This window comes from Medicago sativa, chromosome 4 (genome assembly GCF_051527215.1).
Source record: "Medicago sativa cultivar Bolivia chromosome 4, Bolivia_mono, whole genome shotgun sequence".
Lineage (NCBI taxonomy): Eukaryota > Viridiplantae > Streptophyta > Magnoliopsida > Fabales > Fabaceae > Medicago > Medicago sativa.
In genome coordinates this window covers 18,014,634-18,086,722 of record NC_140752.1, presented here as the reverse complement: position 1 = coordinate 18,086,722, position 72,089 = coordinate 18,014,634, and the positions used below count along the sequence as shown (strand labels likewise).

The 72,089-nt window shown below is 35.0% G+C and overlaps 5 protein-coding genes and 1 long non-coding RNA gene across 6 annotated transcripts; 3 read left to right on the top strand and 3 right to left on the bottom strand.

Annotated features, from left to right (window-relative positions):
• Positions 1–21,336: 21,336 nt before the first annotated feature.
• Positions 21,337–21,789, bottom strand: LOC146926887 (uncharacterized). Its single transcript, XR_015008150.1, has 2 exons — positions 21,572–21,789; positions 21,337–21,460 (listed from the first exon to the last, which is right to left on the bottom strand). It is a non-coding gene; the product is annotated as an uncharacterized LOC146926887 (long non-coding RNA).
• Positions 21,790–32,274: 10,485 nt separating this feature from the next.
• Positions 32,275–35,458, bottom strand: LOC146926886 (uncharacterized). The gene is made up of 2 exons (XM_085708109.1): positions 33,891–35,458; positions 32,275–32,594 (listed from the first exon to the last, which is right to left on the bottom strand). Exon 1 carries the CDS (start codon positions 35,314–35,316, stop codon positions 33,892–33,894), a length of 1,425 nt encoding a protein of 474 aa, XP_085564235.1. The 5' UTR covers positions 35,317–35,458; the 3' UTR covers positions 32,275–32,594; position 33,891.
• A 4,332-nt stretch (positions 35,459–39,790) lies between these two features.
• On the bottom strand, positions 39,791–41,221 carry LOC146926885 (two-component response regulator ARR14-like). Its single transcript, XM_085706984.1, has 3 exons — positions 40,918–41,221; positions 40,751–40,827; positions 39,791–40,285 (listed from the first exon to the last, which is right to left on the bottom strand). Exons 1-3 carry the CDS (start codon positions 41,219–41,221, stop codon positions 40,001–40,003), a joined length of 666 nt encoding a protein of 221 aa, XP_085563110.1. The 3' UTR covers positions 39,791–40,000.
• A 5,526-nt stretch (positions 41,222–46,747) lies between these two features.
• Positions 46,748–52,654, top strand: LOC146926884 (RHOMBOID-like protein 1). The gene is made up of 6 exons (XM_085700329.1): positions 46,748–47,151; positions 49,040–49,203; positions 49,934–50,097; positions 50,202–50,461; positions 51,149–51,275; positions 52,195–52,654. Exons 1-6 carry the CDS (start codon positions 46,862–46,864, stop codon positions 52,315–52,317), a joined length of 1,128 nt encoding a protein of 375 aa, XP_085556455.1. The 5' UTR covers positions 46,748–46,861; the 3' UTR covers positions 52,318–52,654.
• A 2,201-nt stretch (positions 52,655–54,855) lies between these two features.
• EMB2730 (Ribonuclease II/R family protein) lies at positions 54,856–67,801 on the top strand. Its single transcript, XM_085700328.1, has 14 exons — positions 54,856–55,191; positions 57,395–57,551; positions 57,686–57,799; positions 57,889–57,966; positions 58,042–58,173; positions 59,891–60,112; positions 60,597–60,779; positions 62,260–62,322; positions 62,424–62,530; positions 62,611–62,760; positions 63,507–63,666; positions 64,465–64,860; positions 65,773–65,997; positions 67,070–67,801. Exons 1-14 carry the CDS (start codon positions 54,932–54,934, stop codon positions 67,193–67,195), a joined length of 2,373 nt encoding a protein of 790 aa, XP_085556454.1. The 5' UTR covers positions 54,856–54,931; the 3' UTR covers positions 67,196–67,801.
• A 119-nt stretch (positions 67,802–67,920) lies between these two features.
• On the top strand, positions 67,921–71,616 carry LOC146926882 (uncharacterized). The gene is made up of 2 exons (XM_085706983.1): positions 67,921–68,051; positions 71,148–71,616. Exons 1-2 carry the CDS (start codon positions 67,921–67,923, stop codon positions 71,614–71,616), a joined length of 600 nt encoding a protein of 199 aa, XP_085563109.1.
• Positions 71,617–72,089: the final 473 nt, after the last annotated feature.

Below are 72,089 nucleotides of genomic sequence, written 5' to 3'. Positions count from 1 at the left end.
TGTTGGAAAGATTCCAAAATTCAATGGAGATGCTGAAGAATTTTCTTAGTGGAAGACCAACTTTTACAGTTATATCATGAGCCTAGATGAAGAATTATGGGATATTCTGGAAGATGGTGTTGGTGATTTAGTCCTTGATGAAGAAGGAGCTGCTGTGGATAGAAAGAAACATACTCCTGAGTTGAAGAAACTCTACAAGAAGCATCATATTATCAGAGGAGCTCTTGTCACTGCTATACCCAAAGCAGAATACATGAAGATGAGTGACAAATCCACTGCTAAAGCTATGTTTGCTTCACTCTGTTCAAACTACGAAGGCAGCAAGAAGGTCAAAGAAGCTAAAGCTCTCATGCTTGTACTTCAGTACGAGTTATTCAAGATGAAGGATGATGAAACTATTGAGGAGATGTACTCAAGGTTTCAAACCTTAGTCTCTGGGCTACAAATTCTAAAGAAGAGCTATGTTGCTTCTGACCATGTGAGCAAGATACTCAGAAGCTTACCTGCAAGATGGAGACCAAAGGTGACTGCCATTGAGGAAGCTAAAGATTTAAACACTTTAAGTGTCGAAGATCTTGTTAGTTCTCTCAAAGTTCATGAGTTAAGTCTTAATGAAGATGAGTATACTAAGAAGAGTAAATCAATAGCTCTTCCATCCACAGGCAAGTCATCAAAAGCTCTCAAAGTGGTTGAATCTGAAGAGGAAGATCAATCAAGTTCAGATTCTGAACCAGATGCTGCTGAAATGGCCATGCTCTCAAACAGACTTCAATATCTGGCCAAGAAGAACAGAAAGTTTTTAACCAAGAGGAGTAACTCTAGAAGCTCAAGGAAAGAAGATCAGAAGGGATGCTTCAACTATAAGAAGCCTGGACATTTCATTGCTGAATGCCCTGATCTTCAAAGAGAAAAGTCAAAGGACAAGTCAAAGAGGTCTACATTCAAACCAAGCAAATTCAAGAAGCAGATCAAGCAGAGTTTAATGGCATCCTGGGATGATTTGGGAAGTGAATCTGGATCTGATAAAGAGGAAGCTGATGAAGATGCAAAGGTAGCTGTTGGGCTGGTAGCAACAGCAACTTCAGAAGCTGGATCAAATTCAGACTCAGAAGATGAAAACGAGGTATATTCCAAAATTCCCAGAGATGAACTTGTTGAGTCACTTAAAGAACTTCTTACACATTTTGAAGTAAGAACCAATGAGTTGAAGGATTTTAAAGAAAAATATGCTGATTTGGTACAACAGCAAAAATCAACTCTATTGGATCTGAAAGCTTCTGAACAAGGACTTAGGGGCTTTGACTTCATGTGTAAAACATATGAAGATCAGCTCAGGTTCTTATGTCAGAAGCTACAAGAAAAGTGTAATGAAAAACCTTTAAGTAACCATGAAATTGCTCTTGAAGATTTTATTATATCTGGCATTGACAGAAGCAGAATAGCTTCTATGATTTATAGCATTTACAAGAACAATGGCAGAGGAATTGGTTTTCCAGAAGTGAAACTTGAGAAAACCAATCTAAAATCTTGTTGTGAATGCATCAAGGAAGGTCTGAAAACCTTCTTTGTACCAGAAGGGGCTGAGTTGGAAACTGTTGTTCAATCAGAACCTGAAGCTTCTAGTTCTAAGGCTAAGATTACTTCAAATCCAAAGAACTCTAAGTCAAAGGCTATGATCAAATCTGATTCCAAGACTTCAAAGGTTAGGATCCTGAAAAGATCAGAACCTATTCCTCAGAGTCTGATGAAACCAAAATCTGAGGCTCTGAAATCTAAGTTTCAGAAGAAGACATTTACTGCTTCTGAAGTACCAAAACCTAAGGTGATGGTTAATCAGAAGCAACCCAACTCACAACACAAGGTACAAGAAGTGAAGAGTAAAGCCTTAAGCACTAACCTTCCAGGACCCATAGGACAATGGGTACCTAAATCTAAAAATGTCAATGATGCAGGTATGTCTAAGAGCAGTGCCAAAGCAAAGATCATGGTACCTAGACAGCGGTTGCTCAAGACACATGACAGGAGACAAGTCCATGTTCCTCAGCCTAACAATGAAAGAGGGAGGAAATGTGAAGTTTGGAGGCAACCAGACAGGCAAGATCATAGGTACAGGAACTATTGGTAATTCCTCTACCTCAATTAATAATGTATGGTTGGTAGATGGTCTTGAACATAACCTTTTGAGCATTAGTCAATTTTGTGATAATGGTTATGATGTTCTAAGAGAGTTGATAATGTCTATAAAATCAATTTTTCTGAACTGGCTGATAAGAAGGTGATTTGCCTTCTATCAGTGAATGATAAGAAATGGATGTGGCACAGAAGGTTGGGACATGCTAACTGGAGGTTAATCTCTAAACTTAGTAAGTTACAACTTGTCAAAAGGCTACCAGACATTGACTATCATTCAGATGCACTCTGTGGTGCATGTCAGAGAGGGAAAATTGTGAAATCATCTTTTAAAACCAAAGACATTGTTTCAACCTCAAGACCCTTCGAACTACTTCACATTGATTTATTTGGACCAGTGAGTACTGCATCCTTGTATGGAAGTAAATATGGATTAGTCATTGTTGATGATTACAGCAGATGGACTTGGGTGAAATTCCTGAAAAGTAAGGATCATGCATATGAGGTATTCAGTAACTTCTGCACACAAATTCAAACTGAAAAAGAGTCAAAGATTTTGAAAATCAGAAGTGATCATGGTGGAGAATTTGAAAATGAGCCATTTGAAGCTTTTTGTGAAAAACATGGAATTATCCATGAATTCTCTTCTCCTAGAACTCCACAACAAAATGGGGTTGTAGAGAGAAAGAATATAACTTTACAAGAAATGGCCAGAACCATGATCCATGAAAACAATTTGGCTAAACATTTTTGGGCAGAAGCAGTGAATACAGCATGTTATGTTCAAAACAGGATCTATATTAGACCTATTTTGGAGAAAACAGCATATGAACTCTTTAAAGGAAGAAAACCCAATATCTCTTACTTTCATCAATTTGGATGTACATGTTACATTCTGAACAACAAGCTCTACCTAAAGAAATTTGATGCCAAGGCCCAAAGAGGAATCTTATTAGGTTACTCTGAAAGGTCAAAGGCATACAGAGTGTATAATTCAGAGACACTCTGTGTTGAAGAATCTATGCACGTTAAATTTGATGACAAAGAGCTTGAAGATAAAACTTCAAAGCAGGGTGAAAGTGTTGCAGAGATGCAGGTTCCTGAAGCTACTCCAGAACCTGATCAGATAGCTGAATCTGAAGAAAGTCCAGAAGCTGAACCCACATCAGAAGCGCAAAATGAAACTGCTTCTGATGAAGCACAAGATGGCTCACATCAAGAAGATCCTCCCAGAAACACCTTCAAGCACAAATCTTCACATCCTGAGGAACTAATCATTGGAAACAAAGATAGTCCAAGGAGAACAAGATCATACTTCAGACAAGAAGAGTCAATGATTGGACTGATCTCAATGATTGAACCTACAAAAGTTGAAGAAGCACTTTCAGATGATGGATGGATCTTAGCTATGCAAGAAGAGTTGAATCAATTTCAAAGAAATGATGTGTGGGATCTGGTACCCAAACCTCATCACAAGAACATTATTGGAACACAATGGGTATTCAGAAACAAGTTGAATGAGCAAGGAGAAGTAACAAGAAACAAAGCCAGACTTTTTGCACAAGGGTATAGTCAACAAGAAGGCATTGATTACACTGAAACATTTGCTCCAGTTGCAAGATTGGAAGCAATTAGGTTACTTCTTTCCTATGCAGTTAATCATGGCATAATATTGTATCAAATGGATGTCAAGAGTGCATTTCTTAATGGCGTCATAGAAGAAGAAGTGTATGTCAAGCAACCTCCTGGATTTGAGGATATTAAATATCCTGACCATGTTTTTAAACTGAAGAGATCACTATATGGCTTGAAACAAGCTCCCAGAGCTTGGTATGATAGACTAAGTAATTTCTTAATCAAAAATGATTTTAAAAGAGGACAGGTTGATACAACACTCTTCAGAAGGACCCTTGGGAAAGATATTCTTGTTGTGCAAATATATGTTGATGATATAATATTTGGTTCTACTAATGCATCTCTTTGCAAGGAATTTTCTAAGTTAATGCAGGATGAATTTGAAATGAGCATGATGTGAGAGCTGAAGTTCTTCCTGGGCATTCAAATTAATCAATGCAAAGATGGAGTCTATGTTCATCAATCAAAGTATACAAAGGAGCTTCTGAAGAAGTTCAAGCTTGAAGATTGTAAAGTGATGAACACTCTAATGCACCCTACGTGCACCTTGAGCAAAGAAGATGAAGGAGCTAAAGTTGATCAGAAGCTGTATAGAGGTATGATTGGTTCTTTGTTATACCTTACTGCATCTAGGCCAGATATTTTATTCAGTGTATGCTTATGTGCAAGATTCCAATCAGATCCTAGAGAATCTCATATGACTGCTGTCAAGAGAATCTTCAGGTATTTGAAAGGAACAACTAATCTTGGACTCCTTTATAGGAAATCCTTAGATTATAAGCTAATTGGATTCTGTGATGCTGATTATGCTGGTGATAGGATTGAAAGAAAGTCAACCAGTGGCAATTGTCAATTTCTGGGTGATAATCTTATATCCTGGGCTAGCAAAAGACAAACAACTATTGCTATGTCTACAGCAGAAGCAGAATACATTTCAGCTGCAAGTTGTTGTACACAACTACTTTGGATGAAACATCAGTTGGAAGACTATCAGATAATTGCTAACAGTATTCACATTTATTGTGATAATACTGCTGCTATTTATTTGTCTAAAAATCCAATTTTGCATTCAAGAGCTAAGCACATTGAAATCAAACACCATTTTATCAGAGATTATGTTCAAAAAGGAATTTTAGATATACAATTCATTGATACTGAAAATCATTGGGCTGATATATTTACTAAGCCTTTAACTGTCGAAAGATGTGATTTTATAAAGAAAAATTTGAACATGCACTCTGTGTCTAATTAAATGATTGCTTGCTCCTGAATAGGATTTTAGGTTCTTAAGTTAGTTCAGAAGCAGTAGTCCATCAGAAGCTGTTTATTGAGGTTCTGAGGAAAACTCGCTTCTGATGATGACGTCAGCATCTGAAGTCCAGAAGCTGGATTTTATGCTTCTGAATAGTAGAGTTAGTGGAAACGTTGGGAGTTACTTTTTATGGTAACTTCTGGCCCACTAACTTGGTAGTTACTATGTGAACTTCTGACGTGGCCTGTTTGTATTGGTGTATAACTAAAAAGGGCAATGATGATTTAATAGCTTTGAAAGTACTTTTCACGCGCCCCCAATTTTGTCATTAATGTTATGTTTGTTTGTCTCTTTTGAATTGCAATCGTTTTACTTTTAACACTTTGTCAATTCACACACTACTCACTCACAACAAACACATTTGCTTTCAAACCTTTTACGAAGTAAGCGCATTCTCTCAACCCTAGAATCCTAAAAACATCATCTTCTTCAAATCTTCTTCAATCATCAAATGGCATCATCAAGCTCAAAAGTTTCAGAATCTACTTCAAGCATGCAAGGCACATCAGAATCTGGGTCCGTGTACAAAGAGAAGACTATGGATATTCCATGGAAATCCTTAATAGTTCAAATAGAATCACCGGTGGACTTCGCTTCACTTAAGAAGTACGAAGTAGATATGGAAAGTTTGGTAGAAACTCAGAAGCTATCTGAGTATTTCAAGATGCTGAATGGGCCAACTTATGTGAACTTGGTCAAGGATTTCTGGTTAAGGGCTGAAGTGTATAATGGAAAGCCTGCAAAGGTCATGGGTAAACAAGTTGGGTCAAAGAAATGGAAAATGATCATGGATATGAATCCTACCTCTTTTGAAAGCTTAGAAATAAGGTCTGAAGTGATGGGCATTCCTATAACCATCACTGAGAATGTTATAGCCAAAGCTTGTAGAGTGGATGCAGAGGGAAGATTTCAAGAAATAGTCAAGAAGGAAGATGTCCTGCTCAAAGGCTACTACAACACTCTTCTGGGTGGGAACAAAGATGCTAAGCCTTCTGAAATGAAAATTCACAACAAGATGTTAGTGAAATTCAGTAATGATTGCTTCTTTCAAAGAGCAGGAGGGTCTGATCAACCTAACAACCAACAGAAGCTAGCAATTTACTTCATGGCTATTTTGGATAAAATAAATTTCCCAAGATATGTCATGGATCATCTCTGCTGGGCTATAAATGAAGGAACTATTAGAGGAAGGAAACAAGTGCCCTATGGAAGATTGCTATCTGAGATCTTTTATCAAGGAAGGGTGGTGGATTTCTTGAAAAAGACAAGGAGTGCTTCTGATAGATGCTTCAAAGTTTCTACTGCTGTAAGGACTATCAGTAGCAGAAGCTTATCTTCTATGAAGTTTATCAAAGAAACCCCTGCAGATGAAAAGTGGTTGGAGATGACCACAGAAGAAACTGGGATTATCAGGGACTTTCCTTCAATCTTTAAGGAAAGCAATCCTGAAATCTTAGCTAAATCAGTAGCTGAGTACGTCCTGGAGGAAGATGTGAGCCCTCAGAAGGAAGCTGCTCCTGGTAAAGGAAAGAAGGTTAAGGGAGCTACTGCATCAGAAGCAGCTACTGATAAGGGAAAGCAACAGAAGGTTGCCAAGAGAAAGAGAGGGAAAGCTGAAACAGTTTATCACAAAGAAAAACTGAATGAAGCTTTGGATGAGTTGGAAATGGAAGAAGCTGAGCCCAAGCTGAAGAAGAAAAAGGCACCTGTTGATATGAAAACCTCTATGGTTGAGCTGACTCCTGCCAAGGCCAAAATGGCTAAGGAAATTGCTGATTTTAAGTTAGCAGATATAATGGAGAAGAAGAGAATTAGGGCTGCTTCTATTCCCATAGAAAGAAGTAAGGGCAGATCAGAGTCCATCATCACAGAAGGGCATCTGAACAAAGCTCTTGATGGGATAAAAGCAAAAGAGCACGAGAAGAAAGCATCTGGGCCAATCTTCACTCCAATGATGGAAGTTACCTCTGACATGAAGAAGAAGGCTGATGAAGAAGCTGCTCAGATGCTAGCTAATCAGCAGGAAAGGGAAGCTAAGAAGAGAAGGGATAGGGTTGAAAGGCTTAAGGCCTCAGGCCTTGAACATTGTGATGAATTCTTCAAGAAGAAGTCTGAAGAAGTTAAGGAAGTGGTTGTTAAAGCTTCAGAAGCGGTTCTAAAACCACCTGGTGCTACCACTTCAGAAGATGTCAAGGTATGTCAGATTCCAGTCACCTCTACCCCCATCTCACCCTTTTCACCACAAGCAACTGAGCAAGAAGAAGACACTTCTGTCTTAGAAAATCTTGCTCTTCACTATTCAGGTGAATTACCACTAGTCAAACCTAACTCAGAGAAAGCCTCTGAAGCAACTCCAGAAGCAGTTGCTTCTGAAAATATTGTTTCAGAAAGTCCCCATCAACAACCACCTGAACCACACAAACCCACATCACCTCCACAACCTCAATCACCAACTGTTAACATTGACACCCAACTCAACATTCAAACATCAACTTCACCACATCAACCTCCAACCGAAACTGAAACCAACTCCCCACTTAACCAACAACCAGAAGAATCCTCTCACCAACACACTCCCATTGACATTGATCCTGACCAACCAATAACCTCAACCCAAGCTGAACAACTCACAATTCCAGAATCCATCCTTGTTCAAGATAATACTCTTAATGATTCTGACCTGGAAACCCTTGAACAACCACCCCTGGACATCCTGGAATCTGAACGTATTGACAATGAGCTACTCAAGATTCATTCTAAAATGCATGGTCTGGTGGATCAAAGAAGGACAATTGATCTCACCAATGCATATGAAGAAGCATGGACATCACTTCAAAACAGAGCTGCATAATTAATAGAAGCTGTTAAGGCCAAGTGCATCAGAATCAAGGAAGCTTCTGTAAGAAGGTTAATGGAGAACCTGAAGCAAAGACTCAGAGTCAGAAGTCCTAGACTGCTTCTGGAAAACAAGCCTTTCTTCTCTGAAATGGAATATTTGACCAGAGACGCAAGGATGTTCAAGCTTCTGAGGCAGAAGATGGCAAAGCAACAACAAGAAGCTAAGGAAAGGGAATTGGAGCTTCTCCAGAAGCAACAACTTCTTGAACATCAGTTGAAGCAACAAGCTGAAGAAATGGATAGGATGAGGAAACTACTTCAAACCAAACCTTAGTTGCACACCTTAGTGTTTATATATTGTTTGTTGTTTGTTTAATCCTGTCTATTTCTTGCTTCTGATCACTTTTTATCTTAAGTTTCTTACTGCTTCTGAATCCTTCATGGTTCTGATTCTTGAATGCCTGAATACTTTGTTTTGTTTATCTATATACTAATTGCTTGGCTATTTTATTTTTTGTTATAGATTTTAGGTTCTGATACTTTATTATACTCTCTTATTGTTTGAATTTTTTTTTTCTCTCAAATTTTTTTGTCTTGTTTTTTTTTTATAATGACAAAAGGGGGAGTATGTGTGATGGTATTTAAAGGCTCTGAGCCCCATTAATGATATTTGAAAATTTTAAAAAACTTATAACTTTTTGTCTTACCTAAAGAAGGGTGTATCAAAAAGGGGGAGTATCAAATTTCAAATAAAATTAATTGAACCACTCTTCTCATCTATAACTTATTTCATTTTAAAGCTCTAAGATTATTTTTGCGCTAAAAATGAATTTAATTAACCTGGATAGAACTTAGGGGGAGCTTACAAACCTCACCTAAAGACTATCAGACTCAGGGGGAGTTTGAGCTTACAAACGTCAGAACCCCAAAGTCAACTTGTTAATTGGATTAATAACAATTGATCAATTTTAAATACTATTGTTTGTCATCATCAAAAAGGGGGAGATTGTTGGAACAAAATGTGTTTAACAATAAACCTTAAAGAGTTTTGATGATAACAAGGTATTAAAAATTGTATATTGGACTAGCTAATATTTGTTCAAGTGTACAAGACCTTAATTAAAAAGTTACATCATTTATTGGTTCTGAATGAGCAAATGAAGAGCTAAAGGAATCAACAATAATTGAAGCTTAGTGCTTTTGAAGGCAACTCGCTCCTGAAGAGAAAAGTGCTCCTGAAGAAAAGCCGCTCCTGAAGTTAGTAAAGCGCTCCTGAAGAATAGTGCTCCTGAAGACAAGAGGTCCAGAAGCCACATCATCAGAAGCTGCGTTATCAGAAGCTGTATCATTCAGAAGCTGCATCATCAGAAGCTATGTTATCAGAAGCTGCCTCATCAGAAGTCATTTCACCAGAAGCTGAAGATCAACTGGATTTGCAAAAGATTCAAGGATTGAAGAATCATCACTGCAAAAGCTGTCTATTGGATTCGAAAACACAACAAAAGATTAGTGGAATTTTGCAACGGTCATTTCAAAGATGTTTGAAGACATGTGCTTGCAATTTGGACGAAAGCGTTGACATTGTACTATTGTACGAACTGTACAACCACCTTCTCCACTACTCTGTATTGTGTCCACGCTACAAGACAAGAAAACAGCTCCAGAATACGGCTTCGCCTGCATAGATGTTCCTTTGGATAAGGAATGGATTTCAAATTGGTTCTTCATAGGACAACAACCAAATCAGGCAAAAGATCATTGGTGAAAGATCAAGCTTCAACAACGACTCTTTGATGTGCTGGCAATTTCACAACGTCTCTTTCACACCTCTATATAAAGGAGTGAAGACTTAGAGAATTGGTAATGCAAGAACGCTAAACAAAAGACTCTCATACAAGTGCCAAACCTCTGCTGAAATTGTTCTGCATTCACTTAGAATTTCTGTGTCTCAAAGTCTTATCTTAGAAATTCTTAAGTCATTGAGTCTGTATCTGATTTGTATTGTGAGCACCTCTGATTGTATATCAAGTGTTCAACCTTAAACAATTTTCTGTGTAATTTTGTTTAGTTAGAAGTCTCTTGCAGTTGTGCTTGAGCAGGAAGTCTCTTGATTGTGTTCTTGAGCAAAGGAAGTCTCTTGCTTGTGTGCTTGAGCAATTGTAATCAGATATTACTCTTAGTGAAATCTCCTTGGAAGTGCAAGGGGGACATGACTACTTCCGGATTGTGGAAGGAACCAGTATAATTGCTTTGTGTCGTTCTTCTTCTCTCTCTCTGTTTTATTCCGCTGCATTTAGATTCTGATAATCACTTCAGAAGCTGTCTCACTTAGCTTCTGATCAAGTGTGTTCAGTTTTAGGAGAAACGAAGAATTTTTTAAAAACACAATTCAACCCCCCTTCTTGTGTTTTTCTCACTTTCATATACTTTGCATTTTTGTCCAAAAATGGTGATATGAGATGTTGTTGTGATGAATTGTTGGTGAATTCATGATGTTTAGCTGCTGTTGATGTTGATAGATGTTGTTGTTGATGATTAAAACATTGGGTAATCATAATTGGAGAGTTTGATATGACTTTGTGTTGTTTTTGAATATTTGATGAAAAATGGGTCAAATGATGATTTTTGTTAAGAGAATGTTTTGGGGCAAATTTTATATGGAATTGAGTGTCTTTTCATGTTTAGAAATGTTTAGACAAACTTTGGGATCAAATTTGGGCATTGGGAAGTCAAAATTGGGGTTTTGGGGTGAAAATGGGGTTTTTCCCGAGAGGAACTGTCATAACTCGCAATGGCGAGTAAAGTTCACTCACAATTGCGAGCACTCGCAATTGCGAGCACTCGCAATGGCGAGCAAACCTACTCGCAGTTGCGAGCTACACAGGACAGTGTTCCCTGTTTTTGCGTTTTCGGGTCTTTTCACTCGTTTTTTTTTTGAAATGGTTTTTGGTGCAAACATGAAAATTGTAGAGAATATTTTTATCTTTCTAAGGGCGTTGGTTTGACTTGAATACGATTTTTGGTTTGCAAGTTATGGGGAAATTACTCTTGAAACGTTTTATTGAAAAATTCCGCATAACTAGTTCCAAGTCGACCCAATCCTTGTGGAATGTTTTTAATCTTTGAAAACTTCATTTTTAAGAGTGCAACAGAGGTGGTTAAGCTGTTATATAGTGAACCTACTTATTTTTACTTAGAAATTGGGAAATTCTTTGAAAAATGATAATGGAGACGAACTTTGTGATTTTTATGAATTCGTCGTATTTGGCCGATGAAATGCTTACGTAACCTCTACTGCACACACATGTGGACTGTGAGAATACAAGGCATAGTCTATTGAGCTTGTTTACTTGGTTTTGAATTAATTGTTCAGTTAATTTTAAGTTTTGACTTGGAGAGACGAACTTGACTAAAGATGACTTTTGAGAACCAATTGATTGTGAATCCTTTACGGAGAATTGTTATATGTTATGTGAAGATGATTGGTGGTGCAATTATGTGACAACTTTATGTTGTGTGATTTTTGATGTTGTTGGTGATTGTATATGTGTTAATTGGTGATGAATTGTTGATGATTGCATATATACATGTATTGGTGATGGTGAGGTGATTATTGTTTGTGTGAACATATGCATTTGTAGTTGAGTCATATGTTCATGAATTCATGACTGATGGTGGTGGATTTTATATCCAAGACTGATGGTGGCGGATTTTATATCCAATTGAGGTGAGTACGATGTTTTTGTTGCATCGAAGGTGACGACCTTGAGGTGATTTGGTACCACATGCATCTAGATGAGTCTAGAATCATTGCATAAACTGTTGGTGGATTGAATTGCATTTGCAATGTGTGTGATGATTGTTTTGCTCACTGTAATTGTGGATTGGATTATTGATTGTTAATTGTTGATTGACAAGGTGAGTTGGATATATGTGTATGATACACTTATGGAGATGAACTTGGAATGATAGTATGTATATGTTGTGACTACTTATGAATAATATGTATGAATTGTTATTCTTGAATATATTCTTTCATTTCCAATGTTCATGATAATTGTTTTTCGTGGATTATGATGATGTAATGCTAACCCTCAGTGGTTTACCACCTACCTTTCTGTATGGACGGGTAGACGGAGTGCAGGATGCTTAGTTGTTGCTTGTTGATGCCGAGGAGTGGAGTTCCTCTTTTTCATGCAAGTGTCTAGATTAGGGCTCTGATCTAGGATAGTCTTTGCATGTTGTTTATTTGACTTTGTATTTCGGAGTTGTTGAGATATTCTGTTATTTGAGATTTGGAGGATACATTTGTATTTAGTTTGGAGATCCAGAGATGTTTATGAATTATATGTTGTTCCGCTGCTATGTTGTGTAACATGATCTTTATGCATGTATGAATTATGGTTTATTCGGAGACGCAGCATCTATTTCTAGAATATTTCTGATGTATTCGCGCGTTTTACCGCTTAATAGAAATAGGGTGTTACAAGTTGGTATCAGAGCCGTGGTCAGTCTTGTCTAGACTAGTAGATTAATGTTTGTTGATTTACCCTGTTAGTATGTGAATGGTAAAGAGTTACCTTCGGTACTTGTTCTGGTGTTGTTGTGCTGTTGTTCTTATCTGTTGGTTGGTTTTGTGTAGAAGTGAGATGGCCGGTGGTAGAGATGATGGAGCTATTGCTCAGGCTTTGACTTCGGTGGCTCAGGTGTTGGCTCTGGTTAATGAGCAGGCGGCAGCTGGTCATCGTGATCCTGGTGAGGCGGAAGAGCGAAGGTTGGATCGTTTCTTGCGAAACAGTCCGCCGACGTTCAAGGGTAGGTATGACCCAGATGGAGCTCAGAAGTGGGTGCAAGACATGGAGAGGATCTTTCGTGCTATGGTGACTAGTGAGGACCAGAAGGTCAGGTTGGCTACTCACATGCTTGCTGAGGAAGCTGAGTATTGGTGGACCAATGCTAAGGGAAGACTTGAGGCTGGTGGAGCTGTGACTTGGGCTAAGTTCAAGACTGAGTTTTTGAGGAAGTACTTTCCTGAGGATTTGAGGACCAAGAAGGAAGTGGAATTCTTGAACTTGAAGAAAGAGAACCGTTCGGTGGCTGAATATGCGGCGAAGTTTGAGGAGCTTTCGAGGTTTTGTCCGTACATCAATGCGGAGGATGCTATGGTTTCCAAGTGTGTGAAGTTCGAGAGCGGCTTGAGGCCGGACATCTACCAGTATATGTGTATTCAGGAGATCCGAGACTTTGATACTTTGGTGCATAAGTGTCGCATGTTTGATGATGCTGGAAGAGCTAAGGTTAATCACTACAAGGCTCAGAATGAGAAGAAAGGAAAGAGTCATGGGTTTGGGAAGTCGTACAACAAAGACAAAGGCAAGAAGAAGGAATCTGGTGGGGGCTCTAAGGTGAATGTTGCTGAGGTGAGGTGCTACAAGTGTGGCACATTGGGCTATTTTGCTAATGATTGCAAGGGTAGTGAGAAATGCTACAAGTGTGGAGAAGCAGGTCACAAGGCTGTTGAGTGCAAGAAGGAGATCACTTGCTACAATTGTGGTGAGAAGGGGCATATCAGTACTAGGTGTACCAAACCGAAGAAGGCTGCGGGAAAGGTGTTTGCATTGAATGCGGAAGAGGTGGAGCATCCGGATAATCTCATCCGAGGTATGTGTTTTATCAATAGTACTCCTTTGATTGCAATTATTGATACTGGTGCTACTCATTCTTTTATCGCGGTTAGTTGTGTTGAGCGTTTGGGATTGGTTGTGACTCCGTTGTCTCGTGGGATGGTTATCGATACCCCAGCTAGTGGTTCAGTGACTACTTCTTTAGTGTGTGCTAAGTGTCCTGTTAGTTTTGGCAATGTTGATTTTGAGTTGGATCTTGTGTGTCTTCCGTTGAAGCATATGGACATGATTTTTGGTATGGATTGGATGTTGACTTTTGGTGTTAACATCAATTGTTTGACCAATAGTGTAACGTTTTCTAAGCCGGTAGCTGAGGAAGGTGGGGAGTTCTTGACCGCGGAGCAAGTGAAGAAGTCCTTGGATGGCGAAGCTAGTGTGTTCATGATGTTTGCTTCCTTGAAGGAAAGTAGTGAGAAAGGAGTTGGTGATTTGCCGGTAGTGCAAGAGTTTCCAGAAGTTTTTCCGGACGACATTACCGAGTTACCGCCGGAGAGGGAAGTTGAGTTTGCAATTGATTTGGTACCTGGAACGAGTCCTATTTCGATTGCGCCGTATCAGATGTCTGCATTAGAGTTGGGTGAGTTGAAGAAGCAGTTGGAAGAGTTGCTTGAGCAGCAGTTTATCAGGCCAAGTGTTTTGCCGTGGGGAACTCCTGTGTTGTTGGTTAAGAAGAAAGATGGAAGCATGAGGTTGTGTGTGGATTATTGGCAGTTGAACAAGGTGACAATCAAGAATCGATATCCGCTTCCGAGGATTGATGATTTGATGGATCGGTTGGTTGGTGCAGAAGTGTTCAGCAAGATTGATTTGAGGTCAGTATATCATCAGATTAGAGTAAAGGCGGAAGATATATCCAAAACTGCGTTCCGAATGAGGTATGGACACTATGAGTATTCTGTGATGCCATTTGGAGTATCTAATGCGCCAGGTGTTTTCATGGAATACATGAATAGAATATTTCATCCTTTTCTGGATCGTTTTGTGGTGGTGTTTATAGATGATATTTTGGTGTATTCGAAGTCTGAAGAAGAGCATGCCGAGCATCTGAGGATTGTGTTGGGAGTTTTGAAAGAGAAGAAGTTGTTTGCTATGTTGTCGAAGTGTGAGTTTTGGTTGCGGGAAGTGAGTTTCCTTGGTCATGTGATTTCTAAAGGTGGCATTGTCGTGGATCCGTCGAAGGTTGATGCAGTGTTGCAGTGGGAATCACCTAAGTCTGTTTTTGAAGTGAGGAGCTTTCTTGGATTGGCAGGTTATTATCGGAGGTTCATTGAGGGATTCTCTAAGTTGGAGTTGCCATTGACGCAGTTGACTCGGAAAGGATAAGCTTATGTTTGGGATGCTAAGTGTGAGAAAAGTTTCCAAGAGTTGAAGAAGAGGTTGACGTCAGCTCCAGTGTTGATTTTGCCGAACCCGAAGGAATCGTTTGTCGTGTATTATGATGCTTCTAAGATGGGTCTTGGTGGTGTGCTTATGCAGAATCGTCAGGTTATGGCTTATGCTTCGAGGCAGTTGAAAGTGCATGAGAAGAACTATCCGACTTATGATTTGGAATTAGCAGCTGTTGTGTATGTGTTGAAGATTTGGAGGCATTATCTGTATGGTTCTAAGTTTGAAGTATTCAGTGATCATAAGAGTTTGAAGTATTTGTTTGACCAGAAGGAGTTGAATATGAGGCAGAGGAGATGGTTGGAATATCTTAAGGATTTTGATTTCCAGTTGAGCTATCATCCTGGAAAGGCCAATGTTGTTGCTGATGCTTTGAGTAGGAAGTCGTTGCATGTGTCTGCTTTGATGGTGAAAGAGTTAGAGTTGATTGAGCAGTTTTGAGATTTGAGTTTGGTTAGCGAATTGACACCGGATGGTGTGAGGTTGGGAATGTTGAAGCTGACGAGTAATATTTTGGAAGAGATCAAGAATGGTGAGAAGGAAGACTTGGAACTTGTTGATCGTGTGGTGTTGGTTAAGCAAGGTAAGGGGGGAGACTTCAGATTGGATGAGCACGGTGTTTTGATGTTTCGTGATCGTGTTGTGTACCAAGAGTTCTTGAGCTTAAGAGAGAGATTTTGGAAGAAGGTCACAGAAGTAGTTTGAGTATTCATCCCGGAGCGACTAAGATGTATCAGGATTTGAAGAAGTTGTTTTAGTGGCCTGCAATGAAGAAGGATATTGCAGAGTTTGTGTATGCTTGTTTGGTGTGTCAGAAGTCTAAGATTGAACATCAGAAGCCGTCAGGTTTGATGCAACCGTTGTTTGTGCCAGAGTGGAAGTGGGATAGTATATCAATGGACTTTGTTGGAGCATTGCCGAAGACTGTTAAGGGTTTTGATTCTATTTGGGTGATTGTCGATCGGTTGATGAAGTCGGCACATTTTGTTCCTATTAAGACCGGTATGTCTGTGGCGAAGTTGGCTGAGATCTACATTGAGCAGATTGTTAGATTGCACGGCGTTCCTTCTAGTATTGTATCAGATCGGGATCCGAGGTTTACTTCTAAGTTTTGGGAGAGTTTGCAAGATGCTTTGGGAACTAAGTTGAGGTTGAGTTCTGCGTATCATCCCCAGACTGATGGTTTGACGGAGAGGACTATTCAGAGTTTGGAAGATTTGATGAGAGCTTGTGTGTTGGAGCAAGGTGTCAGTTGGATTGAATGTTTACCGTTGATTGAGTTTACCTACAACAACAGTTTTCATTCTAGTATTGGAATGACACCGTTTGAGGCTTTGTATGGTCGAAGGTGTAGAACTCCTTTGTGTTGGTATGAGTCAGGAGAAAGTGCTTTGTTAGGACCAGAAGTTGTGCAAGAGACGACCGAGAAGGTTAAGATGATTCAAGAGAAGATGAGAGCGTCTCAGAGGCAGAAGAGTTATCATGATAAGAGGAGAAAAGATCTTGAGTTTCAGGTTGGTGATCATGTGTTTTTGAGAGTGAATCCTGTAACTGGTGTTGGTCGTGCTTTGAAGTGTCGGAAGTTGACTCCTCGTTTTGTTGGACCGTTTGAGATTGTTGAGAAGGTAGGGGTTGTAGCGTATCGAATTGCGTTACCGCCATCTTTGTCGAATCTTCATGATGTGTTTCATGTGTCTCAGTTGAGGAAGTATGTGTATGATGCGTCTCATGTGATTCAAGTGGATGATTTGGAAGTAAGGGATAATTTGACCGTTGAGACTTGGCCGGTTAGGATTGAGGATCGTGAAGTGAAGCGTTTGCGTGGCAAGGAGGTCGTTTTGGTTAAAGTGATTTGGGTTGGACCAACCGGTGAGAGTGCCACTTGGGAATCGGAGAGTAGGATGAGGGTTGCGTACCCGGAGTTGTTTCCTTCAGGTAATTTTCGAGGGCGAAAATTCTTTTTAGTGGGGGAGAGTTGTAACAGCCCGATTTTCGCTAGTTTTATTTTATTATTTATTTATGTGTGATATATGTGCTCTTATGTGATTATTTGCCTCTGTGTGTATTTTTGGTTGGGAATTGTAGAATTCGGTGTAGAAGGGTATTTTAGTCATTTTGGACTTAGGGGCATTTTGAGAGCAGGGGTTGTAACACCCCGTTTTCCCAACATAAAAATTTCATAATAAAAATCAGAATAATTCAACTTAAACGGAATGTCACATTCTTTTTCTAAAAACATAAACTGAATAAATAAATATTTATCCTTCAAAATCCAACAACATAATAATTAAAACTTCGCAGCGGAATTAATTCAACATCTTAAATAGTCTTTGGCACAAGGGCCTCAACATAAAATCTCATAATATCTTAATTCAACAACAATTCTTAAAAGTTTCATAAGGTAATACGTAAGGAATAAAAAACAATAGCAAAGTCCCCATCCCGTTACGTATCAGAGCACCTAAAGACACACTGTGAGGAGTCCACTCACGACCACACCTAATCTTGATTACCTGCAAGTTACCCATACGAAGAGCAACATTTTCAAGCAAAGGGGTGAGATTTCTCAAACAATAATATTAAGCTCATAATTCATCAATCACATTTAACAACTTAAACTTCATTAACTAGTATCATTAATCTTCCTACATTAGTCATAAACTTCAACTTATATTATCATAATAAATACTCATAAACATCATATATCATCTAAATCATAATATCATATATATCATCATAAATATCACAAACATCATCACATATCATCATTAGTAAACATGTAGCATCTTATCATAAATCACATAGCATCATATCATAAACAACTTCATAATCAATCATCTTAAGCATCATAATCATTCATAAAGCACTTCAGTTATACATCATCAATTAACACATCAATTTCACATCATCAAATAATTCACAAATTACACTTAGTCAAATAATACATCAACTATACTTCTTAAATATCATATACATAGAAACATGTATAAAATGAAATATCATATACACAAAAAGGCACAAAATACAAAGAAAGGCACCGGTATACAAATATGCCGAGCAAGGACATAACACTAATTTGCATATAGCCTGCTAACCTAGTCAATTTGTTAATTTACCCCCTTAAGAAATTGTCAAACCTGTAGTGAAGTGATCTAGGAATCCGAACAGTAGAAGTATATATATAGGATCATGAAACTACCTTTACTTCCTCTTATCAAACTCAATTTTTTATCATATATAAAAAAAAAATTCTAATTCATTAGTTACTAGAAGCAGTAAACCGACATGTGTTATAAACATTGATATAAGATAGAGCATAATAGATAATCACAAATATCATGAAGAACTAGGTTTTAACCATATTATGGAGACCGAAAAACAAACAACCCAAGAATCTTGTGAAAGTAAAACGACACGCTAATTTGGTTGCACATCCAAAACAAAGAGTCCATCAAAATAATGAAAAGAATTGACACAAGCAATTATATATATATTAACCATGATGTCATACGGTGCACAAGTTGATTCACATTAAAGAACAATTTTAGTAAATAGTGGATATAGATGTTGGATTCATGCATGTTCAAATATATACAATAGCGTGAATTCAAAATTATCATATACTCCTAAAATTATCAAATCAAAAAGTATATGCATACTGACTTGACTGACTTCAGAAATTTCATTCGAAAACATCCACCGTATTTAATATTTCTACCTTTATAAAATTATAGATTCAAATCAAAAGAGAACATAAATCTTTCACTACCCATATGATCATACAACCCTAATTTCTCATAATCTCACAAACTCATCCTAAAGCATGTTAGATGCAATCTAATGATTCACAGACCTAATATTAGTGAAAGATAGTCTCACCCTTACCTTAGAATTATCGATGACAGCCTTTCTCTTTTGGTTCTTCTCTCCTCTTGTTCTCTTCTCTCTAAACCTTGTTTTCTCTTCTCTTCTCTCCTCTTTCTCCAAAAAGCGGTTTAACGTAAAAACTCTTTCTAACATAAGCTTCCTTATTTATAATACTAAATACTCTTCCTTAGACCCAATAACTTATTCTTCTTTCTATTCTAACCTCCAATTCTACTTACACTATTAATTCTCATATTCTAATAAATAATAGAATAATGCCACATAATAAAATACTAACAACTCATATATATAAATAAATCACATAAATATATTCTAACTTAATAAAAATAATTAAATAAAAAGGAGGACGTTACAACTCTCCCCAACTTAAAAGAATTTCGTCCTCGGAATTCAAAGCACAAGAGAAAATAAATTTAGTTATTGCTTCTTCAAACAAAACACAAAACCACATCAAGTTAGTCAGTTAAACATGATCACATAATAAAACATAAATACTAACTAGAAAACATGACGACAAGACACAACGACTCATCTACTTGGCTGGACGGACCGACCTGCTCTGATACCAATTGTAACACCCCGTTTTCCCAACATAAAAATTTCATAATAAAAATCAGAGTAATTCAACTTAAACGGAATGTCACATTCTTTTTCTAAAAACATAAACTGATTAAATAAATATTTATCCTTCAAAATCCAACAACATAATAATTAAAACTTCGCAGCGGAATTAATTCAACATCTTAAATAGTCTTTGGCACAAGGGCCTCAACATAAAATCTCATAATATCTTAATTCAACAACAATTCTTAAAAGTTTCATAAGGTAATACGTAAGGAATAAAAAACAATAGCAAAGTCCCCATCCCGTTACGTATCAGAGCACCTAAAGACACACTGTGATGAGTCCACTCACGACCACGCCTAATCTTGATTACCTGCAAGTTACCCATACGAAGAGCAACATTTTCAAGCAAAGGGGTGAGATTTCTCAAACAATAATATTAAGCTCATAATTCATCAATCACATTTAACAACTTAAACTTCATTAACTAGTATCATTAATCTTCCTACATTAGTCATAAACTTCAACTTATATTATCATAATAAATACTCATAAACATCATATATCATCTTAATCATAACATCATATATATCATCATAAATATCACAAACATCATCACATATCATCATTAGTAATCATGTAGCATCTTATCATAAATCACATAGCATCATATCATAAACAACTTCAAAATCAATCATCATAAGCAACTTCATAATCAATCATCATAAACATCATAAGCATTCATCATCTTAAGCATCATAATCATTCATAAAGCACTTCAGTTATACATCATCAATTAACACATCAATTTCACATCATCAAATAATTCACAAATTACACTTAGTCAAATAATACATCAACTATACTTCTTAAATATCATATACACAGAAACATGTATAAAATGAAATATCATATACACAAAAAGGCACAAAATACAAAGAAAGGCACCGGTATACAAATATGCCGAGAAAGGACATAACACTAATTTGCATATAGCCTGCTAACCTAGTCAATTTGTTAATTTACCCCCTTAAGAAATTGTCAAACCTGTAGTGAAGTGATCTAGGAATCCGAACAGTAGCAGTATATATATAGGATCATGAAACTACCTTTACTTCCTCTTATTAAACTCAATTTTTTATCATATATAAAAAAAATTCTAATTCATTAGTTACTAGAAGCAGTAAACCGACATGTGTTATAAACATTGATATAAGATAGAGCATAATAGATAATCACAAATATCATGAAGAACTAGGTTTTAACCATATTATGGAGACCGAAAAACAAACAACCCAAGAATCTTGTGAAAGTAAAACGACACGCTAATTTGGTTGCACATCCAAAACAAAGAGTCCATCAAAATAATGAAAAGAATTGACACAAGCAATTATATATATATTAACCATGATGTCATACGGTGCACAAGTTGATTCACATTAAAGAACAATTTTAGTAAATAGTGGATATAGATGTTGGATTCATGCATGTTCAAATATATACAATAGCGTGAATTCAAATTATCATATACTCCTAAAATTATCAAATCAAAAAGTATATGCATACTGACTTGACTGACTTCAGAAATTTCATTCGAAAACATCCACCTAGGGGTGGGCATGGTTCGGTTAACCTAAAAAACCGAACCGAACCGAACCGAAATTTTGAAATGGTTCGGGAAAACCGAACCGAACCGTTTCAGGTATGGAGCTAACCGAACTGAACCAAAGTTATGGTTCGGTTAACCGTTTTCTTACCTATGAACCGAACTGAACCAATATTTTGAACCGAAATGTATTTTTTTTATCCTTTTGTGAATTTAATTGTTTTTTTATCCTTTTTTTTTATCCAAAATGCATATAAGTGCTTATCTGCAAATACAAACAGAGAATAGAAGAATGAAACAGAATCAAAAGCTTTGAAACTGAAAATTTGAACACCTTCAAAATACAACAAAATGAACCAAAAAATGCACTCTTCTGAACAGAATTAACTTGATGATTAACAATTAACAATTCAATACCTGCAAGCACAGAAAATAAACCAAAAACAAAATGAAATTAGATATTCTGGTTAAAGATGAAACAAATTATAAATTGAAGCATCTTATAATTATAATTTAGATTTTAGAAACCTTAATTATGTTAAAGAAATTAGCAGATCCTTAGCGTTAACCATTCAGTAATGAAAATTAAGATCTTAAACGATGATGTTTGGTTTGGAAAAGAGAATGGTGAAAGGACATAGAAAATTTGTTGCTGTTGTTGTTCTTCGTCGTTCTCTTTTGTTCTTGTGATAGAATGTCACTGACTTCACTTCACTCGTTCCTATGTGTCTTAAGGAAATTGAATTGTATGTTTCGGTTCGGTTCGGTACGAACGGTTAACTGAGTTTTGATAACGGTTTGGTTCGGTTAATGAACTGTCTTCAAAATAGCGGTTCAGTTCAATATCCAATATAAAGGTTCGGTTAATTTTAGTATGGATCGGTTTGGTTAACCGGTTCGGATTGGTTTTTGGTTAATTTTGCCCACCCCTACATCCACCGTATTTAATATTTCTACCTTTATAAAATTATAGATTCAAATCAAAAGAGAACATAAATCTTTCACTACCCATATGATCATACAACCCTAATTTCTCATAATCTCACAAACTCATCCTAAAGCATGTTAGATGCAATCTAATGACTCACAGACCTAATATTAGTGAAAGATAGTCTCACCCTTACCTTAGAATTATCGATGACAGCCTTTCTCTTTTGGTTCTTCTCTCCTCTTGTTCTCTTCTCTCTAAACCTTGTTTTCTCTTCTCCTCTCCTCTTTCTCCAAAAAGCGGTTTAACGTAAAAACTCTTTCTAACCTAAGCTTTCTTATTTATAATACTAAATACTCTTCCTTAGACCCAATAACTTATTCTTCTTTCTATTCTAACCTCCAATTCTACTTACACTATTAATTCTCATATTCTAATAAATAATAGAATAATGCCACATAATAAAATACTAACAACTCATATATATAAATAAATCACATAAATAGATTCTAACTTAATAAAAATAATTAAATAAAAAGGAGGGCGTTACAGGGGTAATTTTGTAATTTTGGATGAGGATTATTTTTAGTGCTTAGTAAGAGTATTATTTTACCAAGTTACTAGAGAGGGGGTAGTAATTATTTTAATTACCATTAAGTGACCGTTAGTGTTATAAATTACCATTAAGTGAGTAGTGACATTTTGGGTGTTAGAATAGAAATGGGTTAGGCTCATTAAGGTTTGAGAGATAAGCCCCATTGAGTAGAGCATGTATATAAACTCTAGTTGTTGGTAAAACTAGGTTTTACAAACATTATTCATTTCATTTCATTTGGGAAGAGAAGAGATAGAGACTAGAGACAACAACAACAAGGGTTAGGAGGCAAAGATGAGATTCAACATCTAGGAGCAAAATTGAAGTTTGGGTTAGAGAATCTTGGTGTTAGAGGTAAGAGGGTTAGATTTCAACCATAATTCACATCTTTTTCTCTTTACCCATTTTTGTGAAATTGTTGAATTGAACCTAATTGCTTTCAAATTTGTGTTCATGTTTTGATGCAATGTTTGAGTATGTAATTTGAATGTTAATTGAGTTGTCAGTGATGAAATTACATGCTTAAGTGGTGGTTATATGTATACTTTGCATTTTTGTCCAAAAATGGTGATATGAGATGTTGTTGTGATGAATTGTTGGTGAATTCATGATGTTTAGCTGCTGTTGTTGTTGATAGATGTTGTTGTTGATGATTAAAACATTGGGTAATCATAATTGGAGAGTTTGATATGACTTTGTGTTGTTTTTGAATATTTGATGAAAAATGGGTCAAATGATGATTTTTGTTAAGAGAATGTTTTGGGGCAAATTTTATATGGAATTGAGTGTCTTTTCATGTTTAGAAATGTTTAGACAAACTTTGGGATCAAATTTGGGCATTGGGAAGTCAAAATTGGGGTTTTGGGGGTGAAAATGGGGTTTTTCCCGATAGGAACTGTCATAACTCGCAATGGCGAGTAAAGTTCACTCGCAATTGCGAGCACTCGCAATGGCGAGCAAACCTACTCGCAGTTGCGAGCTACACAGGACAGTGTTCCCTGTTTTTGCGTTTTCGTGTCTTTTCACTCGTTTTTGTTTTGAAATGGTTTTTGGTGCAAACATGAAAATTGTAGAGAATATTTTTATCTTTCTAAGGGCGTTGGTTTGACTTGAATACGATTTTTGGTTTGCAAGTTATGGGGAAATTACTCTTGAAACGTTTTATTGAAAAATTCCGCATAACTAGTTCCAAGTCGACCCAATCCTTGTGGAATGTTTTTAATCTTTGAAAACTTGATTTTTAAGAGTGCAACAGAGGTGGTTAAGCTGTTATATAGTGAACCTACTTATTTTTACTTAGAAATTGGGAAATTCTTTGAAAAATGATAATGGAGACGAACTTTGTGATTTTTATGAATTCGTCGTATTTGGCCGATGAAATGCTTACGTAACCTCTACTGCACACACATGTGGACTGTGAGAATACAAGGCATAGGCTATTGAGCTTGTTTACTTGGTTTTGAATTAATTGTTCAATTAATTTTAAGTTATGACTTGGAGAGACGAACTTGACTAAAGATGACTTTTGAGAACCAATTGATTGTGAATCCTTTACGGAGAATTGTTATATGTTATGTGAAGATGATTGGTGGTGCAATTATGTGACAACTTTATGTTGTGTGATTTTTGATGTTGTTGGTGATTGTATATGTGTTAATTGGTGATGAATTGTTGATGATTGCATATACACATGTATTGGTGATGGTGAGGTGATTATTGTTTATGTGAACATATGCATTTGTAGTTGAGTCATATGTTCATGCATTCATGACTGATGGTGGTGGATTTTATATCCAAGACTGATGGTGGCGGATTTTATATCCAATTGAGGTGAGTATGATGTTTTTGTTGCATCGAAGGTGACGACCTTGAGGTGATTTGGTACCACATGCATCTAGATGAGTCTAGAATCATTGCATAAACTGTTGGTGGATTGAATTGCATTTGCAATGTGTGTGATGATTGTGTTGCTAACTGTAATTGTGGATTGAATTATTGATTGTTAATTGTTGATTGACAAGGTGAGTTGGATATATGTGTATGATACACTTGTGGAGATGAACTTGGAATGATAGTATGTATATGTTGTGACTACTTATGAATAATATGTATGAATTGTTATTCTTGAATATATTCTTTCATTTCCAATGTTCATGATAAATGTTTTTCGTGGATTATGATGATGTAATGCTAACCCTCAGTGGTTTACCACCTACCTTTCTGTATGGACGAGTAGATGGAGTGTAGGATGCTTAGTTGTTGCTTGTTGATGCCGAGGAGTGGAGTTCCTCTTTTTCATGCAAGTGTCTAGATTAGGGCTCTGATCTAGGATAGTCTTTGCATGTTGTTTATTTGACTTTGTATTTCGGAGTTGTTGAGATATTCTGTTATTTGAGATTTGGAGGATACATTTGTATTTAGTTTGGAGATCCAGAGATGTTTATGAATTATATGTTGTTCCGCTGCTATGTTGTGTAACATGATATTTATGCATGTATGAATTGTGGTTTATTCGGAGACGTAGCATCTATTTCTAGAATATTTCTGATGTATTCGCGCGTTTTACCGCTTAATTGAAATAGGGTGTTACACCGCTCGCTTCCAACGGTAGGTAACAACTACTCGCTAACTGTTTCCAACGGCAACTTTTATCGTTCCTGGATTTTTTCATTATAACGCAACACACATCCACCTCACTCTTCTTTTACTAACTTTTTTTCCCTCTTTCATCTAAAAACTCTAAATTTCAAATTTTTATGCAAAATCTGGGTCTTAAATCATTGAAGAGAGGTTGTTAAAAGGTTTGTACACTCATTTGACATCAACAAACAGTTAATGCATATTTTTAGCTATTTACATTGTTTGATTTTTCTACCATGTTTTTGTTTTTTGACAACCTAGTCGTGTTGGCAGTTAATTGTCATTGGGTGTCAACAATGGTTAACGGTTATTGGAACAACGGTTGTTAACTTCCGTTGGAGCCCTTTTTTTTTGACGATTTTGCCTTTTTTTCATTGATTCGTTGAAATAATTATTGTTAACTTTTGTTAGCAATGTATTGTGATCTTTATTGGTAGTTATGTTAGAAAATGCGTTTGATGATCTTGTTGAGTCCAAACCAAGTAATATTGAGTCTCTCGTCGAGTTGAAATCTCTTAAGGTTGAAGATTCCTATGATGTCAAACCAAATATTGTCGAAACCTCCGTTGATATGAAACCTTCTATTGAAGCTTCCATTTATATGAAACCTTTAGGTGTTTCCAACTTTCGTGACAATGAAGTAAATATTGCACCATTATGTTGAACCAAGATGGACTTTAGGACAATATCTCTAAGATTTTTATGATAACAATGCATAAAAGAACAATTTGATACTCTAAAGTTTGTTCAAGTGAGCATGATCATAAAATTAAAATCTGAATCTGAAGTCAGCATTCTGGCTCTGAAACACACTGCTCTGAACAAAGAAGAACAACTTTTCTATTTAAGAAAAGCTCTCATGACAAAGCTCTGATTTGAAGATGGTCAACAACAATTCAAATCTTTGATGAAAGAGAATTCATCAAGTTGTAAAGACAAAAAATCTAAAGAACATCAGACTAGTTTTTCTGCTTATCAAGAACAACTAGTTTTTCACGTACAATTATCCTTGTTGAATTAAAAGAAGACATGTTGCATAAAAGGTGAAACCTCTAAACAAAGTAGATGCAACAAATCACTCTCAAAGAAGCGAAGATATTTTGAAGTATTATTCCATGAAATTATCTTTAAGAGGCAAAGATTTGAAATATGTAGAAAACTTCTAAAAAAATCTTGATGTGCTGGCACTCTCTTAAAATAACGGCTATATTCAAATCTCCTATAATAGGACCCTGGGCGTTTGAAGAAATATATAAAACTACATGTTTTCAACTGTGGCAAACTCTCAACTTTGAATTTCTTAAGTGTTTAGAACACTTATATGATTTATTTAGTTTACCATTCTGAGTCTGAATTGTAAATAAACATCAAATTATTGTAAACTTATTAGCCCCCACTATGTAACTTGCAAAATTTTGCATCACTTACATAGTCAAAGACCAAACCCAACAGAGGTCAACCTTCTCCAAATAACCACCAGTATCCAACATTCTAGGAAAAAAAATCTTGTATTTTTCACTAGACCAGACCAAATAACATAAATATGTTAGTATTTTACAACAGAGTATTCTAACAGACCAACAAATCTTGTAGTTTACAACAGATTTTTCAGTACAGAACCACTTACACCAACACAAACATTCATGCACACCAGCTTTTGCAGTTTTGAATGCAGTTAATCTCCCTGCTAGTCCACAATCCTACTCGGCACTTACTACACAATTAAAACCTATCTTGGAAGACCATCATACTTCACATATTCGATAGCCAACATGCCTCCTCACTATCTTCCTTATTCAACAAGAAATATGTCTCCTTAACTGTGTAGCTCGGATCGCTCCCCCACTCCCACTCCCACCACACTCCTCTCCTTCAAAAAAAATGCTCCTAAGAACCACTCCATTACAAACATCCAGCAATTCTTCTTCCCAATGAAACAACCTCCTTCTCCATCTCCACCTGACCACTTTAGATCCATTGTCTTCAACAATCATTTCTACAAACCGAAATATCTGTTAACCATAAATTAAAGTCTTCTAAAATGTTTAATCAATGCATCTTCCTCAACCCACAAATCCAACACAAAATAACTATATCTCTCATCTCCAATTACTTTTTTCAAATTTCTGACAAACCAATGCTCCTCTTTGAAGCCCGATATAGTCTAAATATATTGATCTTCCTAGTCACATACTTGTCATACTTATTGTGTTTCCGATAAATGGCAATTCATTAGGCCGCTGAGGAAAAAACTGGTAAGGAGTTTTTCCTTCAACCTGTAATGGTTTTGATTAAGACTTAAGATACATTCTACTGCATATCGTTAAGATGACACTGCTCAATTTGATGGAGCCAAAAGAGTAAAGAAAAGTCCAATAACTTACGTGCGGGATCTTTCTAATTCAAAGGTAATTGAGACATAAACTAAAATTGGCTTTCCAGTGTTTCCCACGACAATGAAGGTCAAGGTTCCCGTAGGTCTGCCCATCTATGCATCTTAGGACACTCATAACACACTCTCTCTAAGCTTACTTAGTAGGTCTACAAAGGGGCAGCCCTAATCTACGTCTGACTTACTAAGGGTTTCAAGAGAATTGTCTTACTAGGTTGTAGCTTTAAGTCAGAAAGCTAGGTGCTTGTTTCCCTAATTACTAACCAGTTATTTCCTAGCTTCCGTAATGCACCACACGACCCAATGGGTTCTAGCTGTTGGGTACCTACTGTTGAGGCAAAATCCCTAATTAATTTTAAAGATAATGAACTTTAATGATTAAGGATTAAATGGACTTTGATTAATTCCTTGGTATTTAACTTGTGTTCTTGAGTGTTTTACTAAGACAGGAACAAGGTTTAAATCATACCAAGATACAAGAAATCAAAGGACATTGAATTCATGAACTAACTCTAAAGTTCAAAAAGTTAGTTCAGAATGTTGATCAGTGAGTTGATCAGAACGTTCTGGTGGAAGTTCAGAAGGGTGTTGATATGGAAACCCAGATTTATCAAGAACGTGAAGAACATGCAAGCACACTTGACATGAATAAAAGGTCCATAAAATTACATCTTCATGGATCTATCAACAATAATGGCATGGAAAAGGAACTATGTCTAAAGGATCTTTAATGTTCATCTAAGACTATGAACATTAAAGTACTAGGAATATTCCAATGAGAATATTATCCTAGATGTTGCATTCACTGCACTTCACTTGTGTCTTCACTATTAGGATTGATTACATCAAAAGTAAGTCTTACAAATCAACCTAAAGTAAGAACAAATGGAACAATCTGAAGGTCAGAATGTTCACTCCTGCAAAGTGAGAAGTTTGAATGTCTCATCTAGCTTTAGGGGTACCAAAGTGTTAGTTTGAGTAAAGGTTGTAAAAGTCTAAGTGGTTAACTTAGCAACAAGGTGCAAGCCTGCTGAGGCTTAGAGAATACAGAGTTGTAAGTGTTCAGGTGAGCATAGATTGTAAGGTGCAGGATTTGAGAGGTTATCTCAAGCATCATAGTGGAAACTCTCACAAGATTGTGAGGAGTGGACTAACCCACATTGGGGGAACCACTATAAATTTCTGTGTGTTGATTTTCTCTTCCCTATACTCTTTACCTACTGCAAACACAACCACACACAACATTTACTTTGTTAAACTTTTTAGGCACTCAGACATCAGAACGTTCTGCTATTAACTTAACCATTCCATGTTTCCACTTGAGAATTACTTTTTAAGTTACAGGATAATTTTTAAAGGGTCACAGTTCAAACCCCCCTTCCTTGTGACTATTTTATCTACTTCACCTATGTCTAGGGTCGACAATTTCTATGGTATCTTTGACTAATTAATAATCACTTACTTCCTAGACAGATAATTATCAGTAAAGGGATATAAATATCAAGATATAAGCATCCAGTTAGTGATAGCAATATTAGGTCCTGTCACAACCTAAGTACTTAATTTAGGGTTGCACCTCTCACAGAAATAAAGACTATAATCTAATAAAACTCTATAGCGGACAGAAGCATAAATAAAATAAATAAATGACAAATTAAATTAAATAAATATCCAACAATAATATACAGAGGTTAATCTTAGAACTCTAACCTAAAAAGATTTAGTTACACATGGTAACTAAAACAAACTAAAGATAAATACATATCCTTGAAAATCAAGGAGAAGATAGAAACTCTCCCGAAGCTCCAAAGTTGCCTTCCTCTTGAACTGCTTTAGTTCTAAACTAGAAATTTTGAATGAGGAAGGTCGGTATTTATAGTGAGAGTCCCTAGGCGCATGGGAAATGCCCTAGGCGCATGAAGTTTAATTTTCATGCCCTAGGCGCATTCTGCCTTCCTTCCGGGCCAATCTCCGATTTTTTGTTGTTTTTAGGTCTTCATCTTCAAATAACTTGCCTCGGTACTTTGGGAACATAATTCCTCCCACTTGTAAGTCTTCTGAGGCCTCTTGAATCTTTATTCTTGTCTCTTGAATCTTCACAATTCACTACTAAAAAAACAAAAATTAGTGAGGGAAATTTAGTGAGGGAAAACACGAAATCCCTCTCAAATTCCGTCACTAAATTTTGCGACCAAAGAATTTGTGAGGGATTTTATTTTTTCCGTCACTAATTTCCCTCTCTAATTTTGCTTTTTCTAGTAGTGATTCTTCGGATGTTCTTGATTTGCCGATTTGCATGATTTCTTCGTGAATTACTTCAAAAATCCCCTCAAATTGCTATGTTTCGGGAATACTAGAATTAAAGACTAAAATATAGAAAACATTACAAAAGTCCCGAAATCTAGGCAATCGTTCTAACATTCCTCCTTTTTGCTACTATTTCCTACTAAACTAAACTGAAAAATATGCTAAGAATAACATAAGATGACCTGTCATCATTAACCACGCTATAGGATCTATATTAGCAGTAGGCACAACTTGAGTTTCCAAATAAGGAAGAAGTAATAGCGCTTTCATGCAACACAAGGAATGATACAAAAGCAATAAAGAAAAAGCAAGAGAGAACAAATTTAGACTAAAGTGAGCAGTATGATTGAGATGTACCATTTTACTTCAGCCATCGAGGCTCTATTATGTTCAAAGCTATATTAACTGCAAGATTCCAATCTAATTTACAATGAATATTATGGATTCTAAGATAAAGCATTCTAAGCTAAAGACCAAACCTCGGCTAGAGCATCTCCATCAATCTTTTGTTAGAATCTCTGCAAGCGACGGCAAATATATTGCTAAATATTTAGATTGAGAATTATTTGAAAGAAATAAACAAAAGACGAGGTGACTTTATTGAATACACTATTCTGGCTAGAAAGTTTCAAAGATTGAAACCAATATAAGTAACAAAGAAATTACTGATCCAAGCTTAAGGAATTGAATTCTCATGAGCAATGTTGATAAAATTATTGATCCAAACATGAAACAACACTGTAAATGGCTATTTAAAATTCACTGTTATACCTCGACATAAACTAAACCAATTCTGGTCAGTAACATGCAAATCACTTTCCTCCCTAGCTTCTACCGAGTATGTGCAATTTAACAATAACCACAACCAGAAAATTCCAAGTTGATACCTCTAATCAGATATCTCCAATGCTGTATTGACGCAGGTAAAATACCGCCTATGGAAGAACAAACTAAGCTTTCAAATGCATTCTTGCAACACAAGGAATGATACAAAGAAATAAAGAAAAAGTAAGACTCTTTCTGCAATCTTGATGAAAAAATTTGCACTAAAGTGAGCAACATGATTGATATGTATTTACATCAGCCATTAAGGAACTATTTCGCTTTATCATTCCTAGAAAAAATTTGATGCTTGTTTCTGGTGAGGCAAATTTTAATGACCAATTAGAGACCACTAAATAATGGAAAAAATCATCCAAGGACCATCATCAATAACTTTTTCTTTATCAGCCACCTTCTCTTTCAAACTTTCTTTAGACAATCCTTCATTATGGTGTATCCTTGATTTCTCCCAAAAAGTTTAACCACTAAATAATCTTTCCATGAGGTACACATACCTTATAAAACATTGGTTTCAAGAAAAACTTTTGGCAAGAGTCGGTTTCCGTTTTCATGCCATTTTATAAGAGAAGCATTGTTGGCAAATAATTTCATTAATTTTGTTTGACAAAAGTTGTATTATAAAAAAGGGCAGCCCGGTGCACTAATGCTCCTGCATACGCAGGGTTCAGAAAGGGGTCACACTATTCTGGTGTATTGTACACAGTCTTACCCTGTTTTTTACACAAGAGATTGTTTCCTAAACTTGAACCTGCGACCTTTCAGTCACATGACAACAACTTTCCCGTTATGCCAAAACTCGTCTCATAAATAGAAATATGATCAATTTTACAACACTTAATAAAGCTTAACAGGAATATAGATAAAAATAAAAAGTTGAAAAGTCTGCAAAGAAAAAAGACACTAACTCTTAATAACCTTAAGAGTATGTAGTTATTGGAACTAAGAATGCACAATCCTGGGTTTAAGGCTGTAAAATTGATCGTAAGGTTAGCCAAGCATTATTGAAACTAGACATTATAAAGAACAGAAGGTTTATTTCCAAACAAAAATGTACTAAAATAAACTTTATTTCATTCTTCTATTTAACTTCGGATAGATTATTGTTGACAGTATTGCTCTCAAATAGATACATCCACACATAATGTTTTCTCAATATGAAATTATGACTTATAATTAGATAAAGACTTTTCTATTTTTCCACTTAGCCATATAATCTTAATATGTTTAACCTCCTAGAGAGGCACTCGAGGTTCATAACGATTTCATATTTGCAAATTCAGATGCAGAGGAGCAGCACTGGCGGATTAGACAGGTGTGTCTCAAACATATCTCATAAATTTCATAATGATTCCATATATACAAGTTCCATTCAAAAACTAATATAGTGTTGGTATTTGATATCAGTAAGAGTAAATTGCTGAATAGGGGGGGGGGGGGGGGGGGGGATACAACACAAATAAGTCTTTCGAATTGAAATGACTGGATCGAAGGGCATCTCTCTGAAAGAAACTGTCAAAGTAATCGTTAAATTTAATGAGAATACTGAATTGGACGTAAACTAATTATTCAGTAAATTAAAAGGCAAGGAAATAGTAATAATCATGTATGTCTAGTACATTAGAATAATCAAACACATAATGGTAATACAAGGTTAATCGGATCTAAAAACTTATTGATTCACATGTACGTGAATTAGTATGTTCCTCCTAAACATATAGCTTTCCGGTAACATGTAGTAAGCTCCACGAGATTACCTAAACTCGAGTTTGAACACCTTGAGAGTAATGAAATGAAACTTTCAGTCAAAAATCTTGTATCCCAACTGCAGCCTTCCTCTCTGCAAACCCTGACAAAGATGACAACATCAATTACCGACATGTAACAATATCAATTACCAATTATTACATATGTTTGGATTCATTAACTCTATACAAATCCAAATAAATAATCACACTTCCTACTTGAGTCTGATATAGATAATAATGAGAAATCTTCTAAAACTAAAAGTGAATGATAAAAAAGAGGAATAATTAGTATTACTATGCAAGAACTTGCAACACAGCTAACCCATTGATTTGACCAAATAAAGAGAGATTTTAGGGTAAAGGAACAATTCTTTATCATAAATTATATTCTTTTTTAATCAAGAATCAAGTCTCCACAAGAAGAATCACCAAGCAACAACAAAGAATAACTAAAATAATGAAACAAAGAACATCTAATCACTTCAACCACCAAATTTCAAAACAAATTAATGTCCTTAACAACATCAGGAATGCGTTTTCCATCCTTAACTACCAAACACTGCTGCTAAATCCTGCTGAAAACTGGACAGAAAACTTCGCAACTCCAAGCACAGCCTGTTTAGTTATTAATACTCCAAGAAAGAAATAGATTAAAAAAAAATTCCCATATAGACCAAATAACTGTTCGTAAGAGACCCTTCACCAGCTTTGGATTAGACCTCTTAATCCATAAGAGACTTTCTTATTGGTTAATGTATTACAATATACAAATTGGTATTTGCACAATAAATCAATTCTAAAGTTCAGCATGTAAATTTAGGTTAATATTTTTAATACATTTTAACTAATATGCATTCATTACTACTTAAGGTTGCTAACAAATTTATTCATTTTATTTTGTTATTGACCAAATTAAAATTAATTAAACACTTAACTCAAAGAAGAAAAGAAACAGAAGCTACTGAATAACTTCAAGAAACAATATCAGACAAAGGATAATTTCACAATAAGAAACATAATACGCAAGCATCATCAGAAAGATGCAATTTTCCATTGAGTTTTCAACACAATGAACAACGAAGGGAAAACCATCAGGCATATATTGAAAAAAAAATGGACAATTAGTAGTATTGATTTGATAATTTTAATCCTAATTCTAAAGAGGAATATATAAGTTGAGAAATGTGTTCTAAAAATGGACCAATTGGAAATACAAAAAAAATGTAACAGCTGAGAAATGTGTTCTAAGACAAGTAGGCCAAACCCATGCTGCCAAAGAAAATCAAATAAATATGACACAAGAATCTTATCCATGTAGTATATTTTAAGGCAAGGCAATGAAAATAAATACAAGGTAAAACTGCAAATAACACCCAACTGCTAGCATTGCACAATACCTTAAGCAATAATCATGCACGAACTGAAGTATTCCCACTTTTTGTCGGTGAATGAATAGCAAGGTGGAGCAATTATCTTTCTCAATGATGGCCTTGAAACTACCATTGAGGCAACAACATCACCACGCACTCCACGGCATTTCCTCAAATTGATCTCTCTCAGTTGCTTGCAGTTTTCTACCACGTGCTTCAATCCCTTCTCTGTGACATCACAACAACTTTCCAGTAACAGATGCAAAAGTCCACAACAACTCTTTGAGATCACACGAAGTCCTTCATCATCAACTTTTGTATGTGACAAGTTCAAGATTTCCAATTCGAGAACTTCAAAGTTCATGTTGCGTAGCTTCACTCTTGGACAGTAGGATAAGTTCAAATGTCTAATCTTACAACATCTCCGTAAAACTTGACAAATACCTTCTTCATACATGTTATGGGAAGAGGTCAAATCAAGAAGCTCCAAATTGGGGAATGAGGAAGCAAATGCTTCCATCTTTTCATTTGTTAACCAACGATTGGAAACCAAACTCAGAGACTTTAATTGAGGGTTTAATACAAAATTCATCACAGGATTAGGATTCTGTACAATTTGTACCCTTCCACATTGGTATTCCACTTTGATCTCATTAAGGGAAGGACAATTCCTAATGAATTCAAACAACACTGAATGTTCATACACTTCATAGTATCTGGTAAAGGATAAAGACCTCAATGTTGGTCTCGCGATTAAAGCAGAAGACATGCCTGCTTGGGTTAATTGACATCTAAACATGATGGCATCTTCGAGAAGCTTGCAATTCTTAAACAAATGGAGAAGCAATTCATCATTGATGTATTCATGACCAGAGAGATTAACCCTACGGAGTTTCAAAAGTGCTGATGAAAGAGCCTCTACTCCACCAACAATGTTTGTCAACCTTCCACGTTGACTAAAGTCGAGTTCTTCGAGCAAAGGGAAACAATCGGCGATGAAGAACATGTCAGTGCTAGTGACAGATAAAATGTTGGAACAAGTGAGAGAGATCAAAGTTGTAATATTTTTTGAAAGTGCTCGCAACCCACTTGCTGGAATGATGGCTTTATTGGAGATATTAAGTGATGTGAGTTTCAATGGGAAACGAGAGATTTCGAGGAGAAGTGCGTTGAGTTCACGATGGAAGCTTGGGATAGTGTAGCAACGGGAGAGGTTGAGGGAGGTGAGATTAGGAAACCTTTGAAATAGACGACGAGGGTTAGGGAGTGTTGCGGTATAGATAGTGAGAGAGAATTGGAAATTGTTGGTGATGGAGAGGAGCTGTTTCGATATGGAGGAGAGAGATTTCAAATATCGGCTGTATTCTCTGTCGTCGCAGCCGTCGGTGACCAGTTTGAAGATAAGTATCCAGCAATCATCAGGTAAATATAATGATTCTTCTGAAGAAGCCATTGTTGTTTTTGTGGAAGAAACGAAACCAATTGGTTTGAAAAATTGAGATATATAAAGCGTTTACTGAAAGTTGGAGATTTTAGGGTTTGGTTAAAGAAGGAAGAAGATAGACACATACAAACTCGTCACATTCTTTTCAGACTACACTACTTATTCAATCAAAAAAACACTAATTCAAAGTTGGACTCAATTTTGTCAAAAAAAAAAATAGTTGGACTCAATTTAAAAGAGAGAAATAAAATTGCTCTTTTCACTTCCCAAATGTCTCCTTTAACACCCCTGAAATTATCAAAATGCTCCCATCGCTAACTATCTCCAAATGCAGTTTACTGGGCAACACACTTCTACCTCATTCTTCATTTACCAACTTTCGAGTTGAAGTCGCTTATGGTTCAAGCTTCCTTTGATGTCAAACCAAATATTGTTGACTCTTCCGTTGATGTGAAATCTTTTATTGAAGCTTTTGTTTACGTGAAATCTTCCGGTGTTTTCAAGCTTCATTACAATGAAGTAAACACTGCGGCATTATGTTGAACCAAGATGGGTTTTAGAACAATATATCTAAAGTTTTGATGATAACAATATATAGAAGAACAATTGGATGCTCTAAAGTTTATTCAAGTGTGCAGGACCATAAAATTAAAATTTGACTCTAAAGTCAACATTCTAGCTTTGAAACACACTGCTCTAAAGGAAGAAGAACAACACTGATCTTCAAGAGAAGCTCTGATGAAAAAACTCTGATTTGAAGATGGTCAACAAAAAGTCAAATCTTCGAAAGAGAACTCGTCAAGTTCTGAAGACGAAGCTCTAATCTGAATGATTAAGTCAACGATCAACCCTCTAAAAAAAGAACATCTAACTAGTTTTGTAATCTTCTGAAGAAACATCGTTGTCCATGTCAAGTAGTACGTTTTGTCCTTGTTGAATTAAAAAAAGACACATTTCAGTAACAGAAACACCTATATGAAAGACAAATCGGATGCAACATATCATTTCCAAAGAAGCAAAGAAATTATGAAGTATTATTCAACAAAATTATCTTTAAGCCAAAGATTTGAAATCTGAAGAAAACTTTTCATGGAAGCTTGATGCGCTAGACTCTCTTAAAACGACGACTCTATTCAAATCACCTATAAAAGGACCATCATCGTTAATTTGAGGAAATATAGAGAACGACAAGCTTTCAACTATGCCAAAACTCTGATTACATTCTAGCACATAAACACTTAGAAAAATTCTTACAAACTCCCAAATTAGAATATCTTAAGTGTTTAGAAAACTTATGTGCTTAATTTATTTTACCACTCTTTGAGTATGATATGTAAACAAATATCAAATTATTGTAGACTCTTAATCCTATTAGATTGTACGTTGAAGTTCTCGAGGAGAGACAAAAAAATCTTAAACTTATGCGTCTAAATGCTTTGTGATTAAGTTTGATTATAGTGAAAAAATCGCTAAGTGCTTTCTAAAAAACAAAATGATTTATAGCATAGCAACTACTATTGACATGTTGAGTTTAATGATCTTGAAAGAGGATCAATGCTTACCACAATTATTGTTTGGGATAATTTTCTTTATTTGTCAGTGGAAAATGCTACCTCTGATCTTCAAAATACTCTTTGAAAATTTAGTGTAGATTTAGGTCTACGGTGGCAAAATTTGATTTCAATTGAATTAATTTTCTAAAATCAATTTAATTGAAATTTAGTTTAAAATAAAATGATTTATGTTTGGATAAATTCACTTGAATAATAAATTTGAGTTTAAAAATCAAGTTTTATGGTAAAAATTAAAATCATAGGTTCAAGTTAAAATCGGTTCTTAAGACAAATCAATTTGAATCAAGAACCCCCAAATATATCAATTTTAAGTCTTTAAAATCAATTTTGACTCTCCCTCCAAACATGCACTATGTCTTTAAAATCAATTTCTCAGTTAATCTACTCGCAACAGGTTTCACTTCTAACCTTAGCTCCATCAAATCTTATGGTTGTGAACTCCATTACGAATAGCCAACCACCACTCATTTTCTTTTCTTGCTAATCCAAATTCACACCCACATTTTCTTGAGTTTGTATCTGAAGGTGAGAAAAACACAAGGAGGGGGGTGTTGAATTGTGTTATCTTTTTCTTCTTCTTTTTAAACTAAGTCCAAAGTCTGATAGAGTTCGGAGTCTGGAACAATGTTCAGAGTCTAATAGCAGCGGGTATAAAAGTGTTAGAGAGAGAAAAGAGAAAGACACAATGAAATTATCTTTATTCGTTCCACAATCTGAAAGTAGTCCAGCCCCCCTTCTACGGAGATGTTCACTATAATCCAATCTGATTACAAATGCTCAAGCACACAAGCAAAAGATTTCCTATTATCAACCACAAAAGCAAGAGACTTCAAAACAAACAAATTACAAAGAAATAAATTTGGTTTGAACACTTGATATACAACTAGTGATGTTCACAGTACAAAACAATTCAGACTCTAAGACTCTAGAATTTCTAAGATGTGAAAGTTGTTAAGAAATTTTAAGTGTTTGATGCACAACAATTTCAACAGAGTTTTGGCACAGATAAAATGTTGTAGATTATCTTATTAATCTTCAAGTCTTCATTCCTTTACATAGAGGTATAAGAGAGATGTTGTAGAGGTGTCATTGCATCGAAGAGTCAATGTAGAAGCTTGATCAATCAACATTGATTTGTTGCTTGATATGGTTAATGTCCTAGAAGGGAATAATTTGAAATTCATTGTATGGAGAATAAACCAGCAGAGACACAATTGTAGCTTGTACTATGCGCATGAAATGTTTGAGTAGTGAAGTAGCGGTTGTACAATTGTACTATTGTCCATCACTTGTCCTTTCTCTGTGGAAAAACATTAAATGCCTTCTAATTCCTCTGAAATATCTGTTGCATCAATCTTTTATTCCTTCTCCACATTTGTGTCTTTAAGTATCCATTTAACTAACTTTAGGTTCTTCATTTCAGACTATGGACTTCAGACTCTAGGTGATCTTCATATCACTCTGACAATTAGCTTCTGTTGGTCTTCAGACTCTGAAGTCTTGCTACTAAGCTTCTCTTGTAAATTTTGTTGCTCTCATTTGTTCTTCCAGAACCAATACCTTGTTTTAAGACTTAAAAATTTTAGTCTTTGGTTCTGCACACTTGAACAAATATTAGCATATCCAATTGAACTTTTAATATCTTGTTATCATCAAAACTCAAAGAGACATTGTTAAACACATTTTGTTCCAACAGTGTCTTGAAAATTCAATTTTCTCTTTCTTTTATGTGGCCTATATTTGCCACTCCTTTCACAACGCAACATTAAAATTGGTTTTTGGAGATTGGATCAATCTATAGGTATATTCCGCCTTTGTTGCTTGTCGAAGAACCCAATTAATCAAATCATCTCGGACTTTTCATCTATCTTCTGTGAAAAATAAGATGAAGATGAGAAAAACACAAGAATTGGAGGGGAGGGGTTGAAATGTGTTTCTTTTTCCTAAAAATCCTTTCAAGGTAAATATTTTAGAAGAGGCTAGAAAAGAAAGCAGAAGAAGAGAAGAATCAACACATATATTTATCCTAGTTGGAATGGAATAAAAAATGAGTTTTTTAGAAAGAAATCAATTGACCTTTACAAAAATATTGAGAACCTAATAAGTTGACCAAATTGTATATGTTTTTTTTTTTTTGGTCTAAAAAAAATCATAAAACTAACATCTCAAAATTTTCAAGGAACCAAAACCAACAATGCTAATCAAGTGTCCAGTGAAGTAATATCTATGAAGGATAATTGACTTTGTGAATGAAGCCAATCAATTATTTCAACTTGCTCCACTCAAAATTAGTTCAAAATGGAGAGTCTTCTTTCAGCTCTGAAATGGCCTTTTTGCTCATTATGTTATTTTCTCCTTCTCTGCAACTATTCATTTAAAGGTAGCATCCCTTACACATTGGTCTCTAAACAAACTAAAACATACCAAAATTGAATAGAGTATTGGACTTTAAGACTCAACAAAATATAGAAGCAAGATTTGGCCCTTTATAGTAAGCATTTCACTTTCAAAGGTGGTAATCTAATTCAACAGTTCATATTTCATGTTTTATGCAAGATGTAGAATAATAACTTATAGATATGTTGAAATATTGACAAATGGTTTTTTCGACGTCTCTTTTTCAAACAGTAAAAAAATTATGCAAAGTCTCTTTATGATTGATTAACCTTTAGGCTCAAATTAATCGACATATTAAAAGGACTGTTTTGTCAGATGTTGTGAAGGTAGAATGTCATTCTTGATGTTGCACACTTCTATGATAAAATTAGTTTATAATTAGAATTAACTATAAAAAGAAACTGAAATCAAACAAATATCTACATTCTTTGAATAATAAATCTAAAAGTAGTCTCTTGTATAGCACTGAGTTAATGTGGGAAACAACTGAAAAAGCAAATGAAAAGCTAGTATCTGATAGTAATGATCCTTCAATCACAAAGTTTTATACAAATGCATATAAGTAAATGTAATGAATCGTGTAAGCGGAGAAATAGTGGAATAATTGAATAATAGCTGCAACTACTTATAAGTAAATGTGAAGAATCGTCTTGGGAGTCTTGATGTCTTTCTCTGCTTTCATCATCTTCTTCCAGCAGAAATAATCAATAAACAATAACTAATCACCACACAAGTGATGATAAATCATCATCAACATATGGGAACAAGTTGGGAAAGTCAGAAAAAGTGTTGCTCATAATGTTGGATTCACCAATTTCCACCCAATGTTGTTGTGCATCGCAATTGTCGCGACATTGTGTCGCAGAATTATGAAGAAAACTTTGGTCCTGCTCCGGTATTGAGTGAGTAGCTTCTAAGCTAAATTGTGTTTCAAGAGGACTCTTCTTTGATTTTTTCATCTTACCTTTTGTCTCATCGGTTGAGCTCTTAAACTGATTTCTATACTTCTGCAAAACAACATTGCAGTTACAATGTTAATAATAATACTAGCTCCATAAATTTCAGTTTACAATCATACAAAATTGAACACAAGTAGTATATTATCAACAAGAGGATATATAGAAGCTAACGGACAAATACTTATATTCTATTCTAGCAATACAACAAGAAATAGTCACTGCAAATGATTAATGCAAGCTGTAACAGCTAGAAAAAGAATTTGGAATTACATGTCATGCATAAGCTATTAAATTCAGGTTCGTTTCATTTACACCGGCCTATAAGTAGCTGAAGCTACTCTCAATTATAACTGTTATAAGTTGTATAACATGCAAGACTATGGTATAAACAACATACATGATTTACACAATTACAACAGACTTAGGTAAAAGATCACTGACAAACCTAGGCAACTAGACTTAGGTACAATATATCAAATTTACAGAATCAATAAAATTTATGCAAAAACGAACCTGTAAATGGCTGGCAACATGTTCTTTTTTCATATCGGGAACATCCATGATTTTCAGAATCTTTTTTGGCGTTGCCCCTGAAAAATAAGAGAAAAACATGGACATAAGTTCAACTGTTGAAGAATGCAATAAAGCATAGTAAAAAAGTAATTAGGAAAGAATCATACTATCAAGGCCTAGTTGATTGACTGCACGTAGAAACTGCTGATGCAATTCTCGCGACCAAGACAAACGGGCCTTCTTTGCAAGTGTTTCTTTTGAGGCATTAGCATCTTCTCTACCCCGTTTTCTATTTTCTTGAAACACCGAGCTTCCAACAATTTCATATTTTTTGTTTTGAGTCAAACCTTTTCTTATAACATGTTGCCACATGGTCTTGAACTGTTTTTCAACCAAAGGCTTAGTCCAATATTCGCAAGCCCCACATTCAATAGACTTCATAATAGAACTTTCTGCAGAATCAACGGCCATCACTACAAAAAAGAAATAATAATGTAAGTTCACACTTATTAAGTACATAATATGAATGAATCATTTGAATTGTGCAAAGTTGAATAAATTCTTACTAATGACAGGAATTTTGAGTTGTAGGGTAACATTTTGGACAAAGTCGTAAACATCCATGTTTGGCATATGAGCATCAATCAACATTACATCGAAACAGTCCTTTCTTTCCAACATGTTGAAGGCATCAGAAGCCATGCTACATTTGGTAACTGAAATAAACAATATCAGAATAAGCAAACATGAAAACATATAAAAGTAAGAATTTTTACCAAAAAAGATGAAAACTTTGAATAAGGTGTGATTCAGTTACTAACCCTTATAATTGCATCGATTACACATCTCCTCGACGAAATTAAGGAGAGTGATGTCATGATCAATTGCAAGAACCTTGAGACCTTCTGATAATGATGGTTTGTCGGTGAAAAGGGCCATTGCAATTTTGTCAAGAAAGAAACGGAAATAGTTTCTTAGGGTAGAAGAATCTTCAACACTGTGTGGTGTTGAGGGAAGAATAAGAAGGAGCAAATCTTGTTCTTCTTGGAGAATGAATGTGCTCTGAACAAGAAAGTGATCGCTGAAATTTAGGGTTCCCTTTAAGAGAACTAAACACATATATTTATAGTATCTAAAATTTAGGGTTTTGATTTGAAGGGTAATATGATAAATCTTGTGGGTCAATTATACGCGCTCGCTAGCGGGAAGAGAGAAATTGAAGAGGTGCGATTAGTGTTTAGAGAGGTGTGTGTGGTATTTCTCGTGTGTCAGGAACATACGGATTAATTAGGTGTCAAGATTTTAATCACATTGATTTTTTTTTTTAACATAAATCACTCATTAAATTTTCATCATCCAATCCAATTATTAATTTTAGGGTGATGCTAATTTATGCCCTTAGGGCACATGTTAGGTTTCTATAAAGAGCAAGTATTTATTAAAAATATTAAATTTTAATATTGTAAGAAATAAATTGACACAATTTACGATTCATAATTTCTATCTTTGAACCTTAACTTGTGCCCTTAAGGCATAAGTTAGCATTTCCCTTAATTTTATTTTACTTTTTTTTTTGGGAAAACACGAGTGTCAAAGCCCGAAAACAAAAAAAAACTACTGCTTAACAAGACACAAAGATTGCTTCCCTTAAGACTCATTTGGTCGCTCTTGATGGTAAGGGGAAAGAGGAGGAATTGTCGGAAGAGAATGTGGAATTGCATGGTATTACTTTGGGAATTCATTCTTTGTCCTGATCAGGTCTCAATACTAGTATATGTTGGCAGCAGTCGAGGCATAATTGGCAAAGTCATGGTGAAGCAAATTTAAAAAAATATCATTCTGTCATGCAGGGTCGTTCCTTTGAAACTGGAGGCTCGGCTCTCATAGTAAATATATGCCCCTAATAAAAAAAACGCACAATTTTTTTAAAAGATTAATCTTCTATTTAATTGAAAATAACGCTCGTATAATGATTATTAGTCACCGAAATCAAAATTAGCAATTATTTTGTACTAAAGACGTGTTTTTTAACTTAGAAATAGAAACATGAAACATGAATTTTTACTTAGAAATTGAAACATGAAACATGTTTATTTTTCTTTTTTGAGTGGGGGTGGGGATATTGAGCAATAATTTTTTCTTGAGACCCATCACTTTGGAAGGCCCAGCTCGATTGAGCTCTTTGCACTCCCCAAAAAAATGGCCCTGCTGTCATGGCTAGACGGCGGAGGTGAAATTCTTTGTGTACAATTTTGGTGGATGGCGCTACGATGGAGGGAGTGCAGTCGGTTCGTGATGTTGTGTACTCGCATTTTGCGACTCATTTTAAAGCGTGAAATGTGGTTCGGCCACGGGTGGTAAACCTTCAGTTCCGTGCCTTTTCTTACGCGAAAGGAGGTGGCTTCATAAAAACCTTTTTCCGCGGAAGAAGTGAAGGTTGTTGTGTGGGATTGTGACAGTTTTAAGAGTCCGGTTCCCGACGGCATCAATTTGGGATTTATTAAGGATTTATGGCTTGACTTGAAGGATAATTTAATGAGGTTCTTATCAGAGTTTCATCGGAATGGGAAGTTGACGAAAGGTATAAATTCTACTTTTATTGCTCTTATTCTAAAGGTGGATAACCCTTAAACTTTAAATGATTTTCGGCCTATATCATTGGTGGGTAGCCTTTATAAAATTCTGGCAAAAAATTTACCTAATAGACTGCGACAGGTGATTGGTAGTGTTATTTCCGATGCTCAGTCAGCTTTTGTTAAGGATAGGCAAATTCTTGACGGTATTCTGATAGCAAATAAGCTGGTAGACAAGGCCCGCAAGTCAAAGAAGAAAATCATGTTGTTTAAAGTGGATTTTGAAAAGGCTTATGATTCAGTTGACTAGGGTATCTAGATGGTTTCATGGGAAGAATATCTTTCCCGACTTTGTGGGGAAAGTGGAATAAAGAGTGTGTTAGTACAGCTACAACATCCGTGTTAGTAAATTGTAGTCCCGCAACTGAATTTCCTCTTGAAAGGAGTTTGCATCAGGGCGACCCGCTCTCACCATTATTGTTTCTGTTGGTGGCGGATGGTTTGAATGTTATGATGAAAGCCATGGTTGCCTCATCTTCAGTTTGATGATGACACATTACTGGTAGGGGGAAAAAGTTTAGCTGATGTTCGTGCTCTGTGGGTTGTTCTTGTTCTCTTTGAGGCGGTGTCTAGTTTGAAAATATATTTTCATAAAAGTATGTTGTTGGGAGTTAACACTATTGATTTTTGGTTGAGTGAGGTGGCGTCTGTTTTGAGTTGTAAAGTTGGTAAGGTACCGTTTATGTATTTGGGGTGCCTATTGGTGGTAATCCGCGAAGGTTGGTGTTTTGGAAGCCTATTGTTAACCGTATTAAAAATAGACTGTCTGGTTGGCAAAGCTGATTTCTCTCCTTTAAGTATGTTCTGACTACTCTGCATGTCTATGCTCTGTCCTTCTTCAAGGCTCCATCAGGTATAATCTCTTCAATTGAATCTCTTTTGAAGTTTTTTTTTTTTTTGGGGGGGGGGGGGGGGGGGGGGAATGGGTGGAAGATGTTTGTTTGTGTAAGGAGTATGGCGGTTTGGGGGTTAGGCAGTTACGGGAATTTAATATTGCATTGTTAGGTAAATGGTGTTGGAGGTTGTTAGTGGAGAGAGGTAGTTTTTGGCACATGGTGATGTTGGCTCGTTATGGTGGTAAGGAGGATGAAAGGTTGCATAATGCGGGCCAGGGTTGTTCCTCGTGGTGGAGGGAGATAGTGAAGATTAGGGATGGTGTACGTGGTAGTGAGGGTGGGTGGTTTGAGGAGTTGGTGCCGAGAAAGGTGGGGGATGGGGATCATACATTGTTTTGGTGTCGAGAAAGTATGAATTTCTGTTCTTGCAGAACGTTCGGGACAACGTTCTCTACGTTCAATTGGCCTTGGCAGAAACTTCACACGCTTTTGCTTAGTTGTAATGAGTTGTCTGAGAGTTGGTAATGGTTCCAGTAAATTGATAAGACTTGGTGTGATCATGATTATGTCATTTTGATGATGTCACATGCTTTACATCCAAGGTTTGCACTTTTCATAGATTCCTTTCTTTCTTTCCTTAATGGGTCGAAATCCTATTTGGGTTTTTCACTGATTTTGTCCTTTTATGTCCCATTTGCAATTAATACCTTTATTTGCTTCTAATGTCTTGCCATTTAAAACCTTTTAATCATTTTGATTCCTATGATTATTCTTGGTGAGACAGAGAATTATATTTATTCTTTAGTTTAATTATGCAACTCTTGACTTTTAGCTTAAAAGCTCATATTTGTCTCTTGCATTGTTTGTTGTTTTGATGAAGATGCCTTGTTATCCTTGTGAGGTCAGAATGTTCTTATAAACGTTCTCAATGAAACAAGCTCACAAAAAGTATTAGTAGATAACAATATATAAATAAATTAAATGTGTTTGTTATCTTTAAAACATAAGATGAAGATTTTGTTTTCAACAACATTCACTACAAATTTTACATCAAATGACTAATTGTTGGAGTGGGTTCGAGAAGAATCAAAGAAGTCGGGATTAATTGTTGTTATTGGAAGATAAGATAATGGATGTAATGGCACAAAAACAGTTGTTGCAATGTTATGTGAAAGATGAGATTTATATCGAGTATAAAAAGTTGTCCAAGCGTAAAATATATGGTTCGGTTAAATGTGACTGTATGTTTTAATTGAGACGTTATTTGTTGAGTGTTGGTGATTTGAGCCTCAAAGTTGGGGATGGAAGACACAATCATGAGATGGCTGAAGTGTTGCAGAGACTTAAAATTGTTGGATGATTAAGACCGAAAGAGAATTGGCTTCTTCGTGAGTTGACAAACTCAATAGTCATTCCAAGAATTATACTAAACCACTTTAAAAAATAAAAATGGTCGAAATACAACTACTATTAAGGATATTCACAATGCATGTCACAACTATAAACAATTTATTAAGGGTTCAATATTAGAAATGCAGCATCTTATGAAGTTCTTGGTTGATGATAAGTTTGTGTTTTAATATAGGAAGAAGTATCCTGACTTTGTGTTTATGGACTCATCCAGATCCCATCAAAGAAAACGAAATGAGTAAATGGTCACTTTAGTGCTGGACTTTGCACCTCGCTGTCACAAAGGTCCCTAACTCAAAATTAAATACAAAGTAGTCCATGAATGTGCACTTTCATTATCAGTTTAGTCCTTGACGTTAAAAACTTTTGTTAAATGATGAGGTGGCAAATATTTTGTGCTGACAAGGTGCATTAGGTGTTGCAGGGACTAAAGTGAAAGTAGAATATGGTCACTTTGGGGATTTAGGGATTTGAGATTCATTTTGAGGATATTGATTTGAGATTTAGGGATTTAGCAATTTGAGATTCAATTTAGGGATATTGATTTTCGAATCAAAGACCAAAGTGACAATTTTCTACTTTCACTATAGTCCCTATGACACGTTACGCATCTTGTCAACACAAAACATTTGTCATTTCATTAGATAACATAAATTTTTAACGCCAGAGACTAAACTGATAACGGAAATGCACATTCGGATACTACTTTATTTTTAATCTTAAGTCAAGGACCATTATGACAACGAAGTGCAGAGTTAGAGATTGAAATAACCATTTACTCAAAACAAAATACGACAGAAATACCAATGTTTTAGTTCAAAACCTTGCGCGAACTTACCTTGATCCAGTATAATAATTCCTCTGAATATATAATGCAATATTTCTATCAATTGAGTTAGGCTCACATACAACTATGATGACCAACTAATATTCAATTTTATTTAATTATAAATTTTAGTCATCAAAATTAAAATTTTATAATACTAGCACGGTTTCGTACACAAGTAATTAAATAATAACAAATATATTTAAAATAAAATTGTAATAAAAAATTAGTGTCCCAACGGTGCAAGTAAAGTTGTTGGTAATCTAAAAACCCAACTTCTTTTGACTCCTTCATCTTCTTCCCTTTCTAACTTCATCTCCCCTTTTTCAATTCCCACACTCATCAAACCAAATTCAACCCAATAATCACACCCCCCTTTTCTCTATTCCCACCCCCACCCCCTTCCATGGCACAAGAACAACCACCATTACAGATCCACTCCACCACCAACAACAATACGGTTCACCCTGTTTCACTACCAGTTCATCACAACAATGGTAGAGAAGTGAAGCATTACAAAAAATGGTTTCCTTGGTTGTTACCGTTTTTTGTTGTTGCTAACATCGTAGTTTTTGTTATCACTATGTATGTTAATAATTGTCCGAAGAATTCTGTTTCTTGTATTGCGAGGTTTCTGAAACGTTTCGCTTTTCAGCCTCTTAAGGAAAATCCTCTTCTTGGTCCTTCTTCTTTGACGTGAGTTTTTTTTTCTTTGCCTAATTTTCTTTTTTGTTTTGTTTTTGTGTTTTTATGATAGGTTGTGATTGAAATTCAGTTTTTTTAGTAAATTATTAGTGAATTGGGTTGGGTTAATAAAAGAGGTTAGTTTCTGTTAGTTCAATTTGTAATGTCGATATCGATAGGTTGAACACATTCATTTGGAATGAATTTTAGGCTATGAAGCACGGACACCAGACACTGACACGTCGACACCACTGATAATGATAATTTGAGAAAATCACATAATTCAATATAATTATATGTGTCGGTGTCACGACACATGTCCGACACCGGGACATGCCGAATCCGATGAGTGTCCGTGCTTCATAGGTTTCAGGTAATGTTTGTCACTCGATCTCTAGACAACGAATAAGGGGATTATAGTCTTTGAAACATGGTGGACTATTGTTTGAATTCACACTTGTTTCAATGTAAATTTGCTGAGTAATGATGATGACTGGATGGGGAGAGAGAGAGAGAGAGAGAGTTAGAGTTAGAAAGGTGTCTTGGTGAAGTAGATGAAAGGTGACGATGGAGAACGACGTGGGGTACCTGCAATGCAAGGATTCCAACACTCATAGGCCAATTAGTGGAAACCCGGAACCTTGCAGTTGTGTGAGAGTTTTTCGCGGTGTTTATCAAGACAAAATAAGGGGGTTAGTCTCTGAAACATGGTGGACCGTTGTTTGAATTCACACTATTGTTTTGAATTGTTGTAAATGTGCTGATGAATGATGATTATTGCATTGGGGGAGAGAGAGAGAGCGGGGGGGGGGGGGGGGGGGGGGGGAATTAGATAGAAAAGGTGTCTTGGTGAAGTAGATTAAAGGTGATGGTGGAGAACGTCGAGGATACCTGCAAGGATTCTGACACCCAAGAGACCAATTAGTGTAAAGAGTAGTTGTAGAATGAAATTTGAAAAGTATACTTGAACTTCGAGTACACATCATTTTGTATTGTAGTTTTGGTCGATTACTTGTGGCTGAAAATGTAGTTACCACTCCATGCATTGAGCATCTTTAGGTGCGGTGTGGATTGTGAGTGACTGTTGATCATGATCAACGGGCTTGTTGGTGATTTGTATGCGCTTCATATAGGCTAACACGGAAGTAGCTCATCGTTTGAACTGCGCTCTAGTGTTGGGTTTTTATGTTCAGTCCAAATTAGGCTTGAATTCCCACTGTCAGGACCAGAGAAGCCCAACCCAGTCTGACCCAATATGAGTCAGGTTCGAGTTTGACCATGTCCCATAGTGAGTCAATCTCGAGTTTGACCAGGTCCCGCAGTAAAATAGGTATGAAGTGTCTCATTTTATGACCTGACCTGATTCACTATTTATTACAAAGTATTGTTAAGTATAGGCTATAGCGGCATTATAGCACTGTAGTATACTTTTCATACCTATTTCTGCAGTTTGAACAAATTGCTATTTCTGCGATCCGCTATGGAAAGCATTAATTTTATTGCATGTAATACACTACTGGTTCATCTTATGATGTTAGAAATATTTCCTTAGTTCCTGTTCTGTAGTCTAAAATATTAGGAGGACTAATTGGAGCATAGACCAACATTATAGATACAACAAGCAAAACTACAAGGAACAACAACAAATTAAGGACTAATTCTGGTATAGATCAATATTATGGAGACTAAAACCAAAAAAACTAGTGACAAAATCTAATTTGAGGACAGGCTGCAAGATTTTTTTTTTTTTTTCAAGGATTATAAGTGGAAAAGATGCATATTTGTGGATGAAAAAATATTTTAAATTTATGGATATTTTTTTTTTTTAAGAATGCATTTTAATATCTGATAGAAAATTCAAATTGATTGTTAATAACTGGTGATTTGCTATGTTGCTTAGGCTACAGAAGATGGGGGCTCTTGATGTGGACAGAGTGGTTCACAGGCACCAAGGTTGGCGTCTCATCACTTGTATGTGGCTACATGGTGGAGTTTTTCATCTATTAGCAAATATGTTGGGCATTCTTTTTATTGGAATTCGGCTTGAGCAAGAATTTGGGTTTGGTATGTGTCATTCTGCATTAGTCTTTAGTAGTAGGATTAAATATATTTTTATGATTCTAAGTATGTTTTTAATCCCTATTAGTATACCAAATTTTGGTCTTAGTCTATAAATTTGAGTTTTGCTTTTTGGCCCTTGTTTGTGAAAAGTGAGCAATTCTGGTTCCTACCATTATGATAGATCCACCAACTGCTGACCTTTCAAATGGATTCCTAACTCAAAGGTTGGTGACTTGTTAGCGTTTAAGAAATCTATGGATGATAACAGGACCAAAATTGCTTGGAGAATTAATAGGGATTAAAAACAAATTTAAGTCCTATTATGGATAACATGCTGTAGTGGCATGTTAGTTTATAGTATTTCTACCAAGTATTCTTTTATTCTGTATTAGTCAGATCTTTGTGCTTATAATATGAATTTGAGTAGTAAAATGTAGATAAATAGAACTAACAAGGAAACAAGTAATTAGGCCTGTATTCTGAAAAAATTGTCCTATTATCATTGGTGAAAGGTTAAGAGATGGTATTGGCAACTTCAAAGTATTTACATGCAACAACCTCTAAATTAAGATTAAAACAGATCTGTTAATATGAAGTATAATGTGAGTAATTCTGTTTATTATTGGTAAATAGATCAACATGACACCAAAATTTATTCCTTTTGGTTTATCTTTGACAGAGGTATGATTTTCTTAATTTTCGCATTACTAACTTATATATAGTTTTGCTACAGTGCTTATTGGACTGCTATTTGTCATATCTGGATTCGGAGGCAGTTTGCTTTCTGCTCTTTTCATTCAGTCAAACATTTCTGTCGGTGCTTCTGGTGCGCTCTTTGGGTTGCTAGGAGCAATGCTATCAGAACTCATCACTAATTGGTCCATGTATGATAACAAGGTGCATATTAAATTTCTTAATTTCTACTCTTGAGTGTCTTAAAAGTCAAGATTATGCACTTAAAAGGAAACCACTGCTAAACAAAATTTTGTTTTCATGTTCAGATTGCAGCACTTTTAACACTTGTGATCATCATTGTTGTCAATCTCGCAATCGGGATTCTTCCACATGTGGACAACTTTGCTCATATTGGAGGCTTTCTTACAGGATTTCTTCTCGGATTTGTGTTTTTGATACGACCTCAGTTTGGATGGGTAAACCAACGATATGCTCGTGTAGAGTATTCTCCAACACGTGCTAAGCCTAAATTCAAGAAATATCAGTGCATATTATGGGTCCTCTCCTTGATCATTCTAATTGTTGGGTAAGATCTGAACTGAAGTCTCTTATTTTTTAGATCTAGTGTATGTAAGGGGAGACTTGAGCATGACTAACCCTGTTCACAAGTAGCATGAAACCTGAGGTTTCCAGTTTCGTTGAGTAGTTGGGGTAGATTGCGGTATTAGTTTACCTCCAACAGTTGCAAGTTTTAGATTAAGCTTCTACTAAATTGAAAGAAAAACACATTGTAGCATGAGAAACCAAGTTATTTGCTTTAGGCAGAATCTCAAATCCATCAAAATCTTCTGTTACATTTATTGGATATTAAAATTGTGTTTCATGATCTTTACTACACACAGTAATAGTTTTACAGTTATTTTTTAAATAATTACTTTTGATATTGTTAATATGATACGTGTTTATATACTATATAGCAGACATGAAGGGATAAAACAAAGAGGAACTAGTAAGTAATAATTGACCAGTGTTATTTTTTTTATCTTGTAAAGCTTAGTTGCTTTCTTAATTCTGATGTTTAATACCAACACAAATCCGACACTTGTGGTTTTTTGAAGAAGAATCTGACACATGTGGTTACGTTAAATCGCTTCCATTTTTTTAAATTATTACTAGTGTCTGCATGTTAGTGTCAGAGTCGTGTCCGGTGTATGTGCTTTATAGCTGAATGATGTCATATATTTATATCTGTTAACTTATCTAAAAATCACAGGCTTTCTGGTGGACTTGTTGCACTCCTCAAGGGTGTTGATGCAAATGAGCACTGCTCTTGGTGCCATTATCTGTCTTGCGTTCCAACTTCAAAATGGAACTGCCATACAGAGGCAGCATATTGCTTGGTAAGCATTTTAGCTTAAATCCTCCTTATCTGAAAAATATTATCAGATCCTATGAACGAATTTATTTATAAGCCCTTTTCAAGTATTGTTACTTTACATAGTTTGAAAAATATTCCTCATTTAACACTTAGGGAGCATTTGTCTCGAGGCTTATGATTATCTGAAAATGATAGTCCTAATACTATAATTACCTGGAAAAGTGGAAAACTATTCCCATCAAAGATATTTGGTACATACTTATCATTCCCAGGACTGTTTTTACAAATTTTAGTTGACAGAAAGAGGTAGAATTAGGTGAAATTGAGAAGTTATGTTCAGAATTTAGAAGAATGAAACTTAACTTCTCTTTCCATGGGAATGTAAGATTCCAACTCCTTGACATGGAAATCAAAAGTGAAAAAAATGTGTACTGTGTAATCTAAATTCTTAGCAATAAATAATACCAATGAATATTTTCTTGTAACTTTGTACCAAACATGATGAGAATGTTTACATTCCCAAGGTCACATTCTCATCAATAATTTTACGTTTTAAGAAAAAGACACTCTTATGTTTGTAATGCTTCTCATTAAATAGGCAATTTTAAATTGCTTTATTCTTTGTGTCATAATCTCTAATATTTTTTTTCACTATGAGACTATTCATAGAAATTGTTTATGACATGTCCATAAGCTGTTTTCAGGTTATTTTCATAAGCTCCCCATGCTTATGAAAAAAAAACTTATATTTTATGTAGAAGCCGTTTGATGTTATTTTATAGAAATTGCTTATACATAAACACTTATATGATAAACACTTATTCTGTAAGAACTTAATTAAGCTTCTTATCCATTCAGGACTATATTATGTGCTTGTATATTTTTTCTTTTCTGTTTTGGTGTGGATATTCATTGTTTTGAATTAATACCATAAAATGCAGTCAAACCAGCTTGGCAGCCAGCTGAATGTAACATGCTCAAGCAATGGTAAATCAAGTACATATCTAATGCAAGATCCAACTAGTTCCCAGATCCAGCAATTGTGTACTCAGCTTTGTAATTGAGTTTTTGACCAAAAGGGATATTTACCGTTGGACGATTATGATCAGTTGTTGATATTAGGGTTTCAGGCTCTCATGAAGCACTATAGTTCTATACTTCTATTAATGTAGTCTATACCTGTTGGTTTTTTCAGGATACCAGATTTTATTTTTTTTGCAAAATGATTATTTTTGCCTTAGCAGATTTGTTTATTCTGTATATAGTACTTTGACTGATACCTATTTTGTGGCAGGATCAAAATATACTTGCAAATTATTTGTATCATAAAAAAGATAAAAACTGTGTCTTAATTCCTTTGATGGGTTTTGATTCCTGTGTTAAATAATTCAATATTGGAAACTTGAAGTGGTTTTTTTTTTTTTTTTTGGTATTAACACCTCTTGATCTCGGGAAATAGGGGTGTTGGTAATTCGAAATTTGTTTTTGGTGAGTTCATTAACCACTTGAATCAAATTGTTTGGTCGACTAGTCGAGTAAATCACTAACTTATTTCTTGAATTTTGTAGAACACTCTTTTTATGAGTGAATCATCAACTTCGTCCCTGAATTTGCACGAATCGGCCAAATTTGTCCCCCAATTTAACGAAATATCAAAATAGTTCCTGAATTTGTAAAATGTAAATCAATTTAGTCCCTCCGCTCAATTAGAGTGTTAACGGTGTGATGTGGCCGTTAACCTCTCACATGTCAGATGCCACATAAGCAGGGACTAATTTGGCTGATAGTGACCAAAATTTTCAAGGACGAAATTGATTGATTTGCAAAAAATGTTCTTTCCTCCCAAACGACTCTTTCTTTCTTCCCCAACGGCTCTTTCTTCCCCAAAAATATAAAATTGGGACCCTAATATTACAATCTTTAATCTACACTCCAAAATTTCTTCCAATAAATAGTGGCAACTCCAAAAACTCCAAACCCTAATTTTTGTGATTGAATATGAAAACTAGAACCCTCAATTTTTTTTGATGGAATTGGTGCTGGACATGGAAGAAAGACAAGATTGATGGAGAAGGTTCAGTCCATGGTTAAGGCTAAGGAAAGTGGCAATGATGAGGTTTAGAGGGCAAGGTTGATGGACAAAGTTGATTGAATATGAAGTGAGCTTAGGCTGATTAAGTTTTTGATAGTCATAATTTGCTTGTTTGAGTTTTTTAACATGTTACTGTATTGTTCTAGGTGTGTAAAGTTGTAATGAAAAAAGGTTGAAGATGAATGAAATGTAGCATTTCTGTAATATTTTTACCATCATATTAGTCCCTGAATTATTTGTTTAACTATCAATCGATCCATGCATTATATTAAAACATCATCAAATAAGTCCTTGAATTATATAAACAAAAATCAATTTGATCCTTGAAGTAGTCTCCGCAATGTCCCACAAACATAACTCATCAACATCCATTTTTTCCCAAACACAATTCACCACAAACATATTGCTGCCTCTGATACTCATCTCGATCTAAACCACCACTGTGATGCAGGATTAGCGTAATATTGTCTTCCATCCTACAGATTTTGGTAACATTAGTCTTAATCACAAACAAAACAACATCAAAATGCAAACCCTAAAATGCAAACCCTTTCTGAAATTGTTTAAATCAATCAGTAATTTCCTTCATTACTAAGTTAATCTTCATCAATTTTCGTATTATGGAAGACAATATTATGCTAATCCTGCATCACGGTGGTGGTTTAGAGCGAGATGAGTATCAGAGGCTGCAATATGTTCATGGTGAATTCTGTGTTTGGGAAAAAATGGATGTTGGTGATTTATGTTTGTGGGACATTGCAGAGATTACTTCATGGATCAAATTGATTTTTGTTTATATAATTCAAGGACTTATTTGATGGTTTTTTAATATAATGCAGAGATCGATTTGATAATTAGACAAATAATTCAGGGACTAATATGATCGTAAAATTATTACATAAAGATTACATTTCATTCATCTTCAACCTTTGGAGATTTTGGAGTGTAGATTAAAGATTGTAATATTAGGGTCCCAATTTTATATATTTGTGAAAGAAAGAGTCGTTGGGGAAGAAAGAAAGAGTCGTTTGGGAGGAAAGAACATTTTCTGCAAATCAATCAATTTCGTCTTTGGAAAATTTTGGTCACTATCAGCCAAATTAATCCCTGTTTATGTGGCATCTGAATGTGAGAGGTTAAATGCCACATCAACACCGTTAACACTCTAATTGGACGGAGGGACTAAATTGATTGACATTTTACAAATTCAGGAACTATTTTGATGTTTCGTTAAAGCCGATTCGTACAAATTCAAGGACGAAGTTGATGATTCATTCAGAAAAAAAGTTATCACTCATTACATTCCGTTAATTTTCCAAAGAATGGAAAGGTAAATTTATTCCGCTCCATCGTAGAATATCCAAACAATAGAATGTCTCTCTACTCAATTTCATTCGGTTCCGTTACATTTTACTCCGCTCCGTTGTCTTCCACCAATCCAATGAGAGCCTACACTTACACTATTCATGTAAAGCTTTATTAATTTATCCATCATCATATCAATTTATCTGAGTCTATCACCACAACGAAGGTTTATCCTACCTTCACTCACTCATAGCTCCAATGAACCTCTGAAACCTTCTTCAATGGCCGTTCGAGCAGTTAACACCTACTCGCTCCTCCGCCCTTCCTCCCCTTCTCTCTCCACAGTCCCCCGCTTCTTCTCCCCACACCGCCCTCCCCCCTCCGCTCTCCGCTTCCATCCTCCTCCCTCCTCCTCCCATGTCTGCCATACTCAAACTCGCTCCATCAAAAGCCTCTTCGAAACCGTTATGGAAGAACTTCAAGCCAAACGTAAACTCCGCAAGAAAATTGTTTCCGTTAACGCTTCTTCTTCTTCGTCAAAGTACGCTTCTCTTTCCATTTCCTTTGCAAAAAGATACCAATGCACTGTTTGGATAAAAGACTTATTTGCAGCTTATCACATACATGCTTATCATGATAAGTGCTTGTTTATAACTTATAAGCTATTTCTTTAGTAAAAGCTTATTTGAATTGACTTATTTTAGCTTATTTACCAGCATAAGTTTTGTGAGACTGTGGACCCGTTTGGATTGAGCTTATTTTGAGCTTATGCAGAACAGCTTATGCAAATAAATAAGCTTTTATTTATTAGTCATGATCTTGTTAAGGTAGTTTATGAGAAAACAACTTATGAAGATAAAGTTTTCGTTAGTGAGAACTTATAAATTAATATAAAAACTTATTTATTAGCAGAAGCTATTTTTCATAAGCTAAAAATAAGCTCAATCCAAACGGGGCCGCATGTGATACCTTTTGAAAATAGCTTGTGAATTTTTTTATAAGCTCTGTTTTTGTTCTCCGGTGAGCTGAATTGATTTTGAGTGATGAGATGAATGTAAAGTGATTTATATTTGGATGTATTTATGTAAAAGTGGATTTAACAATAAATTTAAGGCTAAAATCAATTGTAGAAGCCAAAAGCTGCAAATTCTTAGTGGATTTATCAATTGTAGAAATGTGTGGTTTAGGATTTGAGAGTTTTATATCTTTTGCTTAATTATAATTTAGAGCTTGTAAATTTTAACTGTGCAATGCAATTTCTAGCACGTGCTTTGTGGAATTGCGGTTTGTTTGTGTTTTGCAAGTCTTAAGAACTTGACCGGGCAATTCACACAGAGGACGTTTGGATAAATAGATTAATTAATGACTTTTTTGAGAGTCCTTACATTGGATAATGATTATGGACATGGTCTGATAAAGAACTTAATTAAGTGCTTATAGTAAAAGCACTTTATCATATAACTGTTTATGCATAAGCTATATCTATAACAAGATAAGGTAAAGTAATTTTGTTTTCATATAAGCTGTATTCAGAAGCTATTATCGACAAACTTGTGAAAATAAGCTGAAAATAGTTTGTGGACATGTCATAAGCTGTTATCTTAAGTACTCATAAATAGTCTCACAAATGTTTACGCTTGTGGATATGCTCAAATAAGGCAATCTGAACAGGCTCTTTAAGTGGTTACCTTATCTGATATTTATTTATCATATAATAGTAAGGGCTTTCTTTTAAAGAGAGAATCAGGTTAAGTTTTTTATAAGTCATGTAAAAGCACACACTGCATGTATAAGCTATAAGGCACTCACTATCACAAAGGCACTGGCGCTGTAGACACCATTGATAATCCGAAGAAAAAAAAAAAAAGTAGTATCGATTGAATGCAACTACATGTGTCAGTGTGGTTTTGGTGTTGGACACTGGACGCACTTTAAATCTGTAGTGTTGGTGGTGCATAATTTATGAGGAATTTTGCAGAACTTAAATAAAGTGAGAACATATTTACAATCCCTGCCCCTAAATATTTGGCCCTTTTGAGAAAATCACAAGAATTAAGAAAACTAATTGTTGTATTAATTTTGTTGACAATTTCTATTGTTTTACAAGTTTACCCTTTAGGAGACATAATAAGTTAATGTTTTCATAGAGTATTTATTACATATTGTAGAAAAATATGTAACATAAATAGGGGTATATTGGTAAAGAAATAATTAATGTACTTGAAATTTGAAAGGGGTCTTATAAAAAGGGATAGAGAAAAACTCAAAAGGGTATTATATTTAGAGATGGAGGTAGTATAGTTATATTTATTAGTTGTTCAAAACAACGGCTCATGTCATAGATTTAATTGCAGCAAAGGTTTTGAAGGTATTTGTTACAGCATTGTGACTGTAATTGGGGATGTATTTGTCTGCAATTTTGCACTATATACAAATACACGAATACTATTTTCTATGTGATCTTAAAAGATAGAATACATAAATACAGAAACACTGTCAAAATCCGGAGGAAAAAGTAATGATATAAAAAATTTGAAATGTGCTTTTTACTTTTTTATTTTATTTTATCCTCCTCCTTTTGGTTTTGCTGTTTTAACAACCATAGAAACTATTTTCTGCAATAATGTTTTGGATACCCGTTATGAAAAGGAAGACAAGTAAATTTTTCATACAAGCCTAGATTTGATGTTACCGCTTTCCCATTGCTTTGGTTACTATCTAAATTTTATTTGCTGGTTTGACAGCACGGAACTATTGAATGAAGAGCATGTTGAAGATAGACTTGTGAAGCGTTCCTTGCAAAAAGGTTTGCTTTTGGAATTCAAGAAAGATTCTGATAAAATATTGCTAGCAGTAGCTCAGAGACCTGATGGCAAGAAGAACTGGATGGTTTCAGATCAGGTTTTTGTTGAAACAGCATAATGCGGCATGTTTAATAGGTTGCTAGGTGTTTGGGACCTATTGCATTGTTATTAAATGCTAAAAGCTTTTAGATTTTATGTAGTCTAACTGTGCCTTGATTTTTTGTGCTGAAGAATGGTGTCACTAGTTCCATCAAGCCACAACAAGTGACATATATTGTTCCCGGCATATCCAATTTTGACCAAGCAGATATCGCACATTTTGTTCAGAAAGCTCAGGACAACATGGTAAATTTCACAATTTAAATGTAATAGAGATCACAAATTATACCTTTCTCTCTTATTACTGTAACTAAGTACTGGATGATATGATGCAGGACCCATCACTACTTGAATTTGCTTGGTTTGAGCTACATGAAAAGAATAAGTCCGTGACAGTTGAAGAGATGGCTGAGGTAGTACCAATATGATCTCTGGACTGAATGTCAAAGTATGTTTCTATATCCTTACATGAAATGCCTGTTCTGCAGATAATTTTTGGTTGTATTGAGCCTCTCGAGAGTTATTCTGCTCATCTCTTGCTATCAAAAGACGAAATATACTTTACTATACTCGAATCGAAAGGATTGCGTTGCGTTTATGGACCTCGACCAAGTGAGCAGGTAGATGTATTACTCTCAGATGTAGAGTACCTTGAAAAAATCAATGTTTTCATGACACATCGTAAGATAACTTGTATATGCTCTCTGAGGATATTTGCAATCATAACAAAAAAACATATACATATATTTTTCTCTTATCCATATAAAAAATGTATTCTTTTCTTTGTAAATAAATACTACACATGTATTTTTTCCCTAACCAATGTCAAATAGATACAAAATAACAATAGTCCTATTTAAGATAAGTCTTAGATTCTGTTTGATTGCTCACTATTTACTGTGTACTACTAGCTGTTTTATTTTCATCTCCCCATTCTAACAATTCAAAAAGCAAGCTCATAAGTCTAATTCACCACGAGACAGCTATAGCAGTTAAAGAAATCGGTCACCACCGTCATCAAATGGGTCTTTTATATCTCCCCTACTATCTCATAACCATGTTTGTCTTAAGTTTTATATCGTCAAAATGAATAAAAGAGTTTGTACAATAATTTTACTCACAACCTGAAGAACAAATTTGCCCAAAAGTTTTTAAGACAAGTTTTTGGAGTTTCTCCCGTAGTACTGGAGAAATGTCCCAAGCATACATATTTTGTTTCAATCCATAACAATAGATAAAAGGGGATTGTGGATACCCCTTTTTGGGTTGGTTTTTTTTTATTCCAAATTTACCCTTTATTTGAACTATTTTATTTACTATTTTCTCCTTTTTATAATATTATTTAAATTATTAATTAATTAAATTTAGATCCTGTTAAAATAGGAACAATGGCACTAAAATAGGAATGTAAATTATTAATAAAAAAATATTTAAATCCCATTAAAATATGAACAACAACACTACAATACGAACAATATTGAACATTATTAAAATAACTTATTTTAATCTTATTTGTGAAATATTTTTGATCATGTATCTGTCAAAATTGATATGTCTTTCTCTATACAATTAAGCACAGTAGAAAAGCGGACAGACGGGCACATAAGTGCTCGTCTGAACGCTAGTAGTTATAAAAGTTTGAAGATATTGTGTGGATATGTATTGAGGAATATCATACACATATCAGTATGGATACACCCTACCGGTATGACACCTTTTTTGGCAATTTTGGAGTATCTGGCCTTCGTAGATAGCCTTGCATTATTTTTGTTATTTTAAACTGTTTTGAATTTTTTGTAAATTGGGATGCCAAATCAGTTATTTGAAGCCAATGCTTGTGAGGTGCCACTCTTTCTGTACTAAAAAATATATAAAACATTGTTATTGTGGGATCTTGTCATATGAGTCATAGGCTTCTTTCGTAAGCAGCTAATTTGGGATTAAAATAGACTTTGACTTCTATTTGTTGCAAAGTATGTGGTCTTTTAAGGTGGTTTTCCTATAAATATGTTGAAGTGGGCAGCCTAGCTACATTGGTGTTTTGTTAAGGAGGATTTGTTATGCTCCAAAGTTTATTTACAATTCTTTGTTATTGTATTAGAAGTTAGATAGAAATAGAGAAAATTGCTTTCAATAGTTAATGAGACGCATTGAAAGGTATATGCATTGCTAGTGCTTTGCTCGTTATTTAAAGTTCATATCCATGAATCTTTGAATTACATAAGTGATAAGTGTGGTATTTTCATTAATGAGGTTGTTCTTTGTTTTGTCTTGCATTAATTTTAAGAAGTCTAAGCAGAAATGTATTTCCCTTTTGTTTTATTTTTAAAAAGGAAGGTTGAGGAGCTTATTCGTAGAAAGGTTGCAAAGGAAGCTGCTGAGAAAGAATTTCAGAACTTCATTAAACTATTATGCTCTGCAAAATCAAGGCCTTCACATGATAAACCTTCCAAATCTTCGTGGAAGGATGAGGAGAAAATTTGGAGCAGAATTGAGTCACTTGAAGCATATGCTATTGATGCTTGTATAAGTGATGAACAAAGGAAAACAGCTGGGATAGTAATATTCTGTCTCATAGTTTGTTTTGATTTTTTGTTCTATTTGGCAATTGACATGTCTCTTTGTGTGTAAATTCTAAGAAGCAATAACACTAAAATCACTGAGTCTTACTCCATTAGGGGAGAATCCACAAATTAAATTATGTAACTTATTTTAATTGGACTACTTGTACTGTGTATAAAAGTCACCCCGATAATGTTCTGTTCTTACAAAAAACACTGCTTTCTAAAACGAGAGAGGCTGATCTTTATGGATTCAGTTGTCTTTTTGCTCGGAAGTTTAGTAGAAAAATCATGGAGTATGAGGGTTGAATGCCTAGAGTATGAGGGTCTTACGCTGTTGACTGACCCCTGTAGTTGATCTCATCTAGTTAAAGTTTGGTTGTTGTTGTCATTATCCATCTCAAGATAGTAGGCCGTTATATATGTCGCCAAAGATTACTTTGTTGTTCTTATAATAAGTTTACCCTCCATGCTTCTTGCAGATACTAAAGGAAATGGGTCTGGCAAAAACATCATCATCAGCTGTAAATCTTTTGATAGATATTGGATATTTTCCTATACATGTCAATCTTGATTTGTTGAAGTTGAGAATTCCCACTGATCACTTGGAAGAGATCACATCAGCTGCTCAAAGTCTTCTATCAGATTCATCTGATCCAGACGAGGTGATTTTTATTTGCTTGATTGTCTCACAATATTGCTCAAAATCTTCTAATGGTTCCTATGTCTGGATTCTTTATCACTTAGAATTATCTAATACGCTTGGATTCCTATGTATGGATTCCTATGTTTGCATGATATTTTGATACACTTGGATTTGAAATTATTTAATTTGTTGACAGTTTTAATATACCTGTTTCATCCTTGAAAACCTAATATCACTTAGAATATTAGCAGTTGATGCATGCTAACTGAATATTTTATCCTTGACAAGGTTATGATGTCATATATTGCTAAGATAAAGGGTAACAAGAAAATTTGTTAATGAATAACTTTTACAAATACTATTGTTAACAATCAACTGCTCACTGTTGATTGTCAATATGCTTTTAAACATTATAAGTTGCATGGTATCTATATTTTAACCTGTTAAATATGACTTATGACAAGGAAATAAGAGATGTATTCAAGCAGGGCTGATGGAATAAATGAGTGTTTTGGGTGTCATTTACAATACAAAAGTATCACTAAGCTTAACAGATAATTTTATTGTAAAACTATATCCCCTAGGATGTGATGTTAATCACGGTTGAATACAAAGCAGCAAAGAGTTAAAACCAAACTAGGCTCAATGTTGTATATATGGGAATGTTACAATGTATGAGGGGGCACAAGACAAAATAGGAAAAAGTTGGCGTAGTACCCTATTATGGATAAGATGGTAGAATCCTCCCTTAGGAAGTTTGATCGTGTTTCGAGAAGACCTATTGATGGCCTATCAATGATAGTAGATCAGATGGAGTGTAGTCCAATAGTTAAAAGTTGATTTAAAACTATAAAAGTTATAGGGCAGACCATTAAAAGAAATTTTTATTTAAATGGTTTGTCACTAGACGTTGTTTGTAATTGGAGACTATAATGTTGTTTGATCCATATCTCCAACTCCATATTTGTTGTTTATTCGTTACTGTACAAAGTTGGAAGAGGATATTGCAGGAAATTTAAAGTTGAATGTTAATAACTGGTAGGTGTGGTCAACCAAGGGCATGTTTTTACCAAGCATGAAAATTTTGAAATATCCAGATATCTTATCTTACATCCTAATATCCTACTGAGCGATAAGGTGGTCTAGGAGGAGGAACATGCGGGTTGTTGAAGGAGTAGTGCGTTCAACTCCCTCTCCCACTAAAATTCCAACAATTAATTTCCGACATTTGTCATTTAAAAACATTCTGATATCCTACCACTTTATAGTGTATATGTACCAAATTTCGCGTAGAAAGCTGGATTAATCAGATTCTTTGACTAAATACATGGACTGTATGACTTTTGATTGTTTTGATTTGTTATATACATGTACTGAAACTTTACATACATTTTGATATTCTCATTTTCTTCTGTAATTGCTTTGAATCCTCCTATTGTTACCTGGAAACATCTTATATTTATGTAGTTTGATAATTATTTTGTTTTTCACATGTTTAGATTAACAGGAAGAACCTTACTAACCTGAAGGTCTATGCCATTGATGTTGATGAAGCTGATGAGGTGATCAATCAATCATTTTCTATTAGTTTTAATGAGTTTCTTGTGAGTGTTGCTCCATTGATTTTAAGGACCCTAACATTTTATTAACAAATAATATGTAGCTTGATGATGCTCTGAGTGCAACAAAGTTACAAGATGGTCGGATTAACATTTGGATACATGTTGCAGACGCAACTAGATATGTTCAACCTGGAAGTATTGTGGATAGGTATGTGGTTGATGTTTAAAGAGAGATTTTATTATATGTTTGATGTCATCTTCTTCCTTAACGTTCTTAATGGCACACAGGGAGGCTATGAGAAGAGGAACTTCTGTTTTCTTGCCCACTGCTACATATTCTATGTTTCCAGAAAATCTTGCCATGGGAGCTATGAGTTTGAGACAAGGGGAGGTTTGTAATGCTGTTACTGTATCAGTTGTGCTGCATGATGATGGCAGGTAAACTTAGATTTGTTGAGTGCATGTTCTGCTAAAATTCATCCATTAGCACATTAGAAATATAACATCAAAATCCACTCAACTGTGCTATGTTGCATTAAATTTATTTTAACTTGAAGGAGAGAAAAGATGGAAAATCTGAATATTAATTTTGATGATCCAAAAAAGTACAGACCTCAATTACACCCTTTTATAGACTAATGTAAGCAAATCATTGGGAAAAACTCAAGTCCCACATTGGATAGATAGGATTCTTCATAAGAGTTTATAAAGACGAGGCACTCTTCATTTTATGAGCTGGTTCTGTAAGGATGAGTTACTCCCCAATTTCAACAAGGTATCAGAGCCTATCGTTTCGGGCCACCCACCAAGCCCAATAGTGTTGGGCGTGAGGGGGTGTATTGAGAAAAACCCAAGTCTCACATTGGACAGATAAGACTCTTGATAAGAGTTTATAAAGAGGATGCACTCCTCACCTTATGATCCGGTTTTGTAAGGATGAGTTAGACCCCAATTTCAACAAATCGTAATAATGGCTATTCTAGAATTAAGGGAAATCTGAAAACAATAAAGTAAATCCTATTATAAAAGGGAATACCTTTCATTATAAAAGGGAATACCTTTCCTGTTTCATCCATAAAAAACCACAGGAAATATTGAAACATTGAAAGTCTCAACAATAATAACATCTATGATTATATTTTTATAGGTGGCCTTCTATTAATAATATTCTCTGCATTTAACAGCATTGCAGAATGTTCAGTGTTCAACTCAGTGATTAAACCAACGTACATGTTAACATATGAGAGCGCATCAGAGCTACTCAATTTGAACCTTGAAGAGGAGGTTGAACTTAGAATTTTGTCTGAGGCTGCAAATCTTCGGTTAAATTGGCGCCGCCAGCAGGTAGGTTCCTTCTTTTGATTTGTGATTATAATAATTTAGGTTTTTAATGTTCTTATGGTTTTTCTGTATCCCTTTTGGTAAAAGAGGTGATTCTTATGTCAGATCATATATATGGAATAACGATAAACTATAAACTATTTAATTAATCACATTTGAGAAGATCTTCAGTTGACATCATTCCCTGATTTATAATTCATAGCTTTACAGGTTTCATAACTGTCTAAATAAAGCATGACGTGAAACCTGTTACTTAAATCATCCAACAAGAATATTATGTAATTTATCTGGGATTCGAGGAGCTTTGGTCTATCCCATGGATCTTAAAATTTTATTATTCTCGGATAAGTGATGAAAAATTGCATTTGTATTTTATATTTTTGTATGTCGTTAATAAAAAAGCAATCACACTATTGTAAACTGGCAGCATGCTTTAATGGACAAAGTTTTTACCTATTTGTTTGTATTCCTTCAAATCACTTTAGATAGCTTTATAGCTAGTTCAAAGTATCGAAAGTATATTGTCTGAGAGGCCGGTAGTTTTTTTGAATTTAGAAACTTATACCCAATACGTGGAGTCAAATATTGCACGAATTTATGGAGCTGTCTATACTATAATAGTTTTAGCTGAATGCTTGGGCATAAATACGACTTAGTAATTGAAATCCATGCTTGTTGATCCTTAATGATATTCTGACTTGTGGAATTGGCTATTTATTTAAAAAGCATTTAGTTAGCTGAAGCTATTTATTTTTATTAGTCTCTGATATTTTAGGATTTGCATTCCCTTCCTTTGTTAAGGGTGCAGTCGAGACAGCAACATTAGAAGCTCGCATCAAAGTGTCTAATCCAGAGGATCCAGAGCCATCAATAAACCTTTATGTAGAAAATCAGGCAGACCCTGCAATGCGATTAGTCTCTGAGATGATGATCCTCTGTGGCGAAGCTATAGCTACATTTGGATCTCGGAATAACATTCCTTTACCCTACAGGGGACAACCTCAATCAGATATAAATCTTTCTGAATTTTCCCATCTTCCAGAAGGGCCTGTTAGGAGCTTTGCCCTAGTCAAGATAATGCGTGCAGCTGAAATTGATTTCAGGAAGCCAGCACGCCACGGGGTTTTGGGAATTCCTGGTTATGTTCAATTTACCTCTCCCATCCGTAGATATTTGGACCTTCTTGCTCATTATCAGGTATGTTTCTTTTGATTTTATAATTGCAAAGTAGAATATATTACATGACTTGATGCTTCTAGATGCATGCTATGAAATTGTTTACGAAATCAGCAAGAGTCAGGATACTGAAGGAAACTAGATTGAAAAACATGAAACTTTTAGTTCCCTTCACAAGGGACAGGATGCAGGATGGGACAGTTTGGGATACCTGAACTATCTATATGTTTTTGGAGAAATACTTACAAAAGTTAGTATCTATATTTATATACAAATTCCTCCTAAGGATCTAATTAGATAATGACTTTATATTATATACAACTACTTGTGGTTATTAAAAGGATAGTAAATATTGTTGGTGAAAAAGTATATTCAACGGTCCCTATTTACATGCATATGTATTTCAATTAATATTTAAGACTTTACTGGGTGCTTTTTGTTTATAGCTGTTTTTATACTGTTTACATTTCTGATTCTGATATTCAGAGATTGCAAAGCTTTGTTGTATTTCTTTTTATTTATTTATTTATTTTTATCTTCCTACTCTCGTTTTTTTTTTTATTTATCTTGTCTCCATGCTATATTTTGATTAATTTGCTCTCCACCAATGTAAGTCCATATTTGATTTCCTTCATTCTACATATTCATCATATAGCCTGAAAATATATACCCCATATCATATTGACAGTTATGTTCGTGTAGAAGCGGTATTTGGGTTTATATTCATGCAGTGATTATAACCTAGAAGAAGACATGATTTTATAGCTCCAAATATATTATATTTTAGTTTTTTATTTTATTTTTAATATATTGGTCCTCATACTCACACCAATACATATTTTGCTATGTGATTAACTTCATCTAAGTATTTTCTTCTAAGATGTTTTTCTGTCTGTTTTGGATGTGTCTGGAATGATTTTGTTTTTCCTGCAGATAAAGGCATTTCTTAGAGGCGAGCCGCCACCCTTTACATCTGGTAATCTCGAAGGTCTAGCAGCAGGTGTAAATGAGAAAGTTAGAGCAGTGAGGAAGCTCTCCAACAGTAGTCTCCGTTACTGGATACTAGAATACTTACGAAAACAACCAAAAGAGAGAAGATACCGTGCTTTAGTCCTTAAATTTTTGAAAGATCGCATTGCAGCTCTGTTGTTGGTTGAGGTAAGCAGATAATTGCTCTCTATTATATAATATTTTTCATAGGCCGTGCCATTCGATAATTGTCCTACTGAGAATGTAGCAGCATATAAAACATCTAGACAGGATAGTGATATACACTGGTTCAGAATCTCGACAGAAAAGATAATTTAGTGAGAAATTATCACTACTCAATAGTTGTACTTGTACCAGTGGGTAAGAAAAACAGAATACAAAGAAATACAGAAACCCTCATCCATGTATTCCAGAGATCCAGAACATTCTATCCTTAGCCTCCTTTCCAATAATACTCAAGATTGCCCTCTCTAATCTTCCACTCATTATTTGTAACCTATCATCTTCCACTTTGACTAATTCCTTAACTAATTAACTACTCCATTTGACTAATAGAGTTATATAACATGTATCTGCTAAATATTAGTTGTGTCGATGGCATATTGGTCAGTGAACCAGTCATACAAGTAGCTGTATTGAGTTGAATACTGTTTTCACTAGGTTTGATATTTCAAATACCAATTGACAAAAAAGTTATAGTTGAATATGATCGAAATTCAATTGTGATAGAAGATGAGATTGATTTTTGAATAAGACTGGGAGAACTGATGGAAAATAAGCTTTATAACAGCATAACAGTGATAAAAATTACAGTTACAGAACAATTGTAATTGATGACTACATAATAACATAATATTTGGTTATGGTTTAATCCTTCTCTTATTCCAGACATCATGTATATAAATGTCCTAAGCCAGTGATTTCCACTTAATTGATGGTCAGATTCTCAGTTATAGCCAAACCTTAATAACTCGATTCTTTAGTCCTATATCTCAATTTAGCTTTCCCTAATTCCTTAGGCGAACTCAATCCAGACCTGCAGTATTTGCAGGAATCACAAGATCACACAATTTTCATTTGTTATTACTAGGCATGTTTTTATTTGTGCTTTTTACTTGACATCTTAATGCACATTACATGAGTATGTTCAGATAACCTCGGGTATTACTCATACGTGTTTTGACACCATGCAATTGTGTTATTCTATTGTTTTGAATCCTAAGATGATTCTCGTTTGCAGGTTGGATTTCAAGCTACTGCTTGGGTCTCAGTTGGATCACAGATAGGGGATGAAGTAGTGGTTAAGGTTGAACAGTCACATCCACGTGACGATATTATTTATGTGAAGGAGGTTGTAAGAGGTTGAAAAGACCTTTTCAATTTCAACAAGTTGTTCAAAAGGCTAAGCTCCTAGAAGTTCTTCTGTATTTAATATCAGCTAACACATGAACCACACTCTTTCATTTGAGAGCATAGCCTTGTTAACTCCCAGTCAGCTTGGCTAGTTCGGTTCAACCTCGTCTTTTGCATGGAAGTGCGATCACGCTTCACTGGCCAAAATTCATCATTTAAAGCTGTTCAAATCTTTAAGAGCATCTCTTGCACAGAAGTTCTTGAATGTTTCGGCCTTCAATTGTGCTGCAATTGTACATCATTTTCTCTAAGCATGCAGTGGCATAAAGTTAGCAGGTTTTCACCACCGCCGATAGTTTGCCCATTATTAACTTTTTAAGATGGTCTCTAATAGAGGTTGTTGTAGTAATGCATTGCCAAAAGGAGATTTTTCTCATATTTTACTGAAAATTCATGGCTGAGGGCATTTTGTTTTTGGAACGGTAAATGATAGTTATTTTTGTAAGATTCATTAGATGTTAGAGAGTGGGTTTCAAATCTTATCCTCTCATAATTCCCAATTTTTATCCCAAGAATGTATATTGTAATGTGAGTTTCTTCAAGAAGTCTCGATTGAACATTTGCTAGATGTATTATTTTATTTTTTGGTACAATGCTAGATGTATTAGAACTGCAACATGTTATTTGTTTCGATCATAGTGGATATGGAGGAGACATTTTCATTAAATGGTTATAACGATGATTCGATATCAACCAAGGATAAAAAAAAAGAACGAAGATTTGCCTGCGATTCCTAAAGTTGTTACTATATTGGAGACTCAGATAGACCAGTTCAATAGAAAACTATTTTGTGTACAAAGAGAAAGAAGGTATGACCTTATGATCTTTCATCCCTTCGTTCATAATGCAAAGGTTGTTTTAGCCAAAATTTGCCAAAGGGGGAGATTGTTGGGTTTTTAGACATATGTTTGCTGCATTTTGCTAAAACTTTAGTTATAGCAAGATATCAGACATAATGTCTTAACATGTTGGTACGACAACAGAACGTGCTTTGATCCGCTTCTTGGATATTCGCTTTTAATCGTGAAGATTTTCATATAATATCTAAAGATTTGCATCACGGGAAGAGTTGACCAAGTTAGCATGTTTCTAGAAGCAGAGGAAGGCGGTTTATACTTAGCTTAGTCCTTAAGAATGTTGTTGCAACATTTAAAGAAACATCTGATCTGCTTCAGAATAATTGTGCTGGAATATCGAGATTTCAGCTGATCTTTAGGCAAGACTTGCGCATCACACCTATTCTGCATTCAAGCTATATAAACAAAGACAAAAGACCTAACTTTTCACTGAAGCCGCAATTAAAAGAGTCATCTAGGGTTTTAGTCTGTTTTTCTTATTTGTGAGCCACTCTCTTATCACTTTGATATTAGAGTTGGACTTTGTAATTGAGTTGTAATGCTCTGAATCTCTCTAAGCTTTTAAGCACGATTTGATTCCTTTCTAGGAGAGTGTCTCCATATTTGTTAAGAACTTCAAGGACGGTCACTGGTCAGTGACTAAGAGGAAGTGAGTGGGTCCCCATATCTAGGACTAGTGAGAGTCTTAGGTAGAAATTACACGGGTAGGGGTTAAGTGAGAAGACAGTGAACTGGGTTGTTCACGTGTGAACAGGGGGGTTTACATAGCACTTTGAATTGATACCATTATAGTGAATTTTCTTCCTAGCTTGGTAGCCCCCAGATGTAAGTGAAGTTGCACCGAACTGGGTCAACAAACAACCTGAATTATTTACTTTCTGTCCTTCACTATACTTGTTATCTGTATTACTGTTGTCACGATGTTCTGACTTCTTGCGAGACATCTGTTATATTTTGAATATTTTAGATGATTTTTAATTATTTAACACTTGGATAATATTAATATTTATGTTTTATTAATGTTTGAATGTTTGAAAATTATATTGTGTTGTTAATTCTAATGTTATAAATTGAATTTTCTGTTTGAACAACTGGTCAAAGGCCAAAACAGTTGACTACATGCTCTAAAACAGAGGCTCAGCCAAAATAGATGGTTTCTGCCTCTGTGCTGATGCAATTTGGATATATAATCTGGAGAGTTTTTTCACTTTCCAGATTATGTACTCCGGAAACATCATTTTTCACCCCAAATGTTGATTTTCTACGGGGTGATTGACACATTTCGAATTACATATTCCGAAAAGTGCAAAAACTGTACGAATTATATAATATGAATCCATCCAATGCACATTGGCACCAACATCCATCAGGTTGGTTTAAGTTCCAAAATCCACGAATTTGTCCGGAACTCATTCTCTGAAAGGAGTTCGGATTATGTAATACGGACAAAGGGTATTTTGGAAAAAAAATAGGACGCGCGTAGAAATGAATAGGGTGGGAAAATTAATAGTCAAATAAAATAGATACAAAAACTGGGGACATAAATCTAGCCCAGTGAAAAAGAAAACCAACCTAAAATATAATGAAGTTCAGTCCAAAGGGTTACAAAAAACAACAAGGAGCATACACATACAACGTACAATTCAACGAACCTGCGTGCTAACCCAAAATTAAATTGCAAAAAAAGAGTAGTACATGAATGAACACAAGAAATGGAAAACAGATACAAGTTCATACGAACTTGAACCTTTTCATGTATGACAATGAATCCGACCACCAACACGATACCAAATCCACAAACCAAGTCAACTACGACACAAAACAACAAATTTACGCGGCCATTTCTAGTCTATCAATTTGAATCCTCCGAACAACAAGCTTGGACAAAAACATCACTTTATATAAGAGACAAAAAAATGAAATAAAATTTCAATTATATGTTGAAAATATTTTCCAGAAAAATTAGGGAAAAAATCATTTTTTTCATCTCAAATTTATATATGCACTTCGACTTTTCTTACAATACAAAATTGATGTCTTATATCTTATTTATAAATGTCCTGAAGTCTCTTAGACAACTTTTTGGAGCCAAAAAAATTGTTGCACATTTCCTTCCTAATTTTTTGTTGTTTCTTTATATTTTTAGAAAATGATCGCGTGTATTATATCTTATTTATTAAAGTTCTTAAGTCTTTTAGAGAACTTTTTGGAGCCAAAAATATTGTTGCATATTTCCTTCATAATTTTTTGTCGTTTCTCTATTTTTTTTAAATGATGGCGTATATTATATCTTTTTAATAAAAGTTCTTAAGTCTCTTAAACAACTTTTTGGAGCCAAAAACGTTCTTGCATATTTTCTTCCTAATTTTTTGTTGTTTCTATATATTTTGTAGAAAATGATCGTGTGTCTTAACTTATTTATAAAAGTTCTTAAGTCTCCTAGACAACTTTTTGGACCCAAAAATGTTGAAGTCTAAATTACTTCGAGGGTTTTATTATTTGTCTTTTGGATGCATTGTCAATGATTTTTTTTTTCATAACTAGGATTGGACGAAGGGTCAACCCTAATCCCTATCAATGTTTTTTTCATAACAAGGATTGGACCAAGGGTCAACCTTAATCCCTTATCTTTTTACATTAGTCTTGGATGTACTTACAAAACACATCTAATAGCTAGCACCAAGATGTATGGGTTTTGTAGATAGCTAGCACCAAGATGTATGGGTTTTGTAGATAATGTAATCTCAATTGGAGAGTCGATGAAGGAATAGAATGGGATGTTGGAGACTTGGAGAGAAGCCTTAGAAGCGCAAGATATTCGTTTGAGTAGAAGCAAGACGTAGTATATGTAATGTAATTTCAGCAAAAGACGAAGTAGTTTGACCTTAGAGGTGAAAGTTGGAGATCATATCATACAAGTTACACAGTTTAAATATCTTATGTTCAGTCTTTTAACAAAAAAAATCATGGGTTCATAGTACAAAATGACGGAGAAATAAAAGCAGATGTAAATCATTGTATTCAAGTTGGATTGTTGAAATGGACAAGTTACACAGTTGTATTCAATATTGATGGTAGCTTTCTAGAAGATTTGGGTTGTTTAGGTGCTGGCGTTGTTGTTCGCAACCACGATGGAGATTGGATAGCTGGTTTTTCTCACTATGAAGCTGGAGGTGATGCGTTATTAGCTGAGTTACGTGCTATCTATATAGGTCTTGATTTTTGTAGTCTAAAAGGCTATGACAACATTATTTGTGAGAGTGATTGTTTGGAAGCAATTGACCTGATTATTGATGGTCGTGATCATACTTTGCACACTTATGCTACTGACATCCTTCATATTAGAGATGCTTTATATGAAAATGGTAATGCAACATTGGTGCATGTTCTTAGGGAACAAAATATGTGTGCACAGTTCATGGCCAAGGAAGGATCACATGCAAGGTGCTCTGCTCGTTGGAACTGCCCTCCACCTGGCATGGAATCTCTCATTATGAGAGATAAGCTTGGAACTTAGTTTTGCCTCTCCCTCTTTTTTCTTTTTCTTTTTGTCTCATTACTTTATACCACTACCAAAAAAAAATAATTGAAAAATCAATCATTTTTTGAATGTTTTTTTTCTTCGAACAAGCTCATTTTTTTAAAGTTAAAACTTAAATGCCAATGTTTTGTAGTAAAAAGTATGAGTTATAGTACCCCATCCGGTCAATATTATAAACAAAACTTTGCATTTTAGATTCATTCGATCAATAACGTATATGGTCTTTATTGTAGACCACATATATCATTTAATGAATAAATCTAAAATATTAATTTTTGCTTATAATAGCGATCGTATAATATACAATTTTAACCAATATAATTTAAAATGAAATTACAAATATGACATTGCTTTACCTCTAGTGTATTAGTTTGGTTATGTGAAGTCAACATAATATTTAAAGTGGGGTCAAGATGTAAAATCATGCTATAATTAGATGAAATAGAAGC

Coding starts and splice junctions, on each gene's coding strand:
- LOC146926886 (XM_085708109.1), bottom strand. CDS start 35,316: ATGGCTTCTTCAGAAGAATCATTATATTTACCTGATGATTGCTGGATA.
- LOC146926885 (XM_085706984.1), bottom strand. CDS start 41,221: ATGGCCGTTGATTCTGCAGAAAGTTCTATTATGAAGTCTATTGAATGT. Junction 40,828..40,917: donor CAATCAACTAGGCCTTGATA/GTATGATTCTTT, acceptor CTTATTTTTCAG/GGGCAACGCCAAAAAAGATT. Junction 40,286..40,750: donor ATGTTGCCAGCCATTTACAG/GTTCGTTTTTGC, acceptor GTTGTTTTGCAG/AAGTATAGAAATCAGTTTAA.
- LOC146926884 (XM_085700329.1), top strand. CDS start 46,862: ATGGCACAAGAACAACCACCATTACAGATCCACTCCACCACCAACAAC. Junction 47,152..49,039: donor CTTGGTCCTTCTTCTTTGAC/GTGAGTTTTTTT, acceptor TATGTTGCTTAG/GCTACAGAAGATGGGGGCTC. Junction 49,204..49,933: donor TGAGCAAGAATTTGGGTTTG/GTATGTGTCATT, acceptor GTTTTGCTACAG/TGCTTATTGGACTGCTATTT.
- EMB2730 (XM_085700328.1), top strand. CDS start 54,932: ATGGCCGTTCGAGCAGTTAACACCTACTCGCTCCTCCGCCCTTCCTCC. Junction 60,113..60,596: donor AAAGGAAAACAGCTGGGATA/GTAATATTCTGT, acceptor TGCTTCTTGCAG/ATACTAAAGGAAATGGGTCT. Junction 64,861..65,772: donor ACCTTCTTGCTCATTATCAG/GTATGTTTCTTT, acceptor TTTTTCCTGCAG/ATAAAGGCATTTCTTAGAGG.
- LOC146926882 (XM_085706983.1), top strand. CDS start 67,921: ATGATTCGATATCAACCAAGGATAAAAAAAAAGAACGAAGATTTGCCT. Junction 68,052..71,147: donor TGTGTACAAAGAGAAAGAAG/GTATGACCTTAT, acceptor GAAATGGACAAG/TTACACAGTTGTATTCAATA.